Here is a 72,089-nt window from a genome sequence, read left to right as displayed (position 1 = left end):
GTGATCTTGACAAAGTCGGCATCTTCTCCCACGTTATGGGGTTACGAATGAAACAGGTTGGCTCATATAACTGATGCGGATGTTAATTTTAGTACGTGTTTCTAAATAGAATATTCCTGGCTTATCTTAGGCATTCAGATTTCATAAATCTTACTACTCCATAGACACTTCAACTATTTATTATTGTTCATATTTGGTTTGAATGGTCGCAGCTCTAATGTGAGGGATCGTCCATTTTGAAATGGAATCCAAATTCAGTCTAAGAAGTTAGTCTAACAATCGTTTCAATCAAACATAACTATTTACCAGCAGTGTTGTATTCGTTTCGCATAACAGAATTTCTCTATTCACAGTAAAAATAACTATATTTTGGCAAAGTTTTGACAGTATATCGCAGAAATTTGTTGTCTTCTAATAGCTTTATAGCTTTTTCCTCAGCGCTAATTACTCTGCTGATTTGTCTTGGCTGGTATAATAATTAGGCATTCCAGTTCAATACTTCACGAATAGTATTTAAACGGTTCCAACCTGATTCTGAATGATTGGATGACTTCTAGCCAACACATGTAATTTCAACCATTTTTTAACCCATTTACATGATTAAAAAAAAAAAAAAATCACCTAATCATAAACGATTTCGTGACTTAAAATGACTTTATTCGATTTCAAGTGATCGTGTATGACTTCAATGGACCCGATCAACTTTATCTGACTAATTCAAATGAATTCACTCGGTTACAAATGACTTCATCAGACTTCCATTGAATTAAATTAACTTTAAGGAGATAAGTTCCTTAACGGAAATCACCACTCATTCAGTTTGAATAAAAGTTTATTTTTTCAACAGATCAAATCGACAATTCAATCTCTTCAGATGTTACAACGCAGTTTAGAAGGATGGATAAGAATCCTAGTTCAACCTGCGCCACTTCAAAGTTGGATTAACTTGATCGATTGAAATCTGATGCTAAAATATGTATTTTAAAGCCTTTCCGGTGATTTTCCTTCACTATAACGTGAATTTCAGGTACAATTTCAAAATGAAATGACATCGGTGTGCGAATCTCCTCGCATATCCTGATTTCAAAGAAGAGTCGGAACTGTCAAAGGATCATTGTATACCCTGAGGATGAATAACTTCACCGCGAGAGTGCGCCGCTTTTTTTCTATTCATTTTTACGCCCCCGAATAGTGTGAAGCTACTATTAAGCTTAGGGGAAAAATCACTTTTTGTCGGATTTAACCCATATAACAAGGCGCTTGCTGGGCGTGACGTACGGGGGTGATAAATTCGACTGATGCAGGGAAAAAAGAGTGGCTGCAGTTTGCCGCATAATAACCGAGGCGCTCGGTAAAGAGACATTTAGTGCACTTGGGCCGTGATCTATTGGCTCGGATGGCCTGCGGCACTGGCTTTTGGATATCGCCGCACCTATTCTGTCCCATTTCTTTCCCCCCTTATCACCGTTCCGTCTGATGTACGATTTTCCCCCGATTTTTTGAATAATTGGATTTATATCTGATTGTAGTTTGAGTTTATTTGCTTTTACATTCGATCGTTCGATTTTGTTGATTTGAATTTTCGGAGGAAAAAGAAAATGGTGGTAAAATCGATCGGTTATAGAAAAAAATCGAATCATTAAATTACCCATTAAAAATTTAAAACTGGAGAAAAGCACCAAATTTTCAACCAAAAAATTCAAATTGCTCTAAAAATCTCCAAATTACCCCGATTTTTAAACAGGTAAATATTCTCACCAAAAATCTTTTAAAACTCTTGGACTTAGCGGGAAAATCACCAAGTTGGCAACACTGTCTGTGTGCACGGTTCTCATAAATCCGGGACTTCGCTCAACGCACGATTAAATCGTTTGAGTATGAAACGGCGTTTCAATACGCATAAAGACTTATTTTTATGGACCCAAGTTGAGAAAGGCGGAAAGAAGTTACTTAGACCGTTCATTCTTTCATTTTAACTGCATCCTCGACGCAATTCTTTGCGACACTCTCTTCTTCCATCGTCTTGAACTTTCGACGCTGCATAATATGAAAACCGCGAGTGTCGCAATGCGGGGTAAATTCATCAGGACATTGTTCTCATCAGCGTGAAATATTCCACCCTCTTAAATCATGGTGAAAAAAGTGATCTTCACTCCCGACTATATCAGCCGACGTGTTCATCACTGCACGAAATTCAAGTGCGAATATAAAAAATGGGTTGGTATTAGGGTGGTCTTTATTTGGGGTCGTGACGAATTTCTTCCAAACCATCCCTAAAATTGACTATAAATAATTAAAAAACAATTTTCAAATTTTTTAATGCCGATTTTTCCCATTCAAAATACACGTGTTTCGGGCACATTTTGCAGTATATATTTTACTGGAAGAGTAATAATGTTCAAAAAAATCTATAACAGCGAGGATTTAGTGGGCATTAGTGCTACTATGTGAGAAAAAATTGACACCGTTATAGCAGGTAATCTACACAAATTGAACTTCCGTTAAATGGAAAAAAGTCAGTTTTCGATGGTGTGCAATTCGTTGAGACTGTATGGTTTGATGATGTGAAGTTTTTCTCAGATAGTGGCACTAATGCCGAGTAAAATCTCGCAGTTTTTGAAGATTATTATTCTCAAAATAAAATACATGCCGAGAATGTGTCCAAAACACGTGTATTTTAAATGGGGAGAGTTGAGAGAAAAATGTTAAAAAGTTGGGTATTTTTTTTTTTAATATTCATAGTTGATTTGGGGGGCAACCCAGAAAAAAAATTGTCAACATCCTCAATAAGAACTACCCTAGTAGGTGTGATAAAAAAATATTACTTTTGAAGAACGCAAAAATCTATTTTAGAACATTGATAAAATGTAGAAAAACAAAACCAAAACATACAATTATCAAAATTCTGATATATCCTAATTATTAATACGATACTGTATTTTGATTTTCTGTAGTTTGAAATTTCTGGATTTTTTAATTTCCTATATGTGTTTACGTTGCGATTTAACGAAACCGATTTTCACGTCTGTAAAAAATCTGTACCGTGACCCTTAGATTTTCTGATCTATCTGCATTTTTAACCTCATCCAAAACAATTTTTGAATATTTTTTTTTCTTCAATTTGTATTTATATCCTTATCGACCCGTGTAATAATCGTAATTAATGCCAAGTAATATACGAGTAGAATCACAGTTCGTCACTTTATATCAGAAATAAATTTTATGATCGATAGTGAACAATTAAGTTTTGCCGGATAATATCACCGATGGATGAATTACTTACCTCACGAATAGCAAAACAAAAAAAAAAAAAAACTCATTAAATTTTGGAAAATAATTATTTTGTACCTGAAACAATGAGGGAGTAGGAAATAAAACATATATAGCCAGGAATACAAAAGAGGATTCACTACCTCGCGATCTCTGGAATAAAATACGAAATTATACAGCAGAAATTAAGATTAATACGAGCAATTAAGACTCCTTGGTCTCCTCCGAGCGCCCCCTGCTCTGAATCTTCTTTTTGACTCATTTCGTTGCGTTAAATTAACTGGCTTTATACCTGGGACAAATAAATCTTGATATATATGTATATATGTATATATGTATATATACATATATACAGTGTATACGTGTATATGTAGGTACGTGTTTCTCGCGCGTCTCGTCTCACTCACATAGACGGGAAAGAACTCATAATTAAGTCAAACGGTAATTGTGAAAATTTCATTACAAACTTTCACGCCGCTCATTACAATTTTCGCAGACGCAGTTGAGCAGGGCTTGCGGTTTTCGAATCAAAAATATAAATTTTATTTGACCATATTAAACGATTTGATATTCACAAAAGTTGGTCGCATTTCTAAAAAATTTTTGATATTACAGTTTGCAATTTTTTGAATGTGTTATGAATTCAGCAGCATTTTTGAAACCTTTTGTTAGTATACTTTGTTCAAAATAATGCAAAAGTGTGTAATTATTCACTTAGAATTGATTCAAATAAGGTTCGCCGTGATATAGTTCGACCCATTTGCATACCGTGTGCAATATTTGCTCTGATTTCATTTCACCACCAAATCTTAAATAAGTTAGTTAGCCAAAAACCGCCGCTTTTCATAAATTTTATCCCGACTCAGTCATACACCGAGTATTCAATAATCAATTTATTATACTCGTAAGCTGAAAAAATCTTTTAAAGAATACGAAAATAGGAAATATTATTATTAATTCAAACAAAAGCTTATATTGCCATCGATGCTTCATTTTAAATCGCTTTTAGAATTATGAAAATTCTAGTAGATTTAACTTTACGATGGCTCATTTTATTGAGAAAATTCTTTCCTACAAAGTGAATGAAAAAGATTTTCCTTTTCTCTCAGTAATCAATTTAATATTGCTATTTGTTAATCATAACAGATGTCAGTGCAATGTCTTAAGATTAGATATTTAACGCGGAGAATAGGATCAAATATAAAAAAAACATCTGTTTCTGTGTATTTGAGGAAAAAGGTAAAAAGTTTAAATAAAATCAAACAGATCTGTTCCATAATTTTAACCACTTTAAAGCGATTGCAATAAACATTGCATTGATTGCATCTCAGTTTTTGTTTTTACTTGAAGTACTATTCATGTAATTTCAAAAAAGATCTTCTTAGCTAATACATATAATAAATCAATAAGTACTTACAGTGTGATCATCTCGTAATAAAATCAATAATAAGTATCGCTTTTTAAAAAAAGTTTTACCGCTGCTCGTTTTTTGGCGCAAAAGTGTTCTCTGAGGTCTAAATATTAGAAATTTTATTTTTATTTTTAACTCTGATAACGAGTTATTCTAATTTACGTGCCAAATTTTGAAAATTAAATGTTCTTTCGAAGAAAATTCTTTTCCTGGCCGAGAATCAAAAAGTTTTTGAATGCAAAATTAATCTAGGGTAGTGAAAAACATTAGAAAACTTGCGTCTCGATCAGTAGAAATTTGAAAAAAAACTCACCCTTTCCGTAGGTGTATCTAATAGTTTTCTACTAATCGATGTCAGTTTTTTCATGTTTCTTATTGTCCTAGATCCCAATCTACCTTCCAAAAACTTATTGACTCTTACCTAGGAGAAGAATTTTCTTTACAAGACCATTTGATTTTCAAAATTTGGCGCGCAAATTAGACTAGTTCGATTTGATTTAGTCCACAGGGAACACTTTTGAGTAAGTATGTAGGGTCGGTTTTCCGTACAGATCCCGATACCGACATATTACCGACATGTTACCGACAGTTTCAGCCGCTTCATAGCTCAGACACAAACCTTTTTCGCGGATGAGGGTAATTCCCATTCTGGTCGGTTTCATCGATCATCGGAAAAATATCTTCTGCATTGTGCTCTACGTTACCATAGTATCGATCAGCCGAAAAAACATTTCCAGCTGCTTCATAGTTTAGACACAAACCTTCTTTGCGGATGAGGGTAATCCTCATTCCAGTTGATTTTATCGATCATTGGAAAAATATCTTCCGCATTGTTCTCTACGTTACCATAGTATCGATCAGCAGAAAAAAGGTTCGCTTCTGAGCTGTGAAACGTATAAAAATGTCAGTATCGAGATCTGTACACAAAATCGATCCAATATACCTACTGAAAAACCAGAACTTTTAGGTTAGCCCGCGTTCAAACGACCCGTGTCAAGTGCTTCTTGGGATCGTGCAGCTCACGTTTAGAGCGTTGCAATACGCCCTGGGTAACAACTTACCTGGTAAACTTGGGAATTAAGTTAGACCAAGAGAAAAGCGCCAATGTTTGTGTCCTCTAATGGGTTCGACAAACGCTTCCGAATCTTCGGAGCCATTCTCCACGCCACTTGCCGAGAGCTTTTTTCGGTAATTTCATTATCACATCGCACGGATACGAAAGAACGCACAGGTGAAAATGTGATTACACGGATTCGGGTCAAGAGCAGATACGAGTCGAACTTTTGTCGGTTTTGGCCCGGAGCCCGAGGACTCGACGCCCACCAACTTCAAACACTGTTTTACACCCACGAAATTGCCAATCTGCACTCACCGCCCACCTCAATTCCTACTTTCGACTTGCGATATAATCGCCTCGGCTACAACATAAGACCCTCCTTCTTACACATGTCTAACCTCTTTCAACAAGAAAACAAAACGCGTTTTATCGATTAACTGTGGTGTTCAGGTTATCGGCTTCGGTAGGCCGCAGTTTCTAATCTGTTGTAAGTCTCTATTTTACTTGTGTGTAATTAAACCAGTAACATCGAATCCCCTTAAGTTAAATAATCTGACCTGATTATCGATTTATTACTATACCTTTATGGTGTTTCAAAATTGTTTTTTGTTTTTTTTATTTCGAAAGTGCATCAGATTTTCGGAAGAGCATTTCAAATAGAATATCTCAGCCAAATATGAGCTCTTAATATTGATATTTAAGGGTACCTATTTTATTTTTTCCATTTTCTGTCTAAATAACACGTTAAAAAAAAAAATTGGAAAATCTTTGAACTTTTTTTTCCTCTCAAATAGCTAGGCTTACTAACTATGTAAACACAGGTTATGGAATGAAGCATGAGAAATTTTACGCTCTATAAAAAAGTACTAAGATAGAATTTTTATAACTTTAGAATTAGAATTTTAGAATTAGGTTAGAATTAGGAAAATTCTATCTCTGTATTTTCTGTTGAGCCTGAAATTTCGTATAACAATCTGTATTTAGATAGTTTATAAGTCGGTCCGTTTTTAAGAAGAAAAAAAAAATTCGAAAATTTTACGATTTTCTTACATGGTATTTAAATTGAAAATGATAAAAAAAAAAAAAAAAAAATGGGCAACCAGTTTTCTATATGGCTGAGATATTCTATTTGAAGTGCTCTAGTGAACTTTCAATGCGCGTTTGAAAAATGAAAATTTTCTTTTTTCTTTTTCAACACCCTAAAGATAAGCTCGCATATTTTATTTTTCTATCCCATTCGTTTGACATTGTGAAATTTGACTTTTCGTTGAAAGTTAAAATTCTCGTGTACTATACATTGATATTTTCTGATTCATCAGGGGGTAAAATCGATTTTTTTTTTGTGAATGAGTATAATTAAGAAGCATAGTCATAGGTGTTATTAAATTTTTTCGGTACAGCTGCAAAACTGATTTTTACTTCTTACCCAGAATTATATTTCTTGCTAATAATAAGAAATGAAGATAGTCACCAAAAGTGGAAATTTTTCTTCACACAGTTATTATTTTTCCAACGCCATATTTGATTCGACGGCCTCAATAGCTTTTATTTTTCATAACTCTTGTACGATGTTGAGTTTATCGGATTCTAATCAACTTTTGCAATATCAATTTCCCTGCACTACGGACGTATATATATTCTCATCGAAAATAATGGGTTTTTAATTATAGCAATTACTCGCTTCAACTGCGTTTTAATTGAAGCATCTATTTCCACCGATAACTGCTTTATGGGAAAAGCCGTGAGGATGAATTATTCGAGGATTTCAAATTTCACTTTGGTACATACCGCAATCAAGGGCCATCAATGTATCTTCAAAATCGAATCCTTCCTAAATTATATCCATCATAAAAACCAAAATTCACTAGATGCAGGTTAAAAAAAGTTATTAAACGATCGAAATTCATTCTCGAACAATAATATTCTAAATTAAAAATGCAATTGCCAATTTAGAATAAATTATATCGTGATTCTTATAGAATGACTCGCGCGACTCATTTTCACTCAATGATGGAAAAATGTTGAAGAAAAATGTGAGACCTTTAAATTAATCGCAATCCTTTTGCCAGTATTTTGTTCTCACGATGCAGAAATTACGTTACATAAGGTCCTTGCCAGTATCTTTAGATTTAAAATTTAATCCACCTCGTTGAGGATGAAAATAAGTGAATTTTTGCAAAGTTCAAGTTCGCGAAAGAGTAAAAACTAGCTATTGCAGTTTTTTTTCGTTGTATAAAAGCCACGAATTGCGGAACGAGAACAAGGCGGTGCGGATAATTCCACTTGATGAACGACTTTGGCGCACGCTGCAATGCAGAATGCAGGCATATATCTCTTTGGGTATTATCCTTTTATCGCTCTCTTGCTCTCTAGTACTCTCTGCGGAAACAAAAACGAATCGAAAAAAAACGTGCAAGAAACTCTTAACCGGCACACGTAACAGCTTTCATTGCGAAATTTTCAATTTTCACTATTTTTATGAGCGCGGAAATTGCAAAAATAATACGATCGACGAAATCGATAAAGACTATTTAGTAAAAATGAAAAGATACTCGGTCTTAAATTAGTACTATTCATGTTTTTTCAAACTAGGAATCAGTTGGTGAACCATTAAGTCTAGAACATGTAGCAAACACCTTGTGCTAAAATTTTTTGCAGGTATATTACAAATTTTGCGAATAAAGTAATTGGAAAAGTAATATTTTCAATCAAGTTTTAGTATTGATAACACTGAGATAAATGTATCATCGTTTTATAGTTATTCAAGTATCGTAGTAGAACGGTAAAAAGTAGACAAAAATTTCGGCGATTCGTTGATAACAATTTTGAAATGACTGATGAAGAAAAAAAGGTGAAAGTCGATTTCGATAAGTTCGCAGAAACTTATCTTTTGATAAAATTTGAAAAAATCGAATCTGTCTATCAGATTCTTAACAATCGATACTTGAGATTTCATTTTATATAATTTCGGTATTTTATAATTCGTAATAAAACTAATAAAAATTATGAAAATTTGTTAAGCGGTTATACACAGTCATAAGGCCTAAAAAAATCTATTTTTCGAGAATTTTTCTTGAGAAGACTTTTGAATTTATTCAAGTAAAAATTTGTACACATATTATAGTATTTCAACATTTTCGCGTTCAAAGTTTTAAAAATACTTTACATTAAGTTAAAAAAAAAACAAATAAAAAATCTCAACCTATATCGAGACTTCAATGTTTGCCGGATTGACAAGAAATTTTCTCTTCGGTATTAAAAAATATGTATATTACGAAAATAAAATTAAATAAATAAACTTTATCGATTTTTTCAAAATTTCAACTTTATATAACTTCTTAAATATACTCAAATTGTCGGAGAAAAATGGCCAAGCTTCGTACAACGACGGTGGTACAAAGTCAATGTTACGGCTGGTCAAGGGATGGGCGAAGGTCGATTACTGGGAGTCGTATGCCAGTATCGTGCCGACCCTTGGCTCGGTTCTGAGAATTGGCAAACTACCCTATTTCGTCAGACTTACATGTATTCCCGAGGATGCGAGACGCCTCAAACTCACTCTGACCAGTGACCGCAATTTTTTTCCGCAACGTATGCTCTCGGTTTATCGCAGCACGTCCTGCTGTTGCTGGGAAAAAAAATGTACGTAGGTAAACTCGGGGCACTTTGCGTCAAATCCAAGGATCGATTTTTCTCTCTCCAAGTTTTTTCCCAAATTTTTTCGCCGAATTCAATCAGGTCGAAAGGATCGACCAGGAATTATTCCAAAAAATAACCAGCTGCAAACTACGTGTATAAAATCTTTTAGACATGCTATAATTCAGGATTCAAGCTACATCAATTCGTGGAACTTAACGAATGGCCGAGGTTTTCGTGTCGTAATTACGAGACTATTTTTTCGATCGATTTTTACACGAAACGGCGAAATTTTTTAACCGAAGTTACGAATAACTATTAACTAAAAAAATATACTAATAACTAACTAAAACTAAAAATATTTGTTTCGAATGAATGAAAGTAGGCTGCGGCTAATTATTTTCTTGAAATCTATGCGGTGAAAAAATCACGGATACTAGTAATAATACAATACCGGTTCTAATTAGAGATTCCTGTTACCGACACTTACCGACATCTTCCCTGGACTTGAATTCTTCTCCGCGATGACATCACAGCTCGCTCTACCGACCGAAGGTCAAAATCGCGCTACCTATTTACCGACCGGAAGTTCAAACAGGAATTTCTAAGTAGAACAGGCATTGTATTACTACTGATGCTTCGCATAATCCTTGTGACCACGTCACCTGCCGCCAGATTATGCAATAAATTTACATAATCTTGTACCTGCGTAAACGAGGTCGTATACAATCGATTCAAGGTGACCGGGTTGAGGTTATGTACTTTGCAAGCTTAAATTCATACCCGCGATGATGATGGAAGGCGAAAAAAATTCCTATGCTGTTATTTTATTATTAAAAATTCCAGAGATTTCTTAGAGAATTTGAAACTCGATCGTAGTTTTTGTAGCAAGAGCCGAAAGATCCTACTTTTCGTAAAAGGCGTCGAACTTGTTTTGGATAAGTCTTCAAGAATAGCATTATTTTATGTTAGAGAATAGCTAAAAATTGATATTTGTTTGGAAAATGAATGAAAAAAAACAATACACTTACGAGTGTAGTTCCGCAAGGGATAAGAGATTCAGGTATTCGCCATTTCTGGAACTCTGACGTCACCGATCGACTTCTGAACGGTCGGTAATACGCCCCACCGCTTCTTATAAAACCGTCACCACGGAGCGAGCCGCAGTTCTCGTCGGACTAGCGCCGAGTTCGCGCGAGCAAAGCTAACCAAGAGACACTATTAGGGCCCTTATTGGTTCGGAAGCTGGTTGATTAGAGTCGAATTCCGTGCTTTGGAATAATACGATAGAAACCCTTTTCAACCAGGGTTTTCAGATATGAGTTTATCAATTAAAGAGGAATTTATCAATTAAAAATGCTACAACTGCTATTAAACAAATTCATGGACGCTCTCAAGCGATAAGCGAAGCAAAAAGCAATTTTTCTCCCATTTTTCAAATCTCTGGTCGCAAGTGGTTACAGCTACTTTTAATTCTCCTCTTAAATTCATGTCGGTATACTCGTTCGGGAAAAATTGTCGATTTTGTGAAAGGATAATAATACAAGAAGATGAAAAAGGTTTGTTAAAAAGGTAATTCAGGGATATAACAGAATTTCTATTTTCTTCACCGTCGATTTAACTCAGCGGGAAAGCGGCTCTTGGTATAAACGTTAATAAAAACCTTTTCAACTCGGATTGACATCCGGATGTCGCCTGCGGGTGGTGCTATACATCATCCCCCAGAACTCCTTTTATCCTTCCGAGTCTCGATAGAAAAAAGTTTAATATCGCGGCTCCGTTCAATCGGCTATGACTTGGTTATCCAGCCACGTTTCAATCCTTCTCACAAACAGACACCGAAAACTGAAAATTCGAGCGCACAATCGGCGCGGAAATCGCTGTTATTAAGGAGGTAAGAATACATTTAATTTCGGTTGCTCCTTACGTTCTTTCCATTAAATATGAAAACGGTCTCGGAGAACGGAATTATCAACCCGAAGTCGATATAGTATAGCGGTTCTGCGACATAGTTCCAATTTCCGCCACCAGAGTTCCAGAAAATGATAGAAAGTTTTCTGAAAACTTTTTTTTACGCGTTAATAAAATGGAAATTTTATTCTTGGAAAAACTTTTCTTCGTTTCTGGGAAAACTTTTTTTCATTTTTTGAAACTCTGGTGGCGGAAATTAGAACTACGTCTCAATCTTCAAACCGAATATCTTCAATATCTATATACTTAAATAAATATAAACTTGTAATGAAATGGTTTTACTGCATGTAGCTAGATCGATACTATTTTTTAAGAAATGCATAGTAGAGGCATGTTGGTATTCCTCAGAACAATAAATTCCAAACCAGCGATGAAAACCAGAATTTACAAATTGTGAAAAATGGATTATTTGAGCTTCGGAATTTTTTTTTTTATCCTGTAGAAATTAATTCAAACAAAATTTGGCCCGTCGTACTGTTTCCATTTTCCGTCTTCACCAGCGGGAAGCGCGAATAAGTTTCGTGCGAGAAACATATACACAAACTCTGATCCAATAGGCGTTAAGTTTGATTTGAGTTTCTTATACACCATCACTGGCAGTTTGCACAAAAACTTGCGGGGTTCTTCGAGCAAAATTGTCGGAAGTCGCGGTTTAAGAGAGGATTTAATCACGGAGAAATCGGTGACTCTGAAATCGATGGACCAGTTCATAGACAGAGCTTTGTAGTTTGAAACCAAACGCGAAGAGACGAGAAAAATTTCGTTCGTTATAGTGACAAGAAAATTTTTATAAAATGGGTACCGTTGCAATAATTTTTATAAAATGGGTAACATTGCAATAACAAATGATTAAATGTATATTTTTGGGATTACAAAAACAATGTGTTGCAAGCAACTATTCATTCTGATTATAGTTGCAATGGTTACAGCTTGTGGTCATTGCAATCCTAATTGGCTTCAATGAAGCTTTAACATTGAGTTATTGTTCCGTCAACATCAAAACGTACAGTTAAAAAATTCGTTTTCAAATTGTACTCAGAATTGAATTTTTTGCTTTTGTTAAACATTGAGAATAGTTAAAATTAGTCATTTCTCGAACAGTCAACAGACGACACTTGTAATTGTTTTTTTTTTTTGGAGGAAGATTGCAGCACAAAAGGTTATGCGGGAACATGAGAAGGGGTGGAATTAGAGAGAAGACAGCTGACGCGATTTATCAACTGTACCGCTTTCTCTACCCCTGCGCACAGAGTATTTGGCAGCCGGAATTTGATGCAATTTATTAATTCACTACGGATTGTATTTTAACTCTCCAACGACACACTTTAGTCCATCTCAACTGGTCTAAACCAGAATGGAATATAGGTATTGATATAAGGTTTGTTCAGCCCAACAAATACATTTTTGAAAAACATAACAAACATTTGGGTCTATTTTTTCTTACACTTTTCATTTATATAATCAACGAGTGCAATAAACGGAAGTCCTCAAAAAGTTCATATGTCGCTGGGGAACTCGATAACTTAACAACGGCTCATCTAAAACAAAAAAAAACAAAAATATTTAGGTTCAGTATAGCAGTGGCTCTAATGAATTCTATGGAAACTAATATTTATTGATAAATAACAAAATGGCGGACATTCAAAAAACAAGAACATAAGAGTCCGGTTTTTTCACTGTTTTTGAGAAAAAAAATAAAATAGTAAAAATCAAAATTTTGATTCGGTTGTAGAATGTGCTAGAGCTACTGATAAACTGAACCTAAATATTTTTTGTTTTTGATCAGCCGTTATTAAGTTAACGAGGTCGCCAGCGACGTACCAACTTGTTGAGGACTTTCGTTCATCCGTTGATTATATATATTAGTAGTGTAAAAAAATAAAAACAAATGTTTTTTTATGTTTCTGGAAAGTGTATTTGTTGAGCTGAATAAAAAATCTGAATTATATCAATATCTATAATCTTATTTTCATAAAAACAGTTTTGTTTTTCGAGAGTCTAAACAAAAATGATCCTTGAATTCCGTCTCTTTGACAATCGAGTTCCGCGGCGTCTTAATGAATATCGTTTTTAATTACGACTGATTCCTGGCTGACTGCATGACGTACGTACGATTTGCTGTATCACAAGGGAAATCCCACATCGAAAGGTAGAGATATTAAATCAAGGGACACGCAAAGCAATGGAACCCAATAATCCTGATGGCGAGGGGTGCCTTTCACCCTCTGCTTTTGAATCTCTTCTTTATTCAGACTCGACCATTTTATTCGTCACGTTACGCTTTCGGAGCATGAAATATTAGCCGGTCATTTCGACGTCGATGATCAGGATTTGATTGTGCGAAAGTCTATCAACGCTTTTGTTGATCGATATCCAGTTTGAGGACAAAAGAGCCGAACCATTTGAATCAAAAGTTATGATGACACAATTGTGAGATATCAAAACAAACAAAGGCTCGAATGTTTTTCAGACAATTTGTGGAAATATAGGCAGTGAGCAAAATGGGCCCAAAAAATGGTCAGACAAACAACTAAAGAGTCTTATCATCATACTTAATGTTCCAATTGTAGAACCTTTTTCAAATTCTTGATACCTTAGCTTGATCATTCAAATTTGTTTAGATTCGTTTCAACTACATAACAAGAATATTGATTGATCCATGAATTCCGCCATCGTCAGAAGTTACTTAATTTTGCTTCCATCCTTAACGACTTACGATGTCTAGCATCGTCTGTGAAAGTTGAAAACTCGTAACGGTTACAAGTGTCGAAAGTTTCTGGATTAAATCGTCAAAACACCTCACGCAAATTCGTCGCAATTACCCGAAATCATCGAGAATTCATTCATATAAATCCGACGCCTTGATCCTTTCGACCGATGAAATTCGCCCCAACGATCAAGCTGACTTTGGAATCTGAGGTATTTCGACGCACACACCCTTCTCCGAATCGAGTGAAAGGATCAATTTAAACACATCCCACTCGTCGGAGTTGAACCGTCCCAATTTTCTTCCGCTTCAATTTATCTTCTGGTTATTCAGGTTCGAAAAAACGATTCGATATCTAGCGGCTCCATCCTAATATGCTGGCGCATGCAATTCTGCAGAAGAGACGTTCGCGGTGAATTGAGCTGCAAAAAATGTATTCTTTCACCCAACTCTGAAAGCATTATCGGGAACGATGAGTTTCCACCCCGGCATCCCGATGATATAACTTTTCATATTAACATACACTATTCCAAGTGGAATAATTTATATTCCTCCGAAGTCTGCGGTATCCTTCGGTGTTGCTTCAGGGTAACCAGAAGCCTTCGTCCGATTCCCTGATTCAAATTTAACGCAAACAGTCGATTCCACCCCCAATCATGGGCATTTTATCACCCGTGAATACGGATTGCATGCTACGAAATAGCGTCGCGGATTCTTCCGCAGCCATCGGACTGAGATAATGCCCTGTGACAACGAATTGGGAGGATTAAGATATGCGAGACCGTGGTGTGAGTATACATGGTGTGCCAAGAACTCCTGCGACACGCACCTTTCTTCGAGGTTAAAACTTTTAAGTGAGATGTGTACCAACTGACTAAAGAAATCCTTATATTGCTAGGGAATTATTTTTCTGGCGAACGCTTCCCTGCTCGGTGATGCCATCATGTATACTCGTGGTGTGAGTTGTTTAAAGTCCCGCTCATTTTTTCCCCACGCAGATTCAATGTCACAACGATTAAATCACCATCGAACTAGGGTATTTTGGCGCCGTTGGTACTCATCTTACTTAAGGTGCTTATGAAGACCCGTTGTACACCTCGAAAACGCGGGGATACAAAACTCCTATACCGCTCAAACGATCAGAGTAAAACTTGGGCAATTAATGCCTTACTTTGGCAAAAAGTGAAGCGTCTTTTTACTTTTTCAAAATTTGGAAAAAAATTTTACAGATCGGTTACCACTCAAAGAAATTGGCCAAATTTTCATAGTTGCACTGAATGGGTCGACCTATTCGGTATGATGCCACTCGGCGGTGATGAAACACACATTTTTAGCCCAGTCCCATGAGATTTGATGGTGAAATGACGAAATGGCAGCTGATCTGGTTTTCGATTATGAAGAACACCGAAATCTCATTTTGGCGACATTTGGTACCGATGCCAGTAATGTATGCGTGTAATGTCGGTAAAAAATTACCGGCAGGCATGAAAGGTCGGTAACAAATGTCGCCAAAATGAGATTTCAGTGTACTTCGTAATCGAAAACCAGATCAGCTGCCATTTCGTCATTTCACCATCAAATCTCATGGAACTGGACTCAAAATGTGTGTTTCATCACCGCCAAGTGGCATCATACCGGATATTTCGATCCATTCAGTGTAACTGTGAAAATTTGGCCAATTTCTGTGGGGGGTAACCAATCTGTAAATTTTTTCTCCAAATTTTGAAAAAGCAAAAAGACGCTCTACTTTTTGCCAAAATAAGGCATTAATTGCCCAAGTTTCACTCTGATCGCTTGAGCGGTATAGGAGTTTTGCTTCCCCGCGTTTTCGAGGTGTACGACGCTTCTTTATAAGCACCTTAAGTCCAGTCCAGCGCGAGAGAGAAACTTTTTTGGAGAAAGAAGCTGCACTCCTAGGCTCATCGTGTATTCTCATACTCAAACCACGTGCGAGACACGAATAAGAAACGTTTATGCATAACGCAACGACGCAGCGCGACCGTAGAAATTAGCCAAATATCAAAATATATCTCAGAGCGAGAGCTTAGCCTTGTCGGCAAGAATTTATCTCGAGTAAATGCTAATTCAGTGGGTTATAACAGAACCGACTCGCTCCATTTATATCATTACGACGAAAATTGCGGAGTAACAGAAATATTTTTCCATCTTTAATTACCAAAGTTTATAAGATAACTCACCGTCACGTTTGTATAATATTATAGCGCTCTGTTTGACTTTTCTGCGGGGTTTTTATGACGACAGCTTTGCATTAGTCTGTTCCAAAGTCTAGATAAGTCCTGGAAGTACACGTATATTAATTATTGAAAAGTATACCGTCTACTTCGGCGTGATGAAATGAGAGACAAAAAAATAAAATAAAAAATAAAGAATCTTGAAGAAAAAGCACTTTTGTATACACTTTCGAGAATCTTGAGTTATTTTCACGTAACATTTCACATTAGTGCAAATTTTATAGGAATCCAAATTTTCGATGTGTATTTTAACCAGGTGCTTTAAATTTTACACCGCAGTTTTACTGCCGTTTTATATCAGTCCCTCGATTTGTTCCTTCGTTTCATTATTATTTCAACGATGTGATTCCAGTTTTACAGCTAAATATAGCCAAACTGTGAATTAATTGTTCACTGTACTAAACATCGGATTTTCCGTTGGTTATAATTATTCGAGTAGATGCAATAAAATTTACTCCTATACGTTATGTACGAATTTTCCATTTATCTTTTCATTATTAATGCGACCACAGGTTTGAACAGTTTGCTGAATAGTTTTGCACTATTTACAATTAGTTAATATTTGATTGATCTGTAGGTCTTCGGTCCACCATTTGTCATATATTGTTTGTAGATTACTGTTTTGACTCTATGTAATTCGGCAAACACGTTTGTTCAGTTTATCAACGCAGTTAATATTAGCTCACATTGGTTTTAATATTATAGAAGTTGTGTGATGCATTAGTAATGTGACATCACGATTTTTCGAGATTGAGAAAACTCAGTTTTGGTCGAATAGATTATTGTACAAAACATTAAATTTCGAAAGTTTCACAAAAGCGGGAATAAATTACAAAAACAGGTGTCCGTGAAAATGAAAAGTATGTTTAATCAATTCATTAGTCAGTTTGATCGATAAAACTTGTAAATAATAATCCACAAACTACACGTAAATGGATCAAATTTTGATCCCAAATTTCTGTTCTCAACACCTTTTAGAAAGTCATACTAATCCTTGCGTACTCCGTGATTGAAACCACACGACGTAACCTGAAAGCCACCAATGTCTTATATTTTTTATACCGCAAAAAATATTGGCGTGAACTGAATTTCGCATGCTCTGTTATTGAGTACTCGATACTATTAACATTGAAAGAAAAAAGACGGTAAGCACACATTATCCGGATATGCGATGAGAACAACAATTTTCACTGCATGTTTGAAAGATTGTTAGTCGCCCACAGTTGCTAGATATGTAAATCAAGAATATAAAAAAATGCAGACGAAAGATGCTTTTCATGAAATACGCAATTATCTGTATTTCCATTTCAATTATTCATTAAGAAACCTGACCACAATCCTCACTATAAAACTCATCACCTCAACAGTTTCATTTCTGCTTCTTTGCTCAAACTTCACTCCCGATGCAAGCGGTTATTCAATGAAACCCTAACTGAGCCTGTGGGGATCCACACCACCGGTCGTGTAACCTAATTACCGTTACCATGTAGTTTGCAACCAGTTTCTGACAGCTCCTTGTCACGGTGGCGTGCATTACAAACACTATAGTAAAGTCCAGCTTCTCTCAGACCAAAGCTGACAAGTAGCATCGATAAGTCGTTGAACAGTTGACCTGAGATGTAGATGCAACGGTTACTCGATCACCGCACACTTAACCTAAGTACTCCACGATAGCATTAAGATGCTTATAAAGAAGCGTCGTACACCTCGAAAACGCGGGGAAGCAAAACTCCTATACCGCTCAAGCGATCAGAGTGAAACTTGGGCAATTAATGCCTTATTTTGGCAAAAAGTAGAGCGTCTTTTCACTTTTTCAAAATTTGGAAAAAAAAATCTACAGATTGGTTACCACCCACAGAAATTGGCTAAATTTTCACAGTTACACTGAATTGATCGAACTATCCCGTATGATGTCTCTCGGCTGTGATGAAACACACATTTTGAGCCCAGTCCCATGAGATTTGATGGTGAAATGACGAAATGGCAGCTGATCTGGTTTTCGGTTACGAACAACACCAAAATTTCATTTTGGCGACATTTGTTACCGACCTTTCACGCATGCCGGTAATTTTTTACCGACATTACACGCATGCATTACCGGCATACGCGAAATGTCGGTAACAAATGTCGCCAAAATGAGATATTATCAAAATCGAAAACCAGATCAGCTGCCATTTCGTCATTTCACCATCAAATCTCATGGGACTGGGCTCAAAATGTGTGTTTCATCACCGCTGAGTGGCATCATACCAGATAGGTCGATCCATTCAGTGCAACTGTGAAAATTTGGCCAATTTCTGTAAGTGGTGACCAATATGTTAATTTTTTTTCCAAATTTTAAATATTAAAAAGCTCCACTTTTTTGTCAAAATAAGGCATTAAATGCCCAAGTTTCACTCTGATCACTTCAGCGGTATAGGAGTTTTGCATCCCCGCGTTTTCGAGGTGTACAACGGGTCTTGATAAGCACCTTAAAGTACAGGTCGCGAAAGTCTGGTGGTGGTGCTTCGATCGTGGTCGACAGTGATCGCGCGCATGCGCGTGAGCCCATAGAGAAGGACGCTTTACTCCGCCATATTGCATTGCTCTCAACCATGAAGCAAGGAATAGAATGAAGAGAGTGTAAGATGTGAACCCATGGTGAGTAAAATACAGAAGTTACACCAATTGCATACAATTTGTATAACCGTATCAGTGTTCTGCTAGGTTAGGGATGCTAACTAGCAATTGTCGCCAGGTGGCACCACAAGTCAGACTTCCAAGATGGCGCAGCCAATAAGAGAGTCACATACCAGCTCGTACTCCTCACGTCTCACGTCATCAGTCCCGCGGTGATTGAAGACGCATGGCTGTGGATTGTAAGGATCCACACCTACCACCAGAGTTGTGTGATCTGTGACATTTTCTGACCAGCTTTACCGGTCCGAAGATTTCAGAAGCGATACAATTGATGCTCTGCTTGAAGGCTCAAAGCTTCTCAAAGTTCGTTGATCCCAAGTTGCGGTCAGGTTGGAGCGATAATTAGGAGTCGGAACCGAAGTTGTTTTATTTTCTCGGTGTGCGGTCGAGGCGTCGTTTTAGCGGGGGCGTCACGTCGGCCAATTATGGCCTAATCTCTGGGCCAATACGTCTCGCGTCAGGCGTGTAATGGCGCCCTGGAGGTGAAGCAGTAGGCAATAATGAGGTTATCTTGGCCGTCAGCAAGCCAAGCTTATTCCCATAAACGGATGCTTACCGAAGCGAACAACAAAGGCTTGGAGATGCGGTGTAATATGTGCACGGATTATACATCGCCTTATGTAACGCACGTTGGGTACTCAGACTAGGTTTTGCGGAAGGGAGTTGATTGTCGTCACTACACAGGAGTAAACGAAGGAGCGAGCCTTGAGGATTTGCAAGAGCCACAGTCTGGGCAAAAACTTTGGAGAAGAGGAAACAACCGTTTGAAAAATCGCCAGTTATGAAAATATGACAGTAAACACGAATGAAACACATGTTTTATCACGTAATTGAAATGAATGAGAGGAAATTCCAATGGCACAAGCTAAGATATCAGCATTTCGAGAAGAGGATTTATAATTAGATAGTTGAACTGATTATAGTGTCTATGGGTGCATCTTGTACACTATAGAGATCTTCAAAAATCCCTGGAAATTTTATTTATGAATAGTCATCCCCAGGGTAAGTGAAAATAGATTTGTGTGAGTACGGTGCAGCAGACGTTTGTCCATATTTACATTCACGCGGTGTAATTTGTTGAAGAATTTTTTAGACAATCTGGTCGACGAGTAAAAGGAGCCAAAAACATTAGCAAGACTTTCAGAGTTCGATCTTTTCAAACACTTTAATCCAAAGTCATGTTCATTATAATTGGCGCGAATGACATGTCACGTGACTAATGGAAAAAGCGACCAAGTGACAAAAATGTGATTTAAATGGCACAAGGACGTATTCAGGAAATGCAGTATAAATATTCTGGGAGGATTAACTTTGTGGAAATAATAATGCCGACTAATGCCAAAAGCGCGTATTCGCCAAGAATACTTAATTCTCGAAGAACATAACGTATTTAAATATTTTTGGCGATTACGCCTTTTGTCATTAGTTCATCGAATCTTTTCGAATTGCTAGCAGCATATCTCCGGTGTTCACGCTCTTTGCTTCGATTGTTTTCAGTTTTTGATGCCAAAATTTTCTTCCGTTTTTAAAAAACGTTTCTTTGCGAATGACGCAAAAAAATCACACGCCTTTTGCCTTTAAGAATTATAATAGGGCGGAAACTTGTCGCTTAGACCCTTTTCTCATTAGTGCACAATTTTTTGAAAGCTTCTTTCTCTTTACCTAGCTTTTGGTACGGACTGTGGGTCCTTCTCGTCCTTAAGCGCTGGCGCAAGGATGAGTCCTTTGAAGTATACAATGTGAGGTATCTGCGAGCTAGGAACGCTGCTTTTCTCCGGAAGGTAGAAGACGTATCATCATGACTGTGAGAGTCAAAACGCGGGATCTAGAGGACAAGAACTGCGCTCAGTAGCTCTCAGAGAAAATCACTTTAAATCTGCTTTGTTCCGTATCCATTGCCGACACTGTTGTCAGATCTTTTTTCTCTGTAAATTTGATTTACCGCTTTCGGCCATAGAGGAATACAAAATCAACGGTAGTGCACCACTTCGCACTGACGAGCTAATTGTTCGTAGACTTTGAAAAAGAAGTGCGAAGCATCACTCACAGTATATTCTTTCCAACTTGTTGAGAATTTGTAACCATCGTGTGGCTGGAAAACTTTCTTCTTTTCATTTCAGCTTCAGGAATCACTCGCTTCCACGTCAACACGACTGCATGAAAAATCGTTGGTATTCATTTCTGTTAAGTTTTACGTGTGTGATGGAAACGGTATGAAGAGAAACAACTGATCGGCTATGGTTCATGCTACGTAACTAGATGTTACGTAGAAATAATTCTGTAACCTTAAAAAATGATTGAGAAGTCGGTTTGACCATATGAACTGTTTCACCTATATGGAATGATACAAACTTTTTTTTTGCAAAAGTAATGTTAAAATAATAAGCCGATATAACTCGGTAACTCAGAAAGAAAAATTTTTACGATAGATTTTTGTTAAGTGTAATGAGAAAGGAGTATTTAACAATTTGTTGTTCGCTTGGAGTTCGATCAATATTTTTCACAATATCTCTCACCTGAGACTTTTGTGCAATATTGCTATTCTGACAGTTCTGAGAATGGAAATTACACAAGTTATGTAACAACGATGGTCGATATAATTTAACGATCACTCTCCACAACCAAGTGACAAGTATTTTTCTTGTACTTCGAAATTGTCTGCAATCGATTGATCGTGAACTGCATACGAAATCGCAGAATCAACCGATATGTCGTCACGGACGAACGTTTCACCAGAGGCGGAAATTTGATGTTTGACCATCCTGAAACAGGATGTTGAGAATTCAAGGTTCGATTCGATATCGAGAAGCTTCACCGTAGAGAACATCAGAGACGAATAGTCTGCGGACAGCTAACGGCCTTGCAGAGGCGCGAATTTCACGGTATTTCACCGCCGCACTTAACTCCTCCACCCGAGGTATCTTTCATGCCTCTTTTAATCACGTTAAGCCCAAAGTTTCAGGATGGTTTAAAGCTGGATACGCGAGCCTAATGGGGCGCCAGAAATTGTTCCCTGCTAACCAAGGAGCCCGGCGACGTTCCGCCGAGATTGGATCAAACAGATCATCCCCAGGAGGCCGGAGTCCGCAGGTCCTTCGCGGCACCGCGAAGTCCGAGGTCATTTTCTGCAGGATGAAACGCCTCCTCCTCCTGCAAAATTTGTGGGAACAGCATAAGTGTTTCTCGAAAGTTCGCGGCTCTCCGGTGCTGATTGGTTGGCTCACGCCCTCGAGTCGCACCTTAGTCACCGTTGGGCACAGCTGTCGCGACAGTTTTCACCCTCGGGACCACTGAGTTTCTTAATTGTCAAAGGATCGGCACCGCCTCGGGTCGTTACAGCAACTCGATGGACGGGATGCCAAGCAGCAGAAGTGCTCACCAATTACCCACCCAGACGAGTGAAAAAGCTCCAAGACTTCGTTTCGTTCGCTTTGATGTTGCCATGTTTTTACTGTTTTTTATTATGGTAATAGCGTGAAACGAAAAAGAGTTGAGGTCAAAGTTACGTATAGACGAAACTTCGAGGTGGTTCATATTTTCAGAATTTTGGCGAATTTTCTTTTATGTTCAAAACATATAAATTGTTACTGTTTTTTCTACCGGTTCACATTGCTTAAGGTGCTTATAAAGACGCGTTATACACCTCGAAGACGCAGGGATGCAAAACTCCTATACCGCTCAAGCGATCAGAGTGAAACTTGGGTAGTTATTGCCTTGTTTTGGCAAAAAGTCGAGCGTCTTTTTACTTTTCAAAATTTGGAAAAAAATTTTACAGTTTGGTTACCACCCACAGAAATTGGCCAAATTTTCACAGTTGCACTGAAGGGATCGAAATCTCCCGTATGATGCCACTCGGCGGTGATGAAACACACATTTTGAGCTCAGTCCCATGAGATTTGATGGTGAAATGACGAAATAGCAGCTGATCCTGTTTTCGATTTCGATAATATCTCATTTTGGCGACATTTGTTACCGACATTTCGCGCATGCCGGTAATGCATGCGTGTAATGTCGGTAAAAAATTACTGGCATGCGTGAAAGGTCGGTAACAAATGTCGCCAAAATGAGATTTTGGTGTTTTTCCTAACCGAAAACCAGATCAGCTGCCATTTCGTCATTTCACCATCAAATCTCATGGGACTGGGCTCAAAATGTGTGTTTCATCGTCGCCGAGTAGCATCATACGGGAGATTTCGATCCATTCAGTGCAACTGTGAAAATTTGACCAATTTCGCCATTTGGCGTAAGGTCATTGACCTACCAACATGTGACTTTAGATCACTTTTGCATAAAAAAAAAAAAAGATTTTACCAAAGTCCTCAGACCTCTTTACTCCAAGGGTTGAAATGGTAAAACTTCATACTGGTCCAAATTACCGGTAAAAAATTCCGAATTGTGCTAAAATGCCTGACGAAATTCTTTTCCAACCAATTCATCACAGGCAATCGGAATTTCCATTCTTTGATATTTTGTACCATTCAGAATATCGGCTATTCGATTTGTATTGACAAGAATCACCATAAGGGTTGATTTGAGTTTCGGATGATTGAAACTCCGAGCTACCTGCGACAAAAATTCTCAAAATACGAAATCGACGTGTCAGACATGTATCAGGAGTCATGGTACACCCTATAGGCTGTTGGTATCCCGACTCCACGAGGGCCTGTTCTGCAAGCAACAATTACCGCGCGAAGCACTTTGACCAATCAAGCGACCACAGAAGCAGATTGCGATACGGGGACAAGCTATAAACGCTGACCCGCCGAGTAACACTCCACAGACACCATTCCATTGCCTGGAACTGGCCGTTGTACCACGGTTCGATTTACGAGAGCCAATAGTTCTCCCTCTCAGGTATTAATTGTGCTTGGTTACTTGTTAGACGCAGAAATATTTCGCCGTTGGTCTCCCATGCGATTCACACGTCGTGATTTACCGCGCAAATGGAACGGAAGCTTCTTCGAATCACTTCATCAGAGCACAACATGCACCACCTGCCAGTACAGAGTGAGGTTAGAAATTGACTTCAATTTGATGCGCACAATTTCAGACTAGTATGGAACAAATGTTTCAGCCTAGTTGGAATGTAAATTGAAAATTGCATTAATTCCAAACATTTTCCGTCGCCAATCGTTGGGGTTATTAATGGTCTAACGCCAGGGTTTTGAGAGCCACCCTTCGTCCTTCAGTCGCCATATTGAATTTATGGATGAATTTTGTTATTTTCATATTATTGTATTACATAATTTTATTCATCAAATAACTTGATTATTTTCAATTTTACACTAAAAACCGCAACACCAAATTTGAAGAAAATTTTATTCTCTACAACTTTGGTCAATACCATTTTTTCCTGCAATCGTTATTTTTCGATTTGGACCCAAGAATGGAGAGTTGAATTTATTTATTGAATTATTTCGTTTATTGTTGACTCTTACGTATAATCGATCAGGATTAACCTTACTGTACATTTGATACGTAAAAGTCAACAACAAACGAGATAGTGCAATAATTAAATTTAACCCTCCTTTTCGGATGGAATCGAAAAACAATGATCCCAGAGAAAAAATGGTAAAAACCAAATTTGTAGAGAATACAATTTTCTCCCAGTTCAGTTATTATTATTTTTAGCGTAAAGTTGAAAATAAGCGAGATATTTAATGAATATAAAGAATTTACCCTTAAATTTAATATGGTGACTGAAGGACGATTGATGGATTTCCGAAAATCTGGATGTAAACTACCCCCCCCCCCCCCCCCCCAGCGATTCGTGAAGGAAAATTGCTGTTCGGAATCAACGCCATGATTTCTAACAAAATCGTTATCTTAAAGTTTGCAATAAGATCGAATAACGAAAATTATTACAGTACTTTAGAAAGAGCGAAATAAAATATGGCGTGTTCGATATTAACACATTGCAATATTTCTGAAACACTACACAAAAAACTCGAACTCTGTGACTTGCAAATTGACGTGAAATAACTTATATAAACGATAGGTCTAATCGTTGGCTAAAATCAGAAGAGTTCGGAAACATTCGAAAAATTTTGGTCTAGTTTTTTAGCATTAATTCTCTCAAATTCTAGTTGCGGAAAGTATAGGTGTCTTCCAAATCAATACACGTTCTTATTCAGAATATTAAGGTTTTATACATTTATCAAAATTAATTTTCGTCAAAATAATTACCTTCAGAATTATTTTTGGAAAATGTATTATTCAACTCATTTGTGATGACATGTGTTCAATATTCTACTGAATAGAATTCTGGTGTAGCGGGTGAACATAAGAAACTTAGTCAAGACTTAATGTTATTATTAAACAATTCAAACTTCAATATATAATTTCGTAATTTTCATGACGAGATTGATAAAGCCGTGATTCGATGTCTCAATTTTGCACGATCTGTGTCCCTTGTGACATAAAACATTTTTCTCAATGAATCAAGCTCAATGTCGATCCTGGTTACATGATAAGTATGTCAGATAGCTTTTTGGCTAGCATACATATAATTCGTAGAACCAATCTCCGGATAATATTGATTTTTCTGACATGCTCTTATTGTCCTACGGAAGGGTGTGAAAAAAATGGAAGTATTCATTTACAGCTACTTTTGTTTGATATGAATTGGTGAGTTGGAAAGTGAGCAGAATTATGTACGTCTCGTCAATATTCATGGTAAACCAATGGTGATTATCGTGGAAAATACGAGGATGATACCATTCACCGATCACAAATACGAAGAATGAACGCATCATTGGTTGGTTGAATAATTTCTCATGTAATCATCGAGATATGTTCCAAGTTTCAAGACCCTGGAAGAAGTTGCCAAAAAAGTGTGTACATAAAACTAAACACAGTTTGGTCTTCGAAAACTGTTTTGATCGCATTCACATGGGAAATAAAACGTGTATCTTGCTACTATAAATCATCAACAAATGGCAATACCCCATTGCGAAGCCTTGACAAGGGTTTTTTTGTCACGCCATGGCAAGATCCCTTCCATTAGACCTTTTGTCCAAGGCTAACTTGCCGTCCCGCTTCAGTCACGTCGAATGTAATTTGATGATCCAATTACACACATGGTGGTGATGTCATAGCACCGTAAAATAACACGACGTGGTTATATCTCAGAGGTACTGGTACGAAGGTGGAAAGAGACACGCACAAGAAGACACCGGATATCACAAAGCAGAGACAATCTCCGTAATGGAAGGGTACAAAAAAATTGCATGAATGGACGGTCGTCGGATGGTTCCGCGACGTATCCCGCCGTTCTGGCGTCCGTGAAGCGATGCTAGGGTGTAATTAAAAAGCCGGGTAAGGAAGTGGAAATGTAAGTTGGTGACGCCGACTCCTTCTGGCCATCGTAACTCCTTCCACGTGGCGGCCATTTCGACTTCGCGCGTATGCCTTGCACGCTCCATTGCAGCAGCCGGCTCATCCTTTGTGCTTAATGAACGAAACCTTACCGCCATATAGACCTTCCGTTGAATTAATGCGCAGTCTCTCCGTCCTCCCTCACTCGACGACAGAAGTCAATTTGGACCAGACTTCGGCCGCTATTGGGTCACTAATCGTCTCACAAAGAGCCCTTTTGCTTCTTCAATTGGTTCACCGTCTGCGTGTTGAAACATCGAATCGTTGAATCAGATTTGCCACAGTGTTGGTGGCTTCTTTCACTTGTCGCGGGATTAATCATTCCTTCGATTCGACTAGTCTGCGGTCCAATGTTCACTCATATTCATTGACAAATGGTTACACTTTTCGGTTGTTAGAAATAGTTTTTCCATGGCCAATGAAAACCCGCATTTTCGATGTTGGTAGCATGGACAATTATACTGTGAGACAAACTGAAATTTGGTCTCAATATCATTTTGTGACACCATTTAAGAGATTTTATGTGAAACGATTGCACAAACAGTTGAATGATTTACCACGATTTTATAGGCGTCAAATGGTTTTCAAACGTTACCAAGATTTCAAATAATTTGACAATTTTACTAAAGATTTAAAGCATTTTAACAAATTTCATTCCAAATACAGAAAATATCAGTAGATTATAAATTATTCGACAAGATTTCATAGATTTTAAAAGATTCAGAAGCTTGTATGAGGTTTCTGATCATTTAAATCGTTTTATAGTTACTAACTGGCTTGTGTAGCATGACTGTTTTACATGATTGTAAGTGATTTTGTAATAACACTGTGCTCAGTGAATACCGTTTAAAGTGAGATATTGGGACTATATCAGATATGTCGTTGAAAAATCAGTAGTGCCGATGGATAAGCAGTTGAAGTTAGTGGTTTGCAAACCAGTGAAAGTTGAATACCAACTTCGGAGGATCATGGTGTCATTACGTATGTAGTTGGATGGAACAAACAAGCAACAACGACTTATGACTGCGTTTGTACGTATCATACGAGGTAAGGTGATCTATTGAATATGGAAATGTATGGCATACCATTTAATTACAGGTATTGACATTTACATCAGTCTCCTTGGTGAGCAGTTAGTGATACCGTTTAGTGGTATCGATAGATTAAGTTAGTGTTTAAGGTAGTCTCGTAGAAGTTGGTTCATTCTGATGAAATACGTAGAGAAATACTCACAACTTTTGACAGACCTACGCGCCACCTCTTACTTTGTGACATCGTCTTGACAAAGTAAAACGTCTTTCGGTTCTAACGGAAATGGTCCTAGTGACTGTGAAGCATACAAAACAATAAGCAATCGAAGAAAAGGTTCGACTTTATCGCGTCTCGTTTTTTAAGCGTGTTTTATGTGAATCATGGTAAAGTGGCAGATGTGGCATATGGTAGTGGTCAATATCCACTGTGAGTTTCGAAGCAGTAGGCAGACTTTGTTTTTGATTGCATCGTTCGTTATTACTCTGGAGCATCATGTTTGTCTAGTCTATCGGGTTGGTAATTGGGACATGTTCTAGGTGTTGGTAGAAAACATGGAAATCAATAAACAAATAAGTCATGCATTTGGTGGAAATGAAAAGGTTTTGGCTGTTTTATTTATCTTCTACACGTTATGTAAATAAACGTAATCTAACGAGGATCAACGTACGTAACACATCGTCTGATTTAATTTATCATGACTATTCTTCCATTAGCTCTGATTGAATTTACGAATTTCTTCCAAGTTTGGGTGCATAATTAATCAACAATTATAATTTATCAGAAATATTTTCATAGTAAACAGCACTGAAGTGGTCCACACCGACTAATTTCTCCAATAAATTTTTTATAACGTGATTTCGTGTCAAATTGATGTAATTTTTTTTTCACCGGATGACAAGTTTTCTTTCACACAATCTGTACACCTGCGATCCTTAGTTCTGCGGGTGCAAATGGTTCGGTGAATCAGTTCCACCAATACAAGGTAACCAAAATGTTCTTTCAGGGTCAATGTGCAAGTCTTTTGTCCGTCCGTGGGGTTCGGTCGCGTGAGATTCGCAGCCTCGAGGACCATCACGTTTTATGGGCGATTAATCTTTACGGTCTTCTGGTATGCGGGTCCGCCTTCAGCGCTCAGTTTTCCGGTACGCCTTAGTTAGGAAATTAAACGTGGTGGTTAATTGCGGGAGGCTGCTAGCCTTCTTTTTCAACGAGCATTCTCGGCTTTGAAGTTTCTCAGCCCAGACGGCAGCCTCGAAATTAATTTCCCCCTTCAATATCTGCGTCAAAGTTTTTTTTCCTCGGAAATTTTTCTAACCCGATAAATTCCTCAATAATAATAATAATAATAATAACAATAATAATAATAATACAGTTTAGTCGAAAAGTAGATCAACAGACCATTTCTGAAGTCGAAAAGTTGTGGAAAATGTTTCTTGCGATCAAATGACAACGCTTTTCCATGCACTTGAATAATGACTTACTCCAATTCGACGCTGCATGGTCTTTGACATTTGACCCTCGTGATACTCCGTCAGATTCCCCTTGAGCATTGTATTCAATTATACGGTATCGAAATTGGACACTCGGCAGGGAAATGTTCTTGTTTTACCCCCGTCCTTCGGCTAGCACTGCAGTTAGTCGACTGCGATGATGTGGCGACAGGAATTTCACCCCCGTTACCCGACACTCGACAAAGGCCACAGCAAGTCTCGTCCACACGTGGAACAGTCGCCAGTGAAATGTTCTTCAATTCAAATCGTTAAATCGGGATACCTACTGCGGTATCTAATTCATGGAGTCGCAGCTGCACAGCTGCGGTTCATTTCAACTCCTAACTTAGACCAAAAGTTGTCCAAACGTTAAATGCAGAAGAGCATTCACAGCATTGATTTTTTCCTTTTCCTTTCTCCCTCCTCACTGTCTTCTACTTACGGACTTTCAGCAGTCCATCATTTATCTTAGGTTGAGGGATGGAAGGGAGAGAAGGTGCGTATCAATCCCTTATATATACCCGACCTGCAAACTCTCATGGTCGATCCAATCCATCTCGTCGTGATATTCGACGTTCTTGATGCTCGTTTGGTTATATTAACGGAGCATCAACCCTTATGATAAGATTTACCCTTCACGAAGGCTGAGTTAAAGAACTCTAACGCAATCTTGATGCCGTGCCTTTGCCATTCGTCATTCTTCGATAATGTATTAGATGGTACCACAAAATCCTTTTCATATTAGCAGGATGTTTTCACCTGATAACGTGTACAGAGTTATACAAGTTAGACGGCGTATCGCTAATGAAATTTAGGTTTTCATTAGTTTTACTCGACTTCGGTCGATTTTTGAATTAGGATAAACGCGTTAGAGAAAAACAGCGAATTCTCGCCGTCGTGATGACACTATGAAACGTATGTACTCTACGATTGAACAGCTTTTCGAAACATCATTTACATCGAGTTATCGGAGAGGCACGAAATACGATCCTCGTAAGCAAAATTCTCATCGTTGTTGTTGTTCGTTTTGTTTTACTTGTTTTTGCTTGGCTGTCTGGGGCAAGGATTGAAGTGCTTTTTTTCCAAAGAAGCCAAAAGTCAACTCAGTAAATCTCGTTTTCGTTTCACTTGGAACGCAATTGAAACACGAGACGTATTTGGCATGTCTCGGTATTTCGTGAAAGGAATCACAACTTTTATTTTGATCCATAAACAGCATGAAAAGGGTCGTAAAAAATTTTTCTACGAACTCATGATCTTGTCATTTTGTTTGATTATCCAATCCTGAGAAGCACTTAGATTTTGAATCGTAAGTTCGAATGAGAAAGTCGCGAGTTACTTTTTCATCTGGAGCTAATCGCTTTCAAAGCGAAACATGAGTAGTCCAGTCAAAACAAGTCCAAGTTCAAAATACTTGGCTTGTGGCTGCAGTTTGGTTAACAGGGATTTTCGACCCTCAGGAACTCAAATCTGAAGTTATATTTGAGCTACGTAGCCGGCTTTTTGAGAAAAGAGCCAAATTTGACGCCTTTTGCGGTTTTCTCAAAAACTGCTTTCGATAGACCAAAAATGACTTGACCATCGTGTAGAGTGGAAAATTCTACATCGAATTACGTTCTCACATGTCGGAAACGGAGTCGGATTAACAAATTGAGAAAAAAGAAATTTCACATCCGGGGAATTTTTGTGAAATAATTTCTTTTTTCTTCAATTTGTTAATCTGACTCCGTTTGCGACATGTGAGAACATAATTCGATGTAGAATTTTCCACTCTACACGATGGTCAAGTCATTTTTGAACTATCCACAGCACTTTTTAAGAATAATGCAAAAAACGTCATATTTTGATGATTTCTCGAAATGCCGGCTATGCAGCTCAAAACTGACTTCAGATTTGAGTTGAGAAATGCAGCCACGGGTCGAATATTTTGAAATCAGACCCATTTTGTTCGGACTCCGAGCTTTGGAGGATTGAACTAGTTTTGTAAACTGTTTGTAGGTACTAGTATCCGTGAAACGATACTATTTGATTTTGATTGTTATATTTTGTTCCTATTTACATACAAGAATTCCACGTATTCTTACCGGAGTCTTGTAGTAAAAAATAGACGCACAGTGTACAAACTGCGTATCGGTAAAAGTGAGAAAATTTGTTATGAATCGATTCCTCCATAGAGATAGGTGTATCAGGAGGTGAAATATTGTACGTGTATCGTATTTCAAAAAGATCGTAAGAGGGGGGGGGGGGGGGGGGGGGGGGGGGAGTTGAAATATCTCCATTCGGTACGTGTATCAAAGTATATGGAGAAATTTATGAAGTAGTTTGATAAATCTGTAACCGCGCGACGATGTAAGAACGTATCGCGTAGGTATATCAAATATACAAAAGTTAGGTGAATATTTATGCATTCGTAACCGAAACACATCGACGAACAGGGTGAAGCAGAATACGATTTACTTACGAAAAATTTATCGTTAGCTTTATGCGCTGTATTATAGATTGTGTGCGCAGACTTTTAGGCGAGGTAAAAATATGGCTTGTTCGTCTTTCGAAAAAGTTCGCATTGTCGAAGGGTTGTAGAAATTCCAGGACTTCTCTTCTCATCGCGCCTAGCTCGTATGCAACGATCTCTACCGAGACACACACTGTCATTTATCAGTCTGCGAGACAAGTGTGAATTTATCATCGATTTCGTACGTGACCGAGCTGAACACGGTGGCTGAAGTAACGTTGAACGGTGGGAATCGAGCTTTGAAAAATAGGGTTGACTGGTTTCAGTCCAAACATGTCTGGCCCATAACCAAATTCAGCGAAAATGAAACTGTCACTTATTATTCGCGAATAAAATATTCGGTAAAAACTAAATTCCGCGGACGAGAAAAAAGCTGTTGTAAGCATTGCATGTATTTCGAAAAGAGAAGGGATAAGGTGAAGAAAAAAAGAAAGAGAAACAAACATGTCTGAGAATGAATCAAGCCTGTCAATCAAGGGGTCTCGATCCAAGATCAAACCAGAGTCCGAAATTAAGCCCTCACCTGTCACTAAAGTCGACGAGACCGTTTCGCCGGACGAAGAGTCGACGTCTCGTTCGGAAAAATCATTATTGGAGGACCGGAGGAAGTCGATCAAGGAAGCATCAAGGAAGACAATTCGCGAGAGCGGTTTTTCCGAACGGGAGTATTCCGAGAATGACAGTGTTAAAGGAAAGCTCGATAGGCGATCAACCTCAGCTTCCGTCAAACGGAAGAAGAGTTCGAAACTGGACGTGCAGCTGAAGCGTGCTTCTGAGACTTCCGGAAGCTCGAATAGGAGGCGAAGTTCCTTCAGTCGAAATTCGGCGACGTCGAACGCTGCGCAGTTCATCGACGCGAAGAAGAAGGAGGAGGAACAAGTCGCTGATAAATTTGAATGGAAATCGGAAAAGACGATTCCCGAGACACCGGAAAGCAGCGTTACGTCCGCGATGACGATGCGCGAATCCGGGAGCGGAAAGGTGTCTGCACTCCTCGAGTGCAATTCCGGAAAGTGTTTCGAGAGGCCGGCGAGTCCCCCGAATCCTTACAACAGATTCAAGTACCCCAAGATGATCGCGCAGTGGCCTCTTCCTGACCACGAAGAACCCAGAGTTGGGGTTGTTAACAGCGTCGCTTCATTGGAGTGCGGCTTTTTCCCTAAATCCCCGCTCGACCATTGTTCTTGCTGTCCGAACGACAAGGACCCTCTTGATTGCTGCGCCAAGATGATACGCACCGAGAAAGGATGCTGCGTTACCGAGTGGATGAGGAAGGAATTTTACTACAAGATCAAGTCGAAGGTCGAAAAGGCGATTATGGTGAGTCTCCTTCGTTTCTGAGAACGAAACTACTTTACTGCTAGATATAACCACGGTCTTACACAGGTATTGTAGCTGTGGGTTTCGACGTGGGCCTCTTAAGGTGCTTATAAGGACGCGTTGTACACCTCGAAAACGCGGGGATGCAAAACTCCTACACCGCTCAAGCGATCAGAGTGAAACTTGGGCAGTTAATGCTTTATTTTGGCAAAAAGTGGAGCGTCTTTTTACTTTTTCCAAATTTGGAAAAAAATTTTACAGATTAGTTACCATCCACAGAAATTGGCCAAATTTTCACAGTTACACTGAATGGATCGAACTATCCGGTATGATGCCACTCGGCGGTGATGAAACACATATTTTGAGCCCAGTACCATGAGATTTGATGGTAAAATGACGAAATGGCAGCTGTTCTAGTTCCACGATTACAACGAATACCGACATCTTATTTTGGCGACATTTTTTACCGACCTTACACTCATGCATTACCGGCAATGTCGGTAAAAATGTCGAAAACCAGATCAGCTGCCATTTCGTCACTTTACCATCAAATCTTATGGGACTGGGCTCAAAGTGTGTGTTTCATCAGCACCGAGTGACATCATACAGGATAGTTCGATCCTTTCAGTACAACTATGAAAATTTTTCCAATTTCAATGAGTGATAACAGATCAGTGTTTTCAGTAAGTAAAACGTCGCTCCACTTTTTGCCAAAATGAGGCATCAATTGCCTAAGTTTCATCGTGATCGCTTGAGTGGTACAAGAGTTTTGGCTGAGCGCGTTTTCGAGGTGTACAACGTGACTTTATAATCACTGTAAAAGGTTGTCCTACCGTGACAAGCGTCCAAGCACGCTAATTTTTGGGAATTTATTACGAAAAAACTACGGATGCAATATTTTCCATCTTTTTAAATATGTTTTAATGTACAACTTAAGGAACGTGAGTAAAAATTTTCATAAAAAAATATAGAATTTTTCATTAACTACATGGTATTAGCTCTGTTATGTCATAGCTCATCAGTCGACGCAGAGGCGAATAACTTGTGAGAAATTCTACATGTTTTTATGAAAATTTTTACACACGTTCCTTAAGTTGTACATGAAAACATATAAAAAAATTGCAAATATTGCATCTGCAGTTTTTTCGAAATAAATTCCTAAAAATTAGCGTGTTTGGACTCTGGTCACATTAGGATAACCTCTTAAGTACATCGTGCAGTACATCAGTCTCACGCACGATGTAGGTTATGTTTATGTATCCCTCGATCGCAGCGCCACCTGGATTTTTCTTGAGTAGTGAAGTTACTGCCTTCTATTGAAATTCTGCCCAGTTGCAAAATCTGTGTGTAAGAACGTGGGTATAAAATAACTAGTAAAATACCAGGAAAAGACGACCCTCGTGTCACGTGGATTATGTTACAGTATTGTATAAAGGTCAGCGTATCTAGTTTAGAATTTCTTGCAGGATTCCTCCGAATGTACAATCGCTCATTTTCCCAAAAATACCCTAAATTTCTTGTTGCTAATTGTAGACTTAAATGTTTTTGAAACACCAGTTTCTATTTTTCTTTTCCCATTACGTATCTACATATTTAAAATTGGGACATTTCTTTATGGAAATTCTTTATTTTCAATCTGAATACAGGAATCTAGCAGCATCGTTATAAAGTATATTTACCTGCGAATATGCACGCTTCCTTATAACTGCAGGAACAAATTCATTTCAATTTTTATACGATGATAGTTATTTAATGGTATTTTATCGTGCGTTCAATAAAATTCACTTTTACGTGTAGATATAATATATGAGCAATAAATGTGTTTTCAAACTCCTCGTTAGAAGTCATAAACTTCTACATGTAAGACCTCAGTCCAGTTATTGCCCAAAGTCTCGAAATTTATGTACAAAGAGATTGCAAAGAATTTTTAAAACTCTTCAATTCTTTTATATAAATTTTCTTCACTTCAAAAGTTATTTGAGGTCCTTTGTTGATTTTTTACCTCAAATAACTTTTGAAAGAATAGATTTATCGTTAAATGACAACAGACCTTTTTGTAGAACGTTCAATTTCCTACAAAAACATGTTTGTGAATTTTCTGTACGACGCGTCGTTATCTAGTTATAAAAATCGCAAGGAGCAAAAACCATTTTTGCCGTGTTATTCTTACAGAAATTAGAAAAACGCGATGAAGAGTCTCTAAATATCAATATTAAAAGCTGAAATTTTGATGGTACTTTTTTTTCATTATCTGGAACAATATTTTCAGTAGAAAATTGAAAGAAAAAAAAATAGTCAATTTTTTTGATGCAGTCTAGTATACATACACAAACCTCGTAGAAACCTCAACCACAAATTTACAAATTCAACTTAACTATATAAAATAAGACATATCTTGTTGGTAAACAGACATGTTTATTACAAACGAGTGTCCAGCTAAGCATTTTGTTCTACATTTGATTGAATTTTGATTTGAGCCTTAAGATGGCCGATGCGTCGTTACTCAGTAAAATATTTTTTTCACCGACACTCGACGAATCTTTCTTTGTCCTCTATTATGCATACCAATACCTGGATAGATGAGCAATAAATTCCACATATTGTGTGCGATGTATTCTATCACGTAAATTTTTCACTTGCTTTTGATTCACTGATTTGACTTGCACGAACCAATTTCATCGCAGAGGCATAAAATATTTCTACTGAGAGGAGAGCTCCCAAAACTTCAGGAAGCGTTGGAGGAGAGAGGCTGGGTGCAAAAATACGAGGCTACGAAAACCAGGACCGTTCCTTACGGTTAGTGGCCAATTTCTGCGTCGCTTTACGTTCAAGTGAAAAATCTTGCCCAGAATTCTGAAATTCAAAAACACCAAATTTACCGTAAGCAAGTTTTTGGAAAAACTCTTTTCCTTGAAAATTCTACTTTTCAACCGAGGCAAATGGTAAAATTGTGAAGGAATATTCTTGCAACTGGCTAATAATAATTATAGAAAATGAATAATTTTTGAAAACATATGAATCGTTTCGAATACTTGAAAATTAGATTTTACAGTTAATGTGATACAAATTCGTGCGAAATATTCAGAAGGATTTTTTCGGTAGTATAGACCAGTTATTTTCTCTGATTTTTCATCCTTTTTTCGTTTTTTTAGGATGATTCTATTAAATATTAAGTCCAAAGAAAAACGCCTATAATTTTGAACTGCTGTTTTTTAACTTAACTGCTGTTTTCGTTTCTTAATCAGTTCGAAAATTCCTAAGATGATGACCAATTTTTGTTTTTTCCTCTTCTTTCTGTAAATGAAATAAAACGATTTTTTTTTTTCCAATTTCTCTTCTTCATTACGGTATAAACAACATTGTTTTCCATTTGTAGGCTGTAACCCAGTTTCACGAGGACTGGACAATTCCATTTCGTTTTATATCTCGGTGAGGCGAAAGACGCAGTTACAAAGCAAAAATTGCGTGTTCGCTCACAAGCCTTATGCGAATTCACACATGTGTGTGCGTGTGTGTATGTGTATTAACCGTGAGAATCGTTACGACACGACTAGAAAATTATTTTAACGTCTTTCTAGGAAGCGTTGCAAGCTTAGATACGAATTCCTTGGGCAATCTCAGAGAAGCGGACGGCACTTTGAACGAGAAAGCGCTGATTTTCCGTCTGCTCCGCCACCGGGCGCCAGATTTCATTTGGGATTGTAGAAACAACTTCGTCGACTGGGATTGCACTTTGCGAAATGACACGCTTCTCAACAGATTCCAGAAATCCTTTATCTACACGTCCAAGGTAATACAAAATTATGTGTCTATAACTTTTTTTCTCTCTCTCTTTCTCTCTCTCTATTTTTCCGCACACCTATAATTGATTTTTACACCATTCGATCCTCCGAATCGTTGATCGATACATGACTATTCAAGAATAATTATTAACAGTAATTTCGTTTTGAAAAACGTGTGAAAGAACTCGGAATATAGAATTTTTTTTACAAAAGAACAGAATTTTTAGTTCAGAGCTTGAATTTTGGAGGCGGAACTTCGTCGAACGTCACGAGTTACGTTGGTTAGAAAAATCGCGCTGCTCGAAGATCCGGATTTACATTCAACAATAGCTCAAAGTGCAGGCGATCAATCTTTCGCAGTATCTCAGACAACATAGAGGTGAAAAGTCGTACCGAAGACTGTGAAAAGACGTAAAGAAAGATTCACCGGAAATAGTCGAGTGGAGTAAAGTGATTTTTCTGAGCATAGAATCTATGCGGCAGCAGCAGCTCGATAAAAAATATAGACACTCAGTGATTTTTCGTTTTACCCTGTTATTCCGTCTCGAGTGAATAATCTTTTGGAAGATCCAAGCAACTGTTTGTCCTGAACGTGGAAACGTTTGAAAGCTCGAACAAGATCGGAGAAAGTTTTAACGATTCGGAAATTCGAGCCATTCGAAGTTTCGGCGATTCAGGCCGATTATTATTTGCACGAAAAGAAAAGTTTTCCTGCTCAAATTGAAACTTCACTCTTCGTTTTGGCTGTGATAAAAAGATGTCTTTTGAACACAATCTCAAATGATCGCTTTTGGAATTCAAACCATTTACATTCAAATAATATGGTAATGCGTCAGTTTTTTTCCCCACTGATACCACTAAGCTGCATTTAAGGATACGGACTTGATCCTGGAAGAATTTTGTCAAAAAAATTTAACTCTCTATACGGAAAGTGTCTTTTGAATTTTTTTCACAATATCAGTAGTTCAGTCACTAAAGATATTTCAAGTTTAATTTAAAAATTGGTTTTAAATACTGATAAATTTTTAATTGTTGAATCTAAAGATTTAACCAGCAATTATTTTTTATAAAAAAAATCAAATTGCCAACAGGCGTGGATATTGAATTCGTTTGCAGAGTCAATAGTTTAGCCAATAAAAACGTTCAAAGTTGAATTTTTAAATGAAATTGACTTTTGAGAAAAGTTTTATAACTTTTGAACCGTTCAACCTACGGAATTTACCAAGTTCACACTTTTGCGGTGAACCTAATTCTGAAATTTTCCAGATCATGAATCACGATGGAGTGGTAGAAAATTGTTGAAAAAAAAAACAACTTTTTCTCCCCGTTATTCAAATGTGAAAACTTCCAATTCCAAGGGTGGTTTTTTGAAATCAGATTGAAGAAATAAATTGGATTAGCAAGAGTTTCTTGTTTGCTGTGTACGTACACGTGTTTTATGTAGAAGCGAAAAAAAAAACAAAAAAAAAAAACAAAAACAAAAAAATGCTTCCCAACGAAAAACCCTAATGCAAATAATACCAATTTTGGCAGCGATTGTTGGGGTGAGAAGTGAACACCCCTCAGTTGTTGATACCGCGAGTTTTAAATCTCACTCGGTATAAATCAAGGGCCAACGTATGGTGGTCACACGCATTGCCAGGCCGATAGGTATCTCGATGCGACTGGCTCGGCGTGAATCCCTGGGGGACCCAATTCCAATCCGGGGTGAATGATAAAGCAAACGAAGTGTCAAGCTGCGCGAAAGCTTCAATAATTCGTTGGTAATTGTGACCGAAAGTGCGGACTCGCGGTCGCTCAAAGCGCAGAGCGAGGGGCCATTCGCTCAATTAAGAAGTCATGATTTTGAAAGGTGGAAATCGAATTTTTCCCAAATCAAAGGAACTTGTATAACGGATATGTGTTTGAAGTGACGAGGAATCGATTGGAATTAATAAAACGATCTAAAACCATTGCGAATCACTTAAAATTATGGTTTTCATCCGTGAACATTTCATTGTTCTTTTTATCTTCTTCACTTCTATTTGGCTTTTATCTTATTGATTTCTAATTGACTGAGTTATTTAAATTGATTTCTTTTCATTACCCAATGATAAGAATGATTTTTACTGATTTCCAGTGATTTGTTGTGATTTTCTATCGTTACATACACTCAGGAAATCAATGAAGAATTTTCAGGACTTTAGGTAATCGTTGACAATTACGGCTGACGCTGGAAATTAATGGAAATTACACAAATTAGTGGAAATCATTCGAAATTAATATTAAAGAGTATATCATACGAATATAAGACTGCTGAAAAAATTGGTGAGATTTGAGAATTTTCGATCGGAGATTATTTCATTCAAAAGTATGCAGAGCCGGCATTATTTACAAATTTTTTTGACGGTATAAACCAAAACTTTGTCATGATATCTCAAGAGGGGCTCAACCGATTTACTTCAAGTTTGGAGACAGTATTTCTGGATAGTCGACCCGCTTTGCCACGACTTTTTCTTTAATAATCGTCTTTTTTTTTTGTTAATGAAACGAAAAATCCGAATTCATCTTTAATTAGTCGCCATTTGGTTGAAACAAAAGAATTCCGCATCGTGTGAAATAGGATAAGGTGACCAACATTACTGTCTCAAAATTCGAAGTAAATAGATAAGATCGTTTTTGAGATATCACAGGCACTTCAAAACATCTCAACAAATAAAATCACTCCGAATGAATTGAATGAATCGTTCTTTCATATATTCCAAGTCCCACTTTGTTGGTTCCTCAAACGCGAACTTCACGCTTTTCTGCCGACAGCTTGGAATGGCCCACCTTTTGCAAAGTGCGCACTGGTTTTCCGAGGATGGAGTAGCCACGGTCAACTATCCGAGAAGCTACAACTTGACCCGCGACGCGAACGCTTTCGTCGAGGACTTCAGGCGAACAGCGGCTGCTGGACTTCTCAAATGGTTCGTCAGCGAGATTCAGAACGGCCGAGAGGTCGTGGACCAGGGAAAGACGCCGGTCGCCGTAACGAGTCTCGACTTCGCTCTGAAAAGGTGCGAGGACTTCGTGGCCGTTGAGAGAAACGAGCATCTCGACGACGAAGACGCGGTTATTCCCAGTAGCATTGATTGGGAACAGTTTTTGAGCGATTACGACAAGGTCTTGCACGGAAAAAATGGCCTCCGTATCACCGCTTCGGATCCTCAACGAATACTCGAGGTAATTCATCATCGGAACGTCCGTGGTTGTTTTTTCATGGAGAGATCATTGATCGAGATTTAGTCTAACGCGATCCCACTTGGCAGGAGTACTATGTGAAAGCGCGCGTTGTTCTGAAGAACCTGAAGGAAGTCGATCCACAGTGTGAACTCAGCGGGGCGAGGAATATTTGGATCGTTAAACCCAGTGACCTCTGCTGTGGCACCGGTATAAGCATATCGCACAAGCTCGAAGAGATCCTTCAGAAGGTTAACAACAGGCCGAAGGATTATTACATAGTGCAAAAGTACATAGGTCGGTACTTTAGAGTTAAACATACGATACGCTGATGATGGATTTGCGAAATGGTGTATGCTAATCACTCTTTGGTCTATCTTTCTGGTCATGGAACCATGCCAAGGTGTTCAATGACTAACGAAAATTTCAAGGCTTTCAATGTTGATGGTAGTAAGTATTGTATAGCTAGGTAGAAACTACTTTTCCGATTTGGAATGGACAGCTTTGGTACTCGGCTGAACTCCACTTCATCGATACTGATCATTCCATCGCAATTTGAGATTTAAAGTTGCTGAATGTAACCGTGATGAAAATGCGATGATTAATATGAGTTATAAGCACTCTCTCGACGATCATTTTATGTCGTAACAACGATTTCACGGTATTCAAACCAAAGATTATTCATTAATTTCGATTACACCGACGCAAAGTAAGAATTGGATTCTGGGACATCTGTTTGACACATCAAGTGCAAGTCCATCAGCGTGCAAAGTTCGAGATTTTTAAATGGTTACATGGTTACACCGTTCTTTTAACTGCTTTCAGAACATCCGTTGCTGGTTAACCAAACTAAATTTGACATTCGGCAGTGGTACCTTGTGACCAACACCTTTCCACTGACGATATGGATGTTCGAGTAATTCCAATTCGCATACTAAAAAGACTTCACGCAGGTCTTTAACGTATACTAACACAATAGTTATAACCGTTAATTTTTACCCTTTTTAAAATGATGATCCTAGCGAAGCGTTGCTTCGGTTCAGTTCGAAGCCATTCACGTTCGATAACTACCACGAGGCGATTCACATCTGTAACACGGCCGTCCAAGAGAAATACATCGACCGGCGAAAGAGAAGACGTAAAATTGATAAGACAGATGATTTAGAGGAGTCTTTTCCCGATGAGAATTGGAATTGCGAGAGGCTAAACGATTACTTAAAGTAATATATCACATCGAGAATTTATACCATTTTTTGTCGTACAATCCGGTGTTCTTTACCTTTTCGATTACTCGTCTTGACTCCAGCTGAAGATATCGTCAATCCTCTTTGTCATACTTATCAATAAAGGAAATAAGCTAACGAATGTTGGATCGTGGACATTTTTACAGGAACGTCGGCCATAAGGGGGAGCCTTACTTCGACACGATCTATCCCAAAATGACTGAGGCGATTGTCTTGACGATGCTCGCTTCTCAGGAATACATGGATAAACGAAGGTGCAGCTTTGAGCTTTATGGGGCTGATTTTATGGTCACGGAAGACCTCGTCGTTTGGCTCATAGAGATAAATACCAATCCTCGGATGCATCCACCAGGCCTCAAGATAACCGAGCGTCTATATCCGGCTGTGCTGGAAAGTTTGGTCAAAGGTTTGACGATTCGATTCCCGATAAGTAGTTTAAATCCATGAGATTGAAGTTCGTAACGTGATTGTAACGACGGATTTTTTGAAAAGTTCAGTTTTTTCCGCAGCGTTAGAATTGTTTGGATTACTCGTAGAATACAACGTTGATAAACTCATATTTTGCGAATTCGATTCATTCAAAGTTAATCCAAGACTAGAAAATTAGTGATTTTCTTCCAATTTTTTCTTTATTTTAATATTACTGTCTACTTGAACCTTATCTAAATTTTGAATTCGTTTAATTATTATACGGTCGTACCATAAACAGTATTCACTCGTTGGAAAACGAGTGGCAAATCGATGACTCGGTATTTATTTGTTTTTTGATACGTTCAAAAATTACTCAATAGTGAAATTACTTTTCTCGAAAATTTCTGTACCTGGTTCTGTGATTTTTTCAGAAGTATTTCGGTTAGGATTACGATTTTTGCCTATCCTTTTATCGTCAGGACGATTCTTTCAGTGTCTGTTAATATCAAAACGATCTCCGTACTCACTTCAGAACAACACGATGATTACATTATTCTAATGAAAACCTAATTTTTGCTGTAATTCATACTGAAAAATTCGGAGTCACAATATTGAAGGAAAGTAATAAGATTGTTTTTGAAATTGAGACGCTGGGTGTATTGAAAATTGACAGCTTACTTACCATCGATTTCTACCCGAATCCGATACTTCCGATTCATTGACAACCTGCGTCCAACGATTCCATTTTCACCTATTGTACATTGAAAATGCGTACCAGAAGCTCTTCCATAATTACGTAATCTGTAAAAGCAACGGTGAATCATCATTTTATATTACTTCCTCACAAAGATTGATTTCGCGATAATTTCGAATCAGCCCCGATATTCATAGATTTTTGATCCGATAAATGTACATCATGATTATTATCAGAACTTTCGTGCAGTTTAAATTTTGGTTTCCAACTGACGATGAAAAAAAAAATGATTGAAATGATAAACGAATATTGCATAAATAATTGCAACGTAAATTCATGCTATCCCAAAATTGAACCAGCGTAAGCGTTGAATATTTGATGTGAAATTTTATTTACTGTCCGATTAATTAACGAATGAATAATGACGTCCGTTTAAAACAAAACTGAAAACTAAATAAGAACTAGTTTACCCTGAATAATGTGCAAATATTCAGCGATCAGAATCGCATTTGACAATCAGTGAGATGTATTGCCGTTGCGGGTGATAATCGCAAGCTCTATTTCTCTATTTCTGTTATACGGTCCTGAAGTACCGCGGAGTTTGTGTTCTGTAATGTTGTCTTCCCTCTTGGGACTCCTGACATAGCATTGAATAAGCGCGTCGTAACGTTTTATTGTTGTGTCTACTGAACCAGGTAATAACGACGAGTGCAAGTCAGGAAACGCGTATAGAACCGCCCCCACATTGACTTGTGAAAATTTTCTTGCTTCAAGCTGTCGTTCAATTTCTCATTCACACTCTTTCTATCTTGCACATATAGCAGAATTAAAATTTAGCTTGAATATCCTTTATGTGTAATTTAAGTAAAATGTGGAAGGATTAGAGGATGGGAAAGTCGTATTATGTAAATTTACAAAAATGTGTGGACTTGTTTTGTACGATTTTTAATGATATAAATTCGAAATATAAAAAAGGCAAAATTTAGAATAGGAAGGTATAGGCGAGAGATTAATAGCTGCTGTAATCTCATGTATTCTTTGTAATCTGTATTCTTTGTAATCTCGTGTATTCCCTGATATCTTTTTGCAATCTCTATGTAATATCAGGTAATGTCAGTAATCTCCAGGAAATTTGTCTAATCTTCTCGTAATCTCATGTATTCTTTGTAATCTGTTGTATTCTTTGTAATCTCGTGTATTCCCTGATATCTTTTTGCAATCACCATGTAATATCAGGTAATGTCGGTAATCTCCAGGAAATTCTAATCTCCCTATAATACCCGTCATCTTTTCTAATCCATGCAATTTTTGTAATTCTTTATAATTCTTGCAATCTTTGTAATCGTATGCAATCTTTTGTAATCTTTCTGTGACCTTTTTAACCTTCTTCTAATTCCTATGGTCTTTTGTAATCTGTGGTAATTTTTTGCAATCCTCACAATCTCTATAATCATTTGCAACCCTCCTGTATTCCCTCTAATATTTTGCAATCTTTACAATTTTTGTAATCCTTGTAATCTTTATAATCGTTTGTAATCCTTGCAATCTCTGTGATCGTTTGTAATCCTGCTATAATCTTTGTAATCTAGCTGCAATCTTTGTAATCTTTCAGTAATCCTTGCAGTCATTGTAATCAATTTGTAATCTTTGTAATTTTAATCAGCGTACGCCATTATTGGATAGTGAAAACCTCTCGGGTAAAGGTATATTTCAGCGTTCTCTAAAATTTACGTAAAAATCGTTGTGTTTCGAATTTTTTAATTTTTGACTGGCGGGAAATTCATTCAGATGATAATCACGAAGCTTATATTGAATGGAAAAAAGACGTGTAACATATATTTACATAAGACATGAATTTGATAGCGAGACTGTTCAATTCAACCAAAAACTCGGACACATTCCACCATCTGGATGGATTAACCATCTGTTACCAATTTCGTCACTAAAAATGCTAAAAATGCATTTTTTTCAAGTTATAAATCAAGGGTTATTCGAGAAAAAATTAACCCTGTCGAAGATATATCACAGCCAAATTTAAAATTTGCCTGCAAAAATCTAGGCAGTCGAGTTACTCAGAAAGCAATGGACCAAATGACTTCCGCAAAGTTTGCTTAGATATCCTAAAGTCATTTTCCAAGGATGATGACGATCGTTGTAATTCTGTAATTGTTCATTCGTGATATTGTTATAAATAGTGGAACATCGATTTTTGATGGGAAAAATGCCGCTTTTCTTGAGACGAACACGTAAAAAAAATTCAAAAATTCAAAAACTGGTATGTCTTCGTTTTTGTTGCGGATGATGTTTTGTATCCTTAGTGAAAAAAAAAAAAAAAAAAAAAAAACAACAGAAACATGTCAATCCAATATCATTGACAGTTTGCTGAAGATCAATTCGACCGCGAATTTGGCTCTTTTCGAGGAATTTCTACAACTAAATCTCTCGTGATTCTGGGTATAAGAGAAAAGTGGCTAATTGAGTAACGGAGATGTATAAATTTTCAGTGGTGTTCGATTTGCCGCTGAATCCCAGCGCGGATACGGGTGGTTTCGTCCTCGCTTACAAGCAGAACATATCGGAGTTCCAGCCGTACCTCGGCTCGTGCATGTTCGTCTTTGGAAAAGCGATGAATCTGCAGGACACGCCCTCCTCGAAGGAAGAAGAGAGAAAGCCCCGAGGGAAGAAGTCCTGTAACCCCTGGGGAAAACAGCATCGAGCCTGGACCGCGCCTCCCTCGATGCCACGTGCCCGTGATCCTGGTGTCGTAGATTTAATCGACTTTTTGAAATCCACCCGTGGAGCTATTCGCTGATGCCTCGCGATTTCCATCCGCAATCACGTTCTGCGGCCTGACGTCTCGTCCTGCCTACGTACCTCAGTGGGGTGTCGATACACCCCGATTGCCTGGACGTGACAACGGCTGATGAAAGCAGTCGACAAATGATGTGGCCGTAATGTCTTCCTTTTTTTTTTTTTATCCTACCTTTCACCCTGACATTGTTTTAACGCTGCTCTAACATCGGTTGTCTTAAGGATCCCGTGATCCTGTGTGCTATGAAGTAATCGAATAAAGATACAACGAGAATTTACATGTAAGTAATTCTTTTCTTACTGCAATATATGCGGAAAAAAAAATCTTTCATTTACGAAGAGAGGTTACACCCTTCGGGTCACCGATTTGCCCTAGTCCTCGAGCCTCGAGCATTTTTAAAGACTCACTAGTTTAGTATATCCTTGAAGCCCAGGAATTTTGAAGTATTTCATTCGTTGTGCTAAGTTTGAATTTTTCTAACTTGTACAAATGGTGAACCTAACACTTTCGACAGAAATTTCTCCCTTATTTCTGAGTTGTGCACCCTAGGATTTTGGGGACATACTGCACTGGTGAGTCTCTTTAAGTACCCAGAGGCTCAGCCAAATCGGTGACCCGAAGATGTGACCGATCCTTGTCAGTTTGCTTAAAAATTGGGAAAAATTTTTACCTTCGTAATAACTGTGAACTCATTTTCATTGCATTCACAATGTGAGCCCAATGTAGTTATTGTTTTCTGTAAAACACTCAGAGCCTTGTACTCAACTATCGTTCCTTCCACCGTGGTCTGACAAACTTTTACGGCTTAGAATCACCTATTGTCTGACTTAATAGGTCTCTTTACTCAAGGGTTATCTACAATCCTTTCACAAAGGCGAGGCAGACTAGCTTTTGTGTTTGTTTGGCGAAATTCTAACGCTCTCAATGGGAATACAGAAATGAATATTACATTGTCTCGGGCGATCAAACAATTAAATTTCCAAAACCGGGGAAAATTGAAAACTGAAGCATTACTGCGACATCGCCTTAAACAACTCGGACTTGTTTTCAATCTGTGCAAAGAAAATAAATGTTTGCAATATTAAATTATATATTTGTTCTGGCACTTTGTTATTGCTACTTTTTTCATCTGTTTCAAACCGATTAAAAACACAATGACATGTACATAATATTTGAATAGTACGAAAAGACTGAATTCTAGAAAAACGTGTTATAAACATGCATTCAACCCCATTTTGGTTCCTCCTTTTAATTGAGTAATAACGACACTCGAGCCGAGCAATTCGGGTCATGTAACGAAGCACTCAGAGCCAGCGGAGCCAAAAGAGCCAAGTTTGGCCGCCCCTGCCTTGCGTATTACGAGATTAGGCTGCTCGGGGTTCCGTCGGGGTGAATCGCGCTAAATAAGGCGAGGTTTGTATACTCGGGGTTGAATACTCCAAGATTACCTGCCTTTCCCGAGAACCTGGAAACGTTTTACGACGACTGGGTGACGATTACCCCGATAAGGCTTCTTTCGGGTTTCACCTAGCCTTCTGTGTCCCCATAAACTACATCGCCAATTTCTCGTGGTTTACAGTTCTGACAATGAAAACCGGCGGTTGTAAACCGGCTTCTATAACCCGAAGTGGAGATGGTTTGGCTCTTTCCATCCGATTGCAGGAGAACAAGCTGATGAAGATTGTTCAAAGTCAATTCTTTTATTGATATGTACATACATAAATTTATTTACAAGATTCGCTTCATTTTATCAATCTAAATTTATCGTTAATTAGGTGTAAGTAAATCTGTTTCTTTCTTCCACACATGTAATCCGTCTAATTATCGCAATTAGCAACAGTCCGTAACGACACGTGGTCAGAAAAATAACTCCGGTTACCGCTACACTGCATGTTGTTGTTGCATTCGGAGCAAAAAGAAACTGTTCATCACAGAAACGTGTGCCATCAACCCTTCTGCTAGTTACGGGATCCTAGCTTCAATGTTTCCGAAGTAATTTACCAGCTGGACACTTGAGGGACTTGAACGATTCAAGCAAAGGTCACCTTGGCTGAGATCGAGATCGATAAACAGACCGCGATTAGGCCAGGAAAAGTTCGGCTGACTCCTCCGTGATGCATCGCTGCCGGATGTTCCTCTGCAACAAAACGTTACGAACTTCTCTAGAAAGGTGACAAGTCCGAAAGCTACGCCAAAGATGTCAAAATGGACTGGGACACAAAACATTTAATGGACTCCGCAGAATCCTTATGGAAGTGGCTTCCAGTCGAATTGGCTGGATCATCTGTATGTTGTAGTATTTTTCTCCTGTTCTAAAGTTCTCATGAACACAAGTCCCAAAAGTGAGTAATTTCCGAAACACAGGCTGCGGAAGAAAGGTGTCCAGATTTTTTGATTTCTAAGGATCTCGAGATTTTCATGAATTATAAACCTTTACGGGGACTTGAAATTAAACGAATCACTCAAAAAACTGCACGATTGATTCTCAAAAATAGGTAGAAACCTGTCACAGATTCCATCAATGCATCAGTTCTATCCACGAACTCGTTGGTTTACTGGAAGAAGGTGCAACTCCAAATTTCTCGTGAAGAACGAGACCTTCCAACTGTCTTATCCTGTTTTTCACTCGTGTGCGGAGTCACTGCGAATGGACTGTGCAGTTTTTGAGTGATATATTTGATTCCAAGTCCCCCTTAAACCTTCGTAGTTCGTAAAAATCGAGTAATCCATTGATATGAAAAACTCTCGGAAACTACTGACTTTTGGGCCTTGTGTCAATAAGACCTTTTAAACGGGATGATACATATTCAACCGCGAGCCAATTTCCATAAGGATTCTGCGGAGTCCTTTAGAAGGAAGAATTATGGACGGACGTACCGTTGACAACGTGGACTCGTATGCTGTTAGGATTCGCGTTGCTTGGACCGCAAGTGTAAGTCCCTGAGTCCGTGGCTACCGCCTTCTGGATCATTAATCGGCTAGAGGTGACGGGTCCCTTTTCGGTCACGAGGCTGACACCGCCACGCGGAGAGTCAAAATTAATCTCCTGCACATAAAGAATAGAGCTAGCTGAAGGAATCGGGAACCATGAGGAGACAACGAGACGGTAAAAAGCGTCTCGACGAAACGGACGATTCAGGCAACTTGCAAATATTTTTTCGCTCTACCCAGAAAGCGCGTTGGTTGTGTATAGATATATATATATATATATATATATATATATATAGGAAAAGGTGCACACCTTCCTCCGCGAAAAATCTCGGATACGGCAAGAGCCTAACCGTGAATTATTAGGCACTTCTGGCATTTCCCAGAACCTTAGAAGCCCGGGTGAAACACTACGCCATTATACTCTACAGCGATAAAGATATCCCGGTAGTATTTTCTTCTTCTTTTTCATTCGAGAGAAAGGCTCTTCATTGATTGAATTTTTGCGGTGCCTCCTTCATCTCTCACATCTCTATGAATTGGAACATGGCTATGGTGCTATGGTCAAGTTTCGGGTCACGTAGTGCTTGAATTTGGCAGTGGATGAAGGACCTTTGTCAGCACTGGTGCTACGTGGACTTGACTCGAGTTTCTTGCTACGGTAACGTACCCTTTAAAAGCTGAACTCACCACTGTGTTATGACTCCAAGTCATCATCGGCGGTGGTTCCGGAGCAAATCGGACAAGGCATGTCAGGTTGATGGTGCTCCCTTTGTTGACGAACAGATCCGGGGCGCCAACGATTTCCGTTACCGGTTCTGCAACAGCAATTATTATCAGGGGTTTCCGCGCAGCAACACATGAAACCCTGCAACTTCACATGGTCGAACCCCAATTTTGGACCCATCACACAGAGTGATTGATTCACCCCAATAACCAGCTGCACGAAAGTTCCAAGATTACTTTACTTCACAACACTGAAGAGTGTTGCTACGCCTATCGAAAGGCTGCAAGGAGTTTGGCTTGAAGGCCAATCTTCGAAAAAATCTGAAGGTTTCACTCAAGTTTCGGATTACACTGTCCGATGAATTTGAAACTTTCTCTTTTTTTCTCGTTGCTTCGGTAAGACGACACTAATCGATTCGTTTCATTCAAAGAGACGCATCGACGATTTTCGGAGAATTCAGGTTCGACTGAAAAAAAAAAATACTAGTTCCTACAGATGGTCTATTTCATGCTGTTTTCCGTTTTCCATAACTACATAATTCTGACAAAATACTGTATCAGAAACGGGATCTGAATCAGTCTGTGATTAAAATGCATGTTCCAAAAGAGGATGTACATCGCATTATTTTTCTTGATGTTGACCAAAGCGCTATGAAGATTGAATCAAGAGTCACATCATTCCATAATGATATTCAATTTGGATGATGTGCATTTCATTCAATTTTCCCATTTTTCAAACATTTGGACAATTGGATCTATCTGCGCGATATATCGGGCTTGGACTTCTAGACTAGCTTCTAATTGACTAAGACTAGTTCCATCCTGTGTGCAAATGCAAGCGTAAACATTGCGAAGCATCATTGAAGATTAGATAAATGGATAAAAATGTTGAGCACTTAGTTAACTGACGGTAACTCAGTAAAACGAAAGTAAATTCTTCAATTCAGCCGTAATTTCTTTCATGTCTAATTCATGAGACTGTCTCTCAAACTCTAAGTGGCGGAACTTTTCCACCGAAGAAGTTCAGGCAAAAGATTATTATAAGTCGATCGTGTCTTGTGAGGTACGCAAATTGGAGTCAAATGTCAAGTCATTATCCATCCAAAGTCTGTCACCTCTCTTAATATTTTCGTTCAACTGCTCACCGTAGAAAACAGTTCAGCACCCTAATCATCCGTTGTTCGATAAATCTGGCGTGCAGAAGAACGTCAGGAAAGCATTGAAAAAGGGGTTGGAAGGACAGAGGAAGACAGCCACGTGGCGAAAAAGGACGTTTTTATCCATACGGTGAGTGAATGATGTGGAAAAGCTGGAGTTCCAACTCACCAACGATGGTTAGATGGACCGGATGACCAATGGGCGGCGTAGTCGATATCTGGCACTCATAAACCCCGGAATCCTTCCGCTGAGGATACCGGATTCTGAGGGTCCATTCCTCCGAGTGGGGCGAGTGGAGGGCCTCGAATCGTTGGTCACTTGTGTAGGTGTACCGTCCAACGGTTAGAAGGTGGATGTCCCTGTGCCGCACCCAAGACACCTGGAAGACGATAGTGATTGAGTGGTGATGAACGGTCCGGGTTCCTCGGGCCATGTTGGTTATTGTGGTTGGCTAATTGCGCCACGTTTCAAATTAACGAGTGCTTAGCCCTTCCACGCGAAAAGCTGGTAGACAATTAAATAATGTGTACATGCAATCGTTTCAAAAGGTGGTTGTAAGTCGTCGCTTGTGTGTGATTAAAACATGAGCATAAAACAGCGTCGATGTCATCTGCGACATGGAAAGCCGGGTTCCAGGGAGTTTAAGGGTATGTAGTGTAATTTCGCATTTTTATTTGCCTCCCTCCTCCGCCCACAACTTTTTAGCATAATACGTGGCTGGGAGTCCTCATGAAAAAAATTTAAACCCTCGTATCTCATTGTTGGTGTTGGTAACGAGATATTTTGCATGACCCATGTGAAAATGTATCTCCAAAATGTGTCTAAATCGATTTTTACGATGAATGGACTGAACTTGCAATGAGTAGACCTTTAATTATCTCGGTATAGTTACATAGAGGTTCTTACGATGATTATGTTTACGCGTGAGCGTAATTACGGCCTTATAGTCTGTACATTTGCGATGATGAGGTGGCGATTCGCTAAAGTAGTTGACGGATGTTGACACACGGCTCGATAAACAAGCTTTGATCAACATGCGCGCAATAAGGGCTGCCTGCGAAACAACCGAATAATAGCAGCGCCGTGTAATTAGGAAAGTAAACCTCCGGTGATATAATTAAGCTCCATCAATAACGCAACGGAACGTGTTGCAGTCATTCGTCTCTCATTGGAGACAATCGCGAACACGCTGAAGCCATGATACAGGCCGCAGCGAAGGTTCCGCGAAAATTTATCACCTCGAAAACCATTACCAAATTAGACACTCGAACTTGGGTTTTAGGGTTGCTGCGGGAAGACCTATGTAAGGCTTATCCAGAATTCGTTGCAATTCCGGCCTTAGACAGTGAGAAATTATCAGGCACCTTCGGTAATTCAACGAGGTTCCCACGTTATCGCACTTTATGGAATTATCGAAGAGGCTCCGCGTTCTCCGAAAATGGGTCAGCCGTACCTTAACGAGTTTCGAAGGTTTTCCACCGCTGTATCCTGGGCTCACCCTACCCGAAAGAAACTCGGTCTCATTACGACGTCGCCACCGATTCACAACAGAAATTCGCTTAAGGATCTGTTCGAGGTACAGTCAGGGCAAAAATACGTCGAAACGAAAAAGTTCAAAAAATGCAACGGAAGCTCGTGTGGTTGAATCTAATTGAAAAATTATCTGTGGTCAAGAAGAAAATTCGAAAACACTACGTCACATGTAAACACACGAAAATTTTTCAAACGTAGACGTAACTATATTACTTTCATTATCTTTTATCGGACTGTACGTCTTGTTCATTCGTTAAAATAACGTAGCAACTTGAATTTAACGGTGTATTTTCAAGGAACATGAATATATACAGAGAGAGCAGTTTATCGGCTTCACGACTCATCAAGCCTCGCGAGTTTCCTTTTTTCCCGTACATTCCTTATCCTGGTTTGGAGATTTTCTCGCTTGTGCCAACTAAGCCAGCCAAGTTCAGCTGTTATCTTTGGCATTAGCATTCGACGCAGAATAAATTAGTGTCATGGAGATCGAACCGATCTTCCTTGAATATTCTCAGCTTTCACGCAGTCCTTTTGTCAGAGGCTCGACAAAGCTCTCCTGCCAGAATCCTGTCTGGATGCATAGCACATCTATATATACGCATTGCGTTGGAGAGTTTCGATGCCTGCTCCACTTCGCTCAAGAAACCCATCAATCTTCTTCTTGTGATATTATTTGGCCTAGTTGATGAGCACATTTATACCAACCCTGCTATGAACTCTGGACTGAATAGAGTCTGAATCGCAGCCTAGTTTATGGCGGAATGTTGCACTGCGTTACAATTATATTATATTACCAAAATTCAAAGTTCTTGGGAAATCTCGTGAAACGTATGTTATTTACTTCTAACAAGATAATGACTCGGAAACAAATAACATTTTCCGCAAGTCTTTTTAATACTTATTTCTCTCAGCTACTCACCATGAGGCCAGACCAAAAAAAAAAAATTTGATTTTGATTTCCCATTTAAATAACACGGAAATTTTTTTTTTTTAGTCTTATTGCGTTATAACGAATGAGAGAGTTGTAGAATATATACATATTTTTATAGGAAATTAAACGATCTACAAAAATGATCTGATGTGATTTTCCGTCAAGTCGACTCGTTTAAAAGTCATTCGAGGTTAAAGTTCAACTTCAAATGGTATACGATGCCTTCCGCAATTTTTTATATTTCATCACGAAATAATGGCTCAAAAACGTGAAACATCATGTTTTTAAAGTTTCGTAAAGTTCATCAAGTTTTCTTTGGTAAAACATCAAAATTTTTGCGAAATACAAACAATCGTAAGGAAAATCGATTTCATTATGTACCATTTGAAGTTGAACTTTAACCTCGAATAACTTTTAAACGAGTCGACTTGGTGGAAAATCACATCAGACCTTTTTTGTAGATCGTTAAAAATTCCCGTGTTATTTAAATGGGAAATAAAAAATCGAGATGAGGCATCTCTTAATAATAATATTAAGAGCTCAAAGTTTAACAGAATTTGTTTTTCATTATCTTGAACGATATTTTCACAATAACTGAGGAAAAAATTATTCAGTTTGGTCCACCTTCTCACCATAAAGAGTGTTAGGTATACTATACTTATAACTTCCCATAAGACTTACGCATGTTCAGGGGTGTGCTGCTAATTTCTATGAATAATTATACTTTAAATATGGAATTCAATACAACAAAGGTTCAACGATTGTTATAAAACGGGGATACACAGCAACAGGAGTCATGATTTAGTTATGGTTTGAATTCGAATGGAATATATATCGACAAGGATTTTATATTCACGAAGTATTTTTCACTGGGTTTTATTGTCCTCCGACCCCAGATGAATTATTGATCTGTGGATAAATACTTAACAGCTCGCCGAGGGTGGATATACATTATGTATGTAATACCGGCTTCAGGTTTGGACCAATATACATGCCGAAATATGACGACAATACTTTTCACAAGCCATGCAGATACCGACCCGCGTCTTTGTCGGGAAATATATCTCACTAGGTATGAAATCTGATAGAGTTGAGACAGTTGAGTGGAACTATACGATGAATTTTATGTTATAAGAACATGAAAGCCTTCAAGGATGCGCCATTTGCTCGAGGCACTTTACAACCTTGTTAAGCTAGAGAAAATTGAGAATATATGTACCCTGATTCCTTTACGACTTTAAAGAAATCACATTATTGTATCGTTTGATCAATTTCAGTAATCTAAAGTTCATTTTGTTCATCAATGAATTCCATACAAATTTTCGGTCAGACTTCTTATCAATAGATTTTCATTTCAAGAGACAAACATGTGTTGTGGCTATAATGATTTTGAGATGAAATATTTACAGAGAATTCACTCGAAAAGAAAATAGCAATTAGTACTGGCTCATTGAAATTGTTCAAACGATAAGTTGATCGCAATTGAGAAGTGATCCAACATTTATATGATCTTTCCTTAGGTGTATCAATTGTACGGTTGTAATTAAAATTCACGACGGTTTTCAGTTTTTGTTTTTTTGATTCGAAGAGATCTTGTTTTGATCAGAATCAACTCGATAAATTTCAGTTTCATCGTTGAAATTTTCGGTTCATCATATTTTAACTCAACAGCTGTTTACTACATCCCTGAAGGGTGAATTTTAAATTCTCAGGGTCTCAACAGGCCACCTTTAAATCGAACGCCCCGTATCGATAGCTGCATGAAGTATTCGAGGCTCTGCTGCAGCTAAACGGCTAATAAAATACCCTGCAGGTATAAGTACAACATATCGACGAATGGAAAACTGTCGAGATTCGAATAGCGCAATATACGTCACAGTAAATGGCAGAGTGACTGGTAGGCGGTCTGGAAACGTTCGCTAATTTTCTCCGCAAACATTACTGGACAAATTTTTTATTTCGCAATATTTTAGATTCCGCTTTCCAATTAGTGTGTAAACATAAATTCGACCATGATGGTTGTCGCTGAGCCCAAAAGTATCATAATATCGATGAAATGCTTACTGCGCATGCGCAAGCTTTGATGGATTGTCACGCACGCTAGCCACTACAAGATCCAACTGTCAAACGCGGCTGGCAGAGGTTAGGTTTGGTGATGCAAATTCTTTCGGGTTGAGTAGAGCTCAAACAGTCGATGTAGTGATTCGGGAAGTCGTGGCGAGTCTTTTTTGTTAACTAATTGACGTTTAATTACTGCTAAGAGTCGTCATGGGGATATAATTTCAGTCGACCAGTTTTCTAATAAGTTGGCTTTACTGCTTTACAGACGAAATATTACCGCTCTACGAATAGCTTGCCGACCAACATAGTTCAATTATTTTTCGCATATGCAGCCGGTCGCTCAGCCTGATAAGTTTTACCGTTTACTCTCGGGTAGATATACGTGGGTGTGTAAATGCACGGTGGCGAAACGGCGTCGAGCACTTGTGTTGTGTCTGAAAAGTGGTGAAAGAGCCGCAGGTGTTTAAATGTTGCAGAAACACGTAATGGTAAGGCCTCCTCGCATATTTTACTGGGGAGACTTGTCGCCACGTGTTATTTTTTTATATTTTTTTTCCTCATTCTTTTTTGCACCCTATTTTTACATGCATCTTTTTTTTATTCCAACCAATTTATGTGCTGACTATTTTCTTGCGAAGAGGTCTTTTACGTTTGACTGCTACGATAACGGTAGGTAAGCGTTTTTTTTTCCTTGATTTTTTTTTTTTTTTCTGCATGTACATTTTCGTTGCAGTTTATCCGTTTATTCGATAATACGCAGTCTTCTCTTTTCCACGAAACATGAGAACTTTTTACTGTATTCGGTAGGGTGGTTTTTATCCGGGGCTCGGATGATGTTTTTATCATCCGCCCCCCCAAACCGGCTCAAAATAATTCAAAAACAATTCCCCAATTTTTTCAGAATTTCATCTCCACTCCAACCCCTGTCTGTCAGAGGGTGGATTTCCCCATTTAAAATACACGTGTTTCGGTTATAATCTCGGTATACATTTTATATTGAGAAAAAAAAAAAAAAATAAATGTATAAAATTTTTTTTTTTAAATCCGTGATTTGGGGGCTGAATGATAAAAAACTCGTTTGAGCCCTGAATACAGACTACCCTGGTGTACAGTATTTCCTTTGGAGAAACTGTAAAATTTTCTCCGAATACAGAAACGGGTGCACGGATTCTTCAGAGTTGAGGCATCGCCTTACCGTTCGATTACCCAAATTCTTGACCTTGCAGATCAAGTGAACAGTCTTTCCAACCAGTCCGGTGAAGTTAGAAGTCATCGATGTGTCAAAGTAAGGACCTGTCCCAGGCGTTGGCCATTCCTCGAGAAAATCCGTCCGAAAGTTTCGTAATCCGATCACGGTTCCACCTATAAATAGAAGAAATGTTACATCCTTAAGAGAGAAATAAAATCAGTTGTCTTTTGTCTTTCTTCTCGGCTCTTGTCATGCGCGCGGTGTAAATAAATTCAAATCTAATTTTGCGCTGTTCGATTCGAGTTCTAGTTTGAAGGATGTACATGTATAATGGACTCCATTGAATGGTGAGATTCTCAAGGGTTGTATCGAAGAATAACATCAACTTCTAAATACGTGTACGGAATTAGAAATGTTCTTATGACATAGTTAAAATGTGTTTCCTGGATTTGAGAAACGCTCTAGTTGAAAGGTCGAGTATACCTATATTCATGATATCCTGCGCCATTGATTTATCGATTTGTTCATTCCCCAACCGAAATTATGACATGATTATAATTATATCGTACTGATATTTTATCTAGTGAATTTCTTCACGGTATCGAACAAATTTCGTTGGAGGGTTTTAATGTTTTCCTGCCGTCCCCGATTGGAACAGTAAATTGCAGCTGGCGTCCCGGTCTGTTCATCATCACCACAAACGCAATAAGAAAAGAAGTAAAGTAAAATAGCTGGCGTAACGGTCCGATATTCAAAACACACAATATAAGGATGGTCGTCTTTCATAACAAACTGTTAAATTCTCTGCTGACATCAACTGAAACGTAATGGAAACCAATTCGAATGGTATTGCTACAGCTTCTGATGTAGCAAATCTCCGGTTTTCCCAAAATTATTTCATATTTCTTTAGAGATGTGCGTTTTTTGGAGGTTATCAACCACAAGGTTTTCAGAATAATTCAATATCTAAAATTAAAAATTCTTCCAATATCATAACTAACTTTGCTCGATACTATAAGAGGCCAGTTTTAGCAGAAACAAAACAAATTTTACTGAGTAGTAGTCGTCAGTGCTGCCAACTTTACTTTTGACCCGCTGAATTTGGGGAGGTTAGTATCGACTTCGTTGGAATGTACAGACTGTACCTCGTTACTCGAATTGTCACTTTGCAACGCGTCATCTGGCGGGAAAAAAATAGAACTAATGCAATCAGGCCGACATCTGAGCATTGACCGTGTTTTTTCCGTGTATGGATGGTAGAACAGGTATATTAATTACGTTTAATTAACCTTTGTGACATGAGTAATTTGAAACCTCAATAATTACGATTTACCTCGATTAAAATTAAGAACTTAGGTTATGTGGTGATAAAATGGCGCCGAGAACCAGGCTCTGATGTCACAAGAAGGACATTTTTCAATACTAGCCCCACGCAAATTGATGAGATTTTGTAAGAATATTATGTTCACCTATGAACAAATCCAAAAAAAAATCTACCGCGTAAAATTATCGGTGTAAAAATTTCGATATCTGTTTTACCGATAACGCAAATCCAGCGTTTCTGCAAAAATTTTATACTTGTAAGCTGCATATTTTGTGAAGTCAAGGAATATTTTTTCTTTGCGCACGTGAAACGATTTAAATTTTTTGCAGACGACAGATTATGCAGTCGTTAGGAATTCACTATGTATACATATATGTCGGCGCAAGAAGCCGGCAGCTTGACGCTCCTAACGCTCGTACTATTTTTGTTTTGATTTACACTACAGGATTATTGACATTGAAGTCCGATCTTTGTAATGTAGCAGCGGGGGGGGGGGGGGGGGGGGTAAAGTACCTGAACTTTAATCCTAGAGTTTACCTCGGGGAAGTCGAGACACGAGAGAGCTCAGTAACAGTCTGAGGCTCGAGCGTGAAGAACCTATCAGAGGGTCTCGAAATCTCTACGCACCTACCCGCTGCTAGAATTAAATTAGTCATTAATAAGAATAGAAGGGAATCAGAATTATGAGCGACTCTCCAGATCACCTATATATACATATATTAGGGTGGCGCAAAAAACCGACTATTCTTTTTTTTTGGGTCTCGTGTGACAAAATGTTAGTTTTTGATGTTTTAAGAGCCCACTCCAAAGGACAGCTCGAAAAAAAAAATTTTAAGAGGTCGCTCAAAATTAAAAAAAATGTCACAAATCGTCAAAAAATTAAATAAAAAAAAATTTATTAAATTTTAATATGAATATTAAAAGGTCGCTCGAAAAAATCTAAAGAAATGCACCAAAAAATTGAAAAAAAATTATGAGCGACCTTTCAAAATTAAAATTTGGAACTGAAACTTCCAGTAACTCATTTTTTTTTGTTTATAAAATTATACCGTACTAAGAGAAAAAATTTACAAAAAAACATCGATTTTGGACTATTTCTGACGTTTTAGAAAATGTGGAGTGACCTCTTAAAAATTTTGTTTTTGAACTGTTCTTTGGAGTGGGCTCTTAAAACATCAAAAACTAACATTCTGTCACACGATACTCAAAAAAAAAAAAAAAAATTCGGTTTTTTTATAATATATTATATTAGGGTGGTCCCTATTTGAGAGCTGGACAAATTTTTATTAGAACGCCCTCTAGGTCTGTTCCAAATCATTGAAAAAAATCTTTGTAAAGTCTTAACCCTCTACGTTAATTGGAACACGTGCCTTTAACTTTCAAAAGTTGTGAATCTTAAATACAAGTAATTTTTATAACCAGTTACTTCGTTTTGCATGACTTTGGTATAAATTACGGGATCGATTTGAAACTTGACAGAGTTGTTGTTTATAATGGTAGAAACAAACCCTAAAAGTTTCAATATTTTATCATTATTCCTCCCTCATATATACGTACATAATAAAAGCGATGTTATCAAGGCTATATAAAAAAATAATCATATTATAAAACTGTGATAAAATTTGTGATTAAAACAAAGGACGATGTTTGATTGTGTTCAGTGGATATAATATCAGCCGCTGAAGACTTACGAGATTTACTCACGATCGAAAAAATCACATAACCTCTGCTAGAAAAAAATAATAAACCGGATCAGGAGATTAAGCATAAAGGATGTACTCAAAAAAAAAAATTCGGTCAACTTTTTTTCGTTAAATGATGGTGATAAAAACAGAAAACTGCGATGAAATGTTGTCGACTCAAGTACGTTTCATCTTTTACAGAACGCGTTGTTGTATTTTAAAGACAGTTTCGGATCGTTGAAGCGCACTTCTTGTAACTGTTACACTTAATCTACATTATATCGATATTTCCTTTTATCGCGTTATATTTTATACTACTGAGTGCATACACACATGAGTATTATATTCGTTTTGAAATGGAACAACGAACACATGAAAAGCATAAAGCCCGATGTTTGCGCAGCATGTTCGCCTTTACCGTTTCCTCAGCACCATATTTGCTCGCAGCCCCATCACGGGTTTATAACGCGAAACAACCGTATCATACACGAAATAAAACTAACATTGAAATGCTCTCATGTATTACTGCCATTCTATCTGGAATAACATTTCCGTTTTTTTTTTTTTTTTTTTTTTTTTCAAATTGTCAAGATAAATTATTACATCAGATTATAATATGACGCTTCTGGAATTAGTTCCAATTTCTGCCACCAGAGGGCGTGACAAAAAGTTTTGAGGAAATGAAAAAAATGTTTTTCGAAAAAAAAAAAATAAACGTTTACCTGTTAATCATGGATGAGAATTTTATTTTTGGAAATTCCATTTTTGGAAACCTTTTGTCACGCCTTCTGGTGGCGGAAATTAAAAATAGTGTCATTTGTGTCGCTTTTGGTTTCGGTTTTGTTTTGTTTTTTTTCTGTTTTGTATCTAATTTTGCACGCGATTAATTTATCGTCATATGCTGAATTTCCTGCTTTAACTACGGATAGTGTGGTCAAGATTTTTTTATTTCATTGTTGCCAAGGGTTGGAAGGAAGTTGACTTTATTCTACTGAAAATTTTCATTTTATTGGTTAAATTATCGCGTCAGGTTGGCTGTACTGATTTTTGATGAAACCGGTATTTCCCCAACGTTCATATCGACGCCACTGAGCCTCTTTGATAGCGTACGAATCAAGAGTCTGTTGATGTGTTCCTGTGTTATCGTGTGCTTTGACGAAGCTAATTTTGTGCTCACCAAACCTCATCACTGCACCTCTGCCTCTCACAGAGTAAACCGAACCCATTCCACCTGGGCTTGCAGACTTCATCACCTATACCTACACGGTATAATCATAGCGAAACGCGAAGATATCTTGGAAACTGGAAGCAAATCGTCTGAAGGTATCGTAATTACAATATGGCTTTATAAACTTTGAATTTATTTGATATAATCCTAAGCTCGTTTGTGAACAGTAATAATATTACACAAAAAGAAGAATCGAGAAATAGAATCATTTTTTCAATTCATTTAATTCCAATTTAAACCAGAAAAAATTGTTTTTTTTAGGAGATCGACGTTTTATGGGGTTTTTGAAAATTTCGTAGAATTTTCAGAATTGTGACGGCCAACTTTTGCGTGAATTAAATGGGAGTGTAGAAATTTTTTATCGGGTCAACAGAATTTTTATGGAGATATGGGATTTCGGAAATTTGGTACGGAGTTCAAAAAATTCCTGTAAAAAGCGACATAATCGACGTAAGAAGCGTAATGTTACATCATTATTTTGAACAGTTCAATGGTTGAGGCTGGATAACTTCGAAACGGCTCGCCTTACGCAAATATTCGTTCTGACCTTTTTTATAGAGCGTTTAATTTCCTACAAAAATCCATCTTGTTTATTACTGTACAGTGATTTGTTAACGAGTAATAAAATTCCAAAGTTCCGAAACAAATTTTTCTCACGTTATTTGAAATGGTATTCTGGTCTAGAAGTTTGAAAAAATAGATTTTTACCCTCCATATTTTCAAAGTTTAGACCTTTGGGAATAAGCTTCTAAGAGGATTTTTGGAAATTCGACTTATTTTCTGAGTTACAGTCATTTTTATGATGCATTAACTAAACCGGTCCGGCCGGAACGAATCTTTAAACGCGTTTTTCTCGAAACTACTTTTTTGGATACGCTAGACATGATATCTCAAGTTCTGATGGACCGATTTACTTGAAATTTGGTGGAAATGTTCTTCGTATATTCCTCCATGGTTTAAAGCACGGATTTGAAAAAAGAAAATTTGTTACTATTTTTAAAAAATTCGGAGAGGTAAAAAAAACAGGGGCACAAAAAAATTTTCCTTTTCAAATCGTCGTAATTTTGTGAAAATTCTTTTTTTTTCTTCTCGTGCTCCGGACTATCGACACGTTTTTAATTATAAAGAATTTCTTTGGATTCTTTTCCTTCGGAACACCACAAGAGTCAAAAACATGTCGACCAGGACGCGTCTTTTTTGTGGCCCCTACTTTACTACCCTTTAACTTTGTATATTTTTGATTTTGTTGTTTTGACGATTTTTTTTTGTATTTTTAACACATAAATAAAGGTGTAGAAAAAAAATGTACACTAAAAATGTTTTTTTTTTATTACTTTTATACATCACTTAAAAAAATGTCTAAAATTTAGATTTCTAGACCAGAATACCCTCTTAAATAGAAATAGAAAATTGAGAATCTCCACCGTTAAACAATAATATTAAGGGCTTATATTTTAACAGGGCCTTTGTTCAGCGATACTCTGACGATTTTACAATCGTCTTTGAAAAAAAAAAAGTAGCCAATCTTTTTAAAACACTCTAATGTACGTACATGCGATTAGCAACAAGAGCTGTAATCGTTCCTTTAAACCTCCTACCCTGAATTATAATTTTCCACAAACACCCATCGTTCTTCACGCCGCTAAAAAATCTATATGTAAACTCCTGGCAAGCACGCGATCCGGTTTACGTATACATACAACGATATTCGTGCATAAGAATCGCCTATACTCGTGCTGAAAATGCAACCATAACGATCACCTAGCGGCGGAAGTTTCCCCGGTTTAGCCGTCAGCCCTGGGCTGTTTAAACTCGAAGTTTCGAAAGCTGAGAAACGAGAATAGCTTAGGGTGCATAACGCTCTGCATGTGCATCGATAACGTTTCCTTGCAGTTGCCTTTCGATCAGCCCAGATGATGAAATATTGACGATAGTTCTGAGTATCTGGCTTTTTTCTAGCGTATCGTAATGAAAAATATTGTATTTGTTTGTTGTAAGATATTTTAAACAACTTTCAGTTCCTTGATGTAGTGAAATTTTTTTAGTATACATCGAGTTGTTGTATTTTCAAGCTGCAAAGATCTCTTGAAATGTAAAATTTGTTTAAAAAAATAACAGAATCAGAAATGAAAACTTTATACATATAAATCGATGTTTTGTTTAAAAATGTATGAAAATTTTTTGATAATAAGGAAATTCTTTCGATTTTACTCAACGGTGATTCATTTCGTTGGGAATGTATACTACTTCTGAAAAAATCACTGAAACAGATTTTCCATTTTTGAGTAGTCAAGTTATTATCACCGTTTGTTGATCGTAATCGATATTAGTGCGATGGTGTAGGATTGAATAACATTCATCGATGCCAAAACGTGACGAAAAAAAATTCATTCACTGAATTTGTACCATGGAAAAATGTCTTTTGCAAAAAATCAGCTCATCATAGAGTATAATGGAACAATTTATCAAATTTTCGGCCATTTAGAAACGATTTTGTATAAAGCATCGATGTCCAAGCTCTTATTTATGATCCCAGTACTTCGTATTTCCGTATTTTTCCAGAGATTATTATATAATTATAATTTCTCCGTCAAATTTAGTGCCTTTCCAGTTTTTCCAGTTTTAACAGCTTCACATTACGTGAAGATTTATTCTTAAAATTCGATCGACTTCCGGTTTTTTATGTTGAAAAAAAAAAACGTTAAAAAAATTGAAATTGGGAATTATTTTACTATATATAGATCATCGCTAAACCATTTTCATATGTTATATATAGGATTTTTCAAAATCTTTTAGATTTTTCGTAACCATTTGACGATCTGCAATTTTTTTTATCAGCAAAACGAAGAGAAAAAAAAAAATGTCTTGCGAAAAATCTGAAAAAAATTCTCAACAATCTAGCGTGAAATATGAAAATGTTTCAACAAACGCTTCTAATTTCTTTCAAGTTTTTTTTTTCGGAAAAAGCTTGATAACAGTAAGGCAGAAAAAATCTTTCCACTTTGGTTCTAATCTTGAAAATTTTGATATCTGACACGTGATTTTTAAGACTTTTTTCAGATTCTCAAATTATCTCGATCAATAAGATGGTTTTGAAAAATAATAGAAAATTCGAATCGTGTCAAAAAAATGTGAAAAAAAACCCAGTGCTTTTCAAAGTAAGAACAATCATGTAAAAAATTTCGGGCCAAATCCGAGAGGTCAAGGAATGTACGCAGGTCGAATTCAGCTATAGTCTGCTCCATGTACGAATACGAGTCTCGTTCGTAACCGTATCGTTGACATTCTAATTGTAGCAGTGGAATTTATCTTCTCGCGTGCAGGTTGTCAGTGACATTTAGTTTAACTGAGAATGGGCCAGGCAAGCGAGTAATAACCCGCAATTAAACAATATACATCAACGTGAGAACTGTGCGAAGCTGTAAAACCCAAAGACTGCAGAACGACGACTTAGTTATTTGTCAGAGATTTTTTGATTTGTTATATATTGATTGAAATTTCAGATGAAACGTCGTGCGGATGTAAATAAAAAAAAAAAAAAAAAAAAAAAAAACCATTCAGTATTACTCTGTATAAATAATAATTGTTAAAAAAGAGCCTCTGGTATATTGATTAAGGAAAAAATGTGATTGAGTAAGTCAGAATTAATTTGTGAAACAATAAAATATAGTGAGATTGTACTTTTTGGTTGATCCATTATATATTAATTTCACCTAATATGTGAGCTCAAAATTATTAAATATATAAAATTTTCATTAACTAAATTATAATTTATAACGTGAAATTTTTATATATAATTTGACTTGTGTTACGCCCCGACGTACCGCCTAGGCGAACCTTTTGTTCAATCGTACATAGCGACCAAAGACGGCTTATTTCAATAAAACATCTTGAACATTTGTGAATAAGCTGCAGCGCAATAAACAGCGCTAAAATAACAGATTGTCTAAACAGGGGATTTCCACCGCTCTTAGAGGAAGCAACGCAGAGCCTCAGTATTAGTTTTAGTTTAGGGTTATTTAGCGGTACCAAGAACCTAAATTGAAGTGCGGACATGAAACGCAGTGGCACTCAGCCCAAAAGTATCTTCTTTTTCTAAATCAAAATTATAATTATTAATAATTAGGCTAAACCGATTATACAATATGTACCAAGTTAAAATAGGCTATTTATTAAGATGTCTGCTCGAATGTGTGAGAATTACACCTACATATCTTTTGCTCATAGTTATAGTATGTAACCGACGAGATTGAGAATCGTCGGAACACCGTCTTAACACTCGAGTCGGACCCGGAAAAACCCTGACCATGCCGATTCTGGCACCGGTGGGTCGCCCTTGCACCCCATTGGCTGATTACCGTTGTACTTAGTTGCACCGAGGGTTCTTGGACCGTCAGGCCCAAGAAACAATGTCTTTCGTCTGTCAAGTCGCGTGGTGCGTGGACGTCAACCCGGGTCAGCCCTTCTGGTCGATAGTAGTGTTCGGAAAATCTTCGTTGTGACCGGCCTAAAGTACCAAGCTGATTCGTCATCTTAAAGCTTTCAATTTGTTCTGTGAATTGCAAAGACTTTCTATCACCTAACTTCATTTCTTTCCTGTTTCTGTACTAACTCTCTTATTTTCACGAATAGACATTTTTATGATATTCATTTCCTTAAATTTAAAATCAAATTAAGCTCCGCCCTGATTCTCAAGAATCAGGTAAAGTTTAAGTGTTTGACTAAAATAATTAATAGTAACTTCACGACAAACCATATTAATAATCCACCAAATAACTTCTACGAAACCGGAATACTCGTCTACATCTGAGGTGAGGCTCTGCTCCAGTTACCAACGACACGATCCGACGGCTCTCAATCTCGTCGTCACCAACATCAAAAGATAAGTCAATTCGAGCAGCGTTCACCAACACTTTTCAAATTCTTGTTTTTACCAAATCATCAAAATTATCTTTCAATTAAACACCAAGAGTTGGTGGTGAGCTTTTCTTGCCATCTTCGAGACGCATGTTGTTTTCTGAGAACCTTTATACGAAACAATATTAGATTTGGAGCCTAGTTGTGGAAAATATCCTTTGGGTATTCCGAGAGTGATTCTCCAATCTTCAGCTCGGCCCCAGCATCTAAGCCACTTCAACATTGTAATTAACCACGAATTTTCATAACGTGATTTCATAAAACTTGTTTGCATTGACCGGCGGAAGCACGTATACAAAGTCTTTTACACAAGGTTGTCGTCCGTGTGCTCCTGCACATCCCGAGAGCGATTCTCCCGACACGACCTTGTTGGTTTTATTAGAAAGACGTAAGGTTGTCGTCCGTGTGCTCCTGCACATCCCGAGAGTGATTCTCCCGACTCAACCTCAACGGCTATTTTCTAAATTATCAGAAACACTTCTAGTGACGGGTGCTTCCGCGGGCCAATCCAATTGGCACGTTAGTTTACCAATCTCATAAATGTAGAAAGAAAGAAGGATACAAAAATTTAAAAGACCATATAGTATTAATACGCGTTCAATATAGATGTTCTTGGTACAAGCTTCTATTTTGTTTCATTTCCGTAACCATTTAAGAATCCGAATTGTCCGTCTTCTCAAAATTTAATCGTTAATATAACCTTTGTTCATTGTTATCAATTTACCAATTACATTTACCTATCGTTTGAATTATACATATTCTCTTTTACCAGTTAACTCAAAATCACCATTTATTTTGAACGACGACCTTCCCCAATTTTAGAATTAGCCTCAACCTATTTAAACAAAGCTCACAGCCCTGTATAGGACTAAAGTAACACGATCCTACAAATACCGGCGTACCGAAAGGTAGGTCCTTCTTAGTTTTAATTTTTATTCAGCGCTGTTACGTGGGTGCATAATTGATTATTATCTTTAATAGTCATAAACTTCCATCGCTCTCCACACGTTCACCCTCCCACGTAACACTTGACTCAAAATTATGATGAAATTTTTTTTTTGTTTTTAATCAATTGAAAAAATAATCCAACTAACTTTTATGTTAAATACGGAAAATAAATTATAATAAAGGTAAAAAAAAAGAAAAGAAAAAAATTTAACGTCATCCTAAGACCACACAAAATAACTAATTTAAAAATGAATTCTTAATTATTAATCTACAAAAATAAATTATGTTTCCAATATATTTATAGTTAGCCAATAATATGCGCTTCTATGCATCGGAAACCAATCCATTCGATGACAAGAATCACCGCAAACTGTACCTATTAGCTGAAAATTGTGAACCACCTACCCACAGATAAATCGATAAAATTTAATGAGCTGTCTAACAGGCACGATTAAAAAAATACTGTAATTAGAAAAGCGGTGAACATATTTCACGCTCGTATATCCGCGCTGCGGAGAAAACTTTTCTCGTCATTCCATGCGTGCCCGATGTGTATATATACATGTGTAAAACACCTCAGCAAATGTTAACGATCCCGTTCCCTTAATTAACTTGTTACTCCATACGGTAAAATAATATCATGGAAAACTGTGTAAGGAATATAATTTGGCATGGCTAGAAATATTTTTTTTACATTCTAATACGATGTATATATGTACATTAGGGTGGCGCAAAAAAAAAAACCGACTATTTTTTTTTTTTTGAGTCTCGTGTGACAAAATGTTAGTTTTTCATGTTTTAAGAGCCCATTCCAAAGGACAGCTATTTGAGTTGAGAAAAAAGTAGTAGGGAAGGGTGGGGCAAAGTGGGTCCCTTAAGAAAATATTGCCTTAAATTAGAATGAAATTTTTAGTTTTCATGTAAACAATTATGTTAAATTATTACATAGTTTTCTCAAGAAAAAGTAATCATAAATTCAAGTTCAGAAAATTGTTTGACTTTGACGAGTTGAGAGTAAAAGCACAACTTGAAACGTTTCGCGTTATGAGATGTGCAATTACTCGAGTAAATGATTTCCAAATAATTCATATTTAATAAAAAGTTCAGGTTGTTAATTTTATCCCTTGTAATTTAAAAAAATTCAGGGGTCCCACTTTGCCCCCATTTTTTATATTTTCGAGATATCAAAAATTTTAAGGTGCCCACTCTCTCTTATAGAACAACAATTTATTCCTTATCGAATCGAGTCGATCTGAGAACGAAAATAAAAAATTTATTAAGCCTAACAAAGCCTAAAACTGATTAAAAAAAATTCTCGAAAGAACCATTTTTTTTTTTTTTTTTGCTCTTCAGTTGGGTAGACCCCTTAAATCCGACTTTTTCATTCACCCCCAGAGTTTTCACCGGGAAATAAAACAACTACCACGTCCTCGAAAAGCTTGTGAAATTTTCCAGGAATCTCACAATGAGTTATCAACGGCGAATCTGACCCAACGAGATGCTGAGAACACGGGTCATCTTCAACTGCTTTTGAGCTTCTTTGTTCCATGAAACGAAGCTTATGTACGCGTCAACGGCTTCCGTAGAGGTTCACGTTTCCCCTTTCTCTCTGTGTTCAGAGTACAAAAAACTTTGCGATAAAGTTTGCCTCTCCATACCGTGAGAAGCGCGTCTCATTGTTCTTCGCTAATTGATACTTTCCCTTACAGATTAATTGAACTTTAAATTAATCCACGAACGTTACAGGCCGGAAGCCCGAGTTCACATTCATTATATCGAATTCGACTTGGGCGAAAATTTGTTTCATCAAATCCTTCGATGACTTTTTTTTCCAAAAAACTTATACTCGCTAAATTTGATTGTTATCGGTGTGTAAATTCAGGCTGGAACACCTTTAATGAAACTTAATAGTCTGGTAATCTGGGTTATATTTTTCTTACTTATTTCTAAAGTAAAATATTATTGAGAGCACATAGTAAAAATTTTATACCGAAATTCGACATATTAATCAAGTTATAATGAACATTTGAGAGCGTCTCGCTAAATTCTATAACAACTCCCGTATCTCAAAGGTGGAAAATGACACGGCAAAGGCTTCTAAAGTAGCCAGAATAGGTCGCAGGGCAGAAAAAGTTACTGAGAATGATGCCCAAGAAGAAATTGAAGACTTATTATATGCCCTAGGCATAAACGATTAACATAAGTACGATTTTTTTTAAATCCGTTCTCGAAACTTTGAACGTTTTTTTCTCGAAACAACGTTTTTACGGTCAGCCCGGATGATAAAAAATTTTCTGTCCAACCGATTGGGTTGAAATTTGGATACTTTATTCCATTCATCAATAGCTCTCGCAGTAACTAGAATCTTTTTTTTTTGTCCCTCACTTTTCATTTTACAGCCCGATTTCCACTAAAAAAAGTCACTTTTTATTTTTCAACAAAATTGTTTAATCCTAGTTGCAACCAGAATGACAAGGTTACAAAAAAATAATCTTTTTGATTTTTTTTTTTTAGACGCTCACTTCAGTGCTACAAAACTATATAAAAAAATTTCGAAACAAAAAATTCTTTACACAATAGTAGATATCGTTAATAATATATCAAAAAATCTAATCGATTGAATTTTGTTTTCCTCTAAAAAAAAATCTACTTCCTTAAATTCACCTTTGCAATGGATGACTTGTGAAAATGAACACCGTCTGACCTCGCACCATTATGTTCAACCTAATCGAGCATTCTAAAGAGGGCGAGCGAGTCTGCACACGAGGAAAAGTTGCCAAAACTCTACCGACTACACCTGAATCTCATTATCACAATTTTGAGACCAACTGCTGCCCGAAACTCACACTTGCTGGCTTTTTCATCAGGCAGGCGTTTATTTTATCTTGTATATGAGGATTTCCACACGAAGTGTACAATTGATTGTTCGCATCCTTTCCGATTTTTCTCAAACTTTGTACAGTTGAAAAAAAATTTCGTTGAAAAGGTATAAAAATTATACCTTTTACAGATCGCTAGTTACACCAAATCAAAAAATTTTTATTATCTTTTTCAAATCGCACAAATATGTCAAAAGTTTTGTAATCTCATGCACTTTCCGATGGTGTCGAGAGACAAAGTATATTTTGAGCCTTAGGTATAAAAAACCGAAAAACATGATTTTGAGCTTGTTCCCTAAACTTTTTTTTTAACTCAAAGTCTTATCGTTGAATGCGGCTATTTTTTCCATAAATTTTCGTAAAACTGGTCAAAATGTGATTAGGGTATCATCGTGTAACCAAATTTCAGAGTAATATTAGGTCCTGTTTTATCCTGTTCAGTTTTTACCGTGTCCAATTTCTCTCTTAATCGTCGCAACAGATATAAACATAATGATATAGCATTGGCACAATATGCTTCTTTGTCAAGTGTTGCAAATGGCCGCGTGGAGCAGGTGGGAGATATTGCGAAAAATATACTGTTATATTTGTTGAGGGGAAAATTTGCGGACGGTTTTCTCATCCCTTAGAAAATTCCATCCTCATTTTCAGGATTCCCTATATCTGTTTCAATAAAAACGTTTAACTACCATCCGCAGTAAAAACTACTTCCATCAAAATTAACTTGCGATTTACGAAAACTTTTGTACAACTTAAATTATTTATTTAACAATTTTCCCAACACTGTCACTTGGCTATAACCAAAATAACGAAACAACGTTTTTCCAAATATTCCGGAATCTCATTAATAAACAAATGTAAGTCAATTTAAATCTCGTCACAATTTTACTATACGCGTTCTGATAGTTTATTACTCTTGTTTCACTTTAACAACATTTGGTAACAATCATTCTTACACTCTGTAACGAAATATTCACCAAAAATTTTCCTTTAAAACAAAAACTTTTGTTGAAGGAATCTACTGTTCACTGAGTTTCTCTCAAATTAGTTCTTCAGTTGACGAAAGAAACGTCAAACTTTTTTTATTCTCATTTTTTCCTTCCCCTTTAAAATCGTAAATTCCTTTACCACTCCCTCGACTCATTATATATTTAAACATAGATGGCAGGTCGCAGAAAAAAGCAGAAGCATCAAAATTTCATTTGGAATTGGCGAGTAGTTACAAAGCTTTGTACGGTCAGTGAATAGGAGACTTTTTTTTTTGAAAACTTGAGAGTTATCGGTTTTTTTTGTCGATTCTGTCAGGCTATTTTTCATAAAATTCAATACCGAATTCACGATTCATATTTCCAACCATAATTTATCAGAATACGAAGCGACGGTTGGACGAAAGTGCGGCATATCATGTAACACTTGTGAATATAATTTTTGAAAAGCTTGCAGAGAGACCGGAAGTCGGTTCCGTAACTGCTTATCATAGGAATGAAAATATTCCTAGCTATTTCGAAGCACACGTTTGAAACGTGAGAACCGATAAAAATGCAGATTTCCAACCGTATCGGAGACTGAAAACTGATTTCAGTGAAACGAAACTGACGCGTTAAATTCGAGAATCGACGAATATTCGAGAAGAAGAAATTCATACGTGTGACAATTTTCAGGCTTATTTATCGTCTCTCATTTATTGCCGAGTCCCGGACGTTAAACGTATAGCCGTTTTAATGAAAAAAAGTTTACTGCCGATGAGGGTCAAGGCCGTAAAGGAGAGATGAGAAAAGTTGTCGCTGGTTGAAATAATTTTTCAATCCATTTTGATGGCGAGGGACAGACATCCTCCCCTACGTGTAGTAGAACAGAATGTAATCTTTTTCGATTTTCTCTCCCTTTCCTTTCTTTTTCCGTCCTTCCATCCCTCTTCTTTCGTTCTTTCATTTTCCCCTCTTTCACTGGCATAACGCTATATATATATATAGCGAAGGACCGAAAGTGTAAGCTTTACGACTCACCAAAAGAAAACATAAAAAAGATGAGCGTAGGAAGAGAAGTTGACATCGCTACCGAAGGGGCGGAATTTCTTCACATATTGTCACTATCTTGTACACATGATTTCAACCCCCGTTTATCCTCTCGGCTCATTATCACCCTAACATCGATAATCCTTTACGGAACATCGTGTTTACCGCACCCACACACGCGCGATTTTTCTCACCCTCGGTTATGCGTGCCCTCGGATTTTCAACACCTTTTCAAGTTTCTCCACTCCGTCGACACTGCGAATTACACATTTCACCGGTCTTAGGTACCCCGGCGATGGTGCTATTTGCTTCGAACTCCAATCAAGCCTTAAGCTTCGAGGAAATTTCCACCAACCGTGAATCACCGATGATCAGTTCACGTGTTCGAGGAACATAAAATCACGGTTCAACACTCCTCATCACAATGAACCGAATACACATGGTAACAAAGCATCGTAAAAACGATGTCAATGTGAGGCTCGCGGCAGAATTTTGGAGTTTGCGATGGAAAAGCACTCGGCAGTAAGGGATGAAGAAATAAAATGAAATAATACTTCACTTGGTATCACTCGACTTCCGTAATATGCAGAGGGTTTGCCGATTAACAAATTGACCGAGTATCCGTTTCCCGCATGTGCCGCACTGCCGTCGGATGGATCGTTATCGGCCTGCTTTCGGAACTGCGGCCGGCGAGCTTCTTACGCGGGTTCGGAAAAGTGAATTCGAGGGATGATCCAAGCTGGGGATGAAAATATCGCGGGCATCCGCCGAGGCGGCGGAGTGTTTCGAACGAAGATCCTCCCGCGTCAAAGATAGCCGAGGGACTACATTGCGCGAGCGCCACTCCCTCGCCGAGCACGCAGCCGCTCCGAGAGCCACGCCACGTTTCTGTGAGGGTGAAGGAGAGGGTGTGGATGTGGAAACATTCGTGCGGAGTCGCCGTAGGCGGAGGTTCCGCGCCCCTTCGGCCGCCCGGTAGCGAAAGCTCAAATTCGAGTTCGGGTAGCAACGATTTTACCCGGTGACCGACTTTGATGTCCTGTGTAAAAATAACTCATTCAAAAATAACCTAACAAAATATTCAATTACATTGAATACAATTCAATAGATTGAATTTTTTTTATAAATAGAAATCAATTTCAAAATATGTCAATTTTGGACGGGTTATTTTTGAGAATGTTATTTTTTTAATGGGTTATTTTTAAGTCGCTTTTATTCGTCGTAGATTATTTTTGTCAGGAGTTATTTTTGTTATACGTTATTTTTAAGTGAGTTATTTTGGAGTAGGTTATTTTTGCGTGGATCACTTCTGTCATAGCTTATTTTTGAATGCATAACTTTTTTGTGGGTTATTCTTAAGTGAGTTACTTTTGAGTGGGTTTTTTTTTTGTCATGGGTCATTTGTAAGTGAGTTATTTTTGACCAGGTTTTTTTTTGTGTGGATTACTGCTGCCATGGGTTATTTTTGGGCGGGATACGTTTAAGACGGTCATTTTTGTCACGGGTTATTTTTAAGTGACTCATCTTCTTCATGGGTTATTTTTCTGTAATTCATTTTTCACGAGTTATTTTTGTTAAGGGTTATTTTTAAGTGAATTATTTTCGAGTCTGTTATTTTTGTGTGGATTACTTCTGTCATGGGTTATTTTTGTGTAGGGGTTATTTTTGAATGCACGATTTTTTTGTGGGTTATTTTTGAGTGAGTTACTTTC

The 72,089-nt window shown here is 37.6% G+C and overlaps 2 protein-coding genes across 2 annotated transcripts; one reads left to right on the top strand and one right to left on the bottom strand.

Annotated features, from left to right (window-relative positions):
- The first annotated feature begins 31,838 nt into the window (after positions 1–31,838).
- Positions 31,839–44,858, top strand: LOC124406377 (tubulin glycylase 3A-like). Its single transcript, XM_046881776.1, has 9 exons — positions 31,839–32,714; positions 35,399–35,510; positions 36,293–36,504; positions 39,293–39,700; positions 39,790–39,994; positions 40,523–40,613; positions 40,720–40,917; positions 41,088–41,347; positions 44,551–44,858. The coding sequence occupies exons 1-9, from the start codon at positions 31,839–31,841 to the stop codon at positions 44,856–44,858; spliced, it is 2,670 nt and encodes an 889-aa protein (XP_046737732.1).
- A 1,684-nt stretch (positions 44,859–46,542) lies between these two features.
- Positions 46,543–70,851, bottom strand: LOC124406317 (zwei Ig domain protein zig-8-like). Its single transcript, XM_046881694.1, has 6 exons — positions 70,369–70,851; positions 55,391–55,557; positions 49,839–50,049; positions 48,477–48,604; positions 47,736–47,904; positions 46,543–46,995 (listed from the first exon to the last, which is right to left on the bottom strand). Exons 1-6 carry the CDS (start codon positions 70,412–70,414, stop codon positions 46,889–46,891), a joined length of 828 nt encoding a protein of 275 aa, XP_046737650.1. The 5' UTR covers positions 70,415–70,851; the 3' UTR covers positions 46,543–46,888.
- Between the last annotated feature and the right edge of the window lie 1,238 nt (positions 70,852–72,089).

Source organism: Diprion similis, chromosome 5 (genome assembly GCF_021155765.1).
Source record: "Diprion similis isolate iyDipSimi1 chromosome 5, iyDipSimi1.1, whole genome shotgun sequence".
NCBI lineage: Eukaryota > Metazoa > Arthropoda > Insecta > Hymenoptera > Diprionidae > Diprion > Diprion similis.
This window is presented reverse-complemented; position numbering and strand designations above follow the sequence as displayed.

Excerpts from the sequence above, each read along its gene's own strand:
- LOC124406377 (XM_046881776.1), top strand. The coding sequence starts at position 31,839 with ATGTCTGAGAATGAATCAAGCCTGTCAATCAAGGGGTCTCGATCCAAG. Across the intron at positions 36,505-39,292 it reads CCTTTATCTACACGTCCAAG|CTTGGAATGGCCCACCTTTT; the intron begins GTAATACAAAAT and ends TTCTGCCGACAG. Across the intron at positions 40,614-40,719 it reads CTGACGATATGGATGTTCGA|CGAAGCGTTGCTTCGGTTCA; the intron begins GTAATTCCAATT and ends TGATGATCCTAG.
- LOC124406317 (XM_046881694.1), bottom strand. The coding sequence starts at position 70,414 with ATGTCAACTTCTCTTCCTACGCTCATCTTTTTTATGTTTTCTTTTG. Across the intron at positions 50,050-55,390 it reads AGAATTTGGGTAATCGAACG|GTGTCTTGGGTGCGGCACAG; the intron begins GTAAGGCGATGC and ends ATCGTCTTCCAG. Across the intron at positions 46,996-47,735 it reads ACGAGTCCACGTTGTCAACG|AGGAACATCCGGCAGCGATG; the intron begins GTACGTCCGTCC and ends GTTTTGTTGCAG.